This window comes from Cervus elaphus, chromosome 29 (genome assembly GCF_910594005.1).
Source record: "Cervus elaphus chromosome 29, mCerEla1.1, whole genome shotgun sequence".
NCBI lineage: Eukaryota > Metazoa > Chordata > Mammalia > Artiodactyla > Cervidae > Cervus > Cervus elaphus.
The window spans coordinates 29033949-29106037 of NC_057843.1; the positions used below are offsets into that span (position 1 = coordinate 29033949).

The 72089-nt window shown below is 40.7% G+C and overlaps 1 protein-coding gene across 1 annotated transcript; it reads right to left on the reverse strand.

Moving 5' to 3' along the window:
* Positions 1 to 1798: 1798 nt before the first annotated feature.
* On the reverse strand, positions 1799 to 28359 carry LOC122685896 (probable E3 SUMO-protein ligase RNF212). The gene is made up of 4 exons (XM_043890946.1): positions 27525 to 28359; positions 23977 to 24103; positions 8266 to 8548; positions 1799 to 1966 (listed from the first exon to the last, which is right to left on the reverse strand). The coding sequence occupies exons 1-4, from the start codon at positions 28324 to 28326 to the stop codon at positions 1799 to 1801; spliced, it is 1380 nt and encodes a 459-aa protein (XP_043746881.1). The 5' UTR covers positions 28327 to 28359.
* Between the last annotated feature and the right edge of the window lie 43730 nt (positions 28360 to 72089).

Consider the following 72089-nt stretch of genomic DNA (forward strand, 5'->3'; position numbering starts at 1 on the left):
CGTATACACCGTTGGTCCCACCACCAAGCCACATGCCACAGATCCGCTGCAGGACAAGGATTTCATTATCGTGAAACTTCACAGACATAGATCAGGTAACACAGGACAAGGGTCTAAGCTCAGATGGCTGCTGTTTTCTGCAAATTTCTGGTCTACCCAGCCTGTGAGACTGTGGCCAGATGTACTGTGTTACCTACAGAATCCTTATCAGCTGCATTCCATCTGTGTCACCCAAGTAGCAGGAATTAGGCAGGCACCCTTTTGGAAAGTGGCCCACAGGGTACAGAAAGCAGGTACGCCTCGGAGGCGTGTAACCCATGTCCCTCCAGAGCCAGGAGAGAAGAAAAACACATTGAGTTTCTGCCCCGATACTCACTTGAATTGCTCCTGCATTCCAGAGAGAAGTGGGGCGGGGGGTGGGGTGGGGGGATTTGGAGGTTAGCTGTGGGCCTCGGAGTGATGATTACTTGGTAATGGAACAAATTAAATTATGTGAAATTTTAGATGCTTTCCCCCCTGCCCTAGTGGCTCCCAATCTATTTAGGGGTAGTCAGGAAAAGGGGACCTTCACAACAGCTGCTTAGCTGCTTGAGCTCAGAGAGGAAAACCATAATTTGTCTGTAATCCCTAATGCCAACAGTTGTTCATTAAGAAACAAAACTAATGTAATCTTGATTATTTGCTCAGATTTCTACTCTATCATGTTTTGTACATCTGGCAGGCTAATGTAATTTTCCTCAGAAACCCAAAGCAATCTGGTGCTCAGACAACACCATGCAGATTTAGGTAAATTCCAGGCTCAGATTAGCATAATACTAACTAATCACGAATATCATTTGCATTCATTAGCGTGTTGGGGGGGGGGGAAATTGTTTCTAAATGGCAGAAAATTGAAAGAAAGATTAAGGGCAAGGGCTTGAAAATCCTGTTTGGCTTGATGCGACTATATTACAGCTGATTTTTCTCTTACAAGGCCTAATATTTAATGTGGAAGTATTAATTAGAGTATTGGAAAAAAGATTGCATCTAATTGGAAGAAAACTAAGAGAGATTAAGGACAAGCGTATGGAGTTGCTTTTGCTTGATTCAAGTGCGGAACAGATAATTTCTCATGCAATGCCAAGGAGCTTAAATGTGTAAAAGATAGGGTGATTAATTTTTCAGAAAGAGCCAAGCCTTTTGGGGGAGATAGCAGAGAAATAGGATTTCTTTCCCTCATGAAGTAACAAGTTCTTGGTCAGTGCCTTTGTTTTTTATGATCAAGCAAAAAAAGATAACAGAATTAAACTCCTAAGTCTGAAATACTCCCCAATGAAGGTGAAATCCCATAAAGCCCACACACTGGGAAAAACTAAAAGTCATGGCGTAATAGATCCCAAATGTACTGATTAAGAAAAAATAACACTAAAAAGATCCCAAACCCTGGCTTCCTGGGGTTAAGCTCTTTTCCTTGCAATTTCCCAGGTCCAGCTATTTGGCAGAAACAGAATTGGTTACAGGCGGTGTGCTGGGGCCGGTGCAGACTGTGGTTGCAGGCAATTGCCTGTAAATCCTGTCTCTCCGCAGCTCGGCTGCTGCGGGGCTAAATTCAGCGCTGGCTTCCTGAGGGCTGGGAGCAGGTGCTTGCCAGTGGCTTTGGCTGCTCCCTCTGACAGATGAGCGGGGTGAGCCCTCTCCCCTGGTGAGAAGCCAGCTGAGCAGCCATCCACAGACACGCCTGTGAACATCCCAGCCGGCCTGGCTGCTTGCAGAAGCCTGACTGTGGGGACGAGGTGCTGAGCAGGGGGGAGAGCTCTCCTTACTCCAGGTGTGGTCGCACACCAGTAGCTTTAGCACTGCCCCAGTGCTTGCTGGAGATGCAGAACCTCAGGCCTCCCCCGAGCCCCTGAGTCACAATCTGCCTTTTCACATGATCCCTGAGAGAGTCACTGACATCTCTAAAGAGCTGGAGTGTGACACCAGGCCTCTAACAATTAGGGGCATAATGATCACACCTGAGAACTTGTTACAATTCCCATTCCCAGGCTCAAGATTCAGTTTCAGGAGGTCTGGGGAAGGTAGGAGCCCTGTCACCACATTAGAGAAACTTGAGTAGAGGAAAGCATGGATTCAAAGCCACCTTGCCCACTGCATTAGTGGAAAGTTGTCTCTGCTTCCTCATTTTTAACTTGGGGAAATAGCTTATGTTTTAGAGAGTGGTTTTGAGAAGTGAGCGAGCTCAGGAGGCAGACTGTTTCAGTGCAGTGTCCCGTGCACTCCGGGTCCTTCAGAGATACTGACTGCCTTTCCTCTCTTCTCTGCTTTGCAATTCCCTCCCTTCATCTGTGCCCATGTGCTAAGTCACTTGAGTCATGTCCAACTCTTCGCGATCCCGACTGTAGCCTGACAGGCTCCTCTGTCCAAGGAATTTTCCAGGCAAAATACTGGAGTGGATTGCCATTTCCTACTCCAGGGGATCTTCCCCACCTAGGAATTGAATCCATGTCTCTTACGTCTCCTGTATTAGCAGGCATGTGCTTCCCTTATAGCTCAGTTGGTAAAGAATCTGCCTGCAATGCAGGAGACCCTGGGTTGGGAAGATCCCCTGGAGAAGGGATAGGCTACCCATCCCAGCATACTTGGGTTTCCCTCGTGGTTCAGCTGGTAAAGAATCTCCCTGCAAAGCGGGAGACCTGGGTTCGATCCCTGGGTTGGGAAGATTCCCTGGAGAAGAGAAAGGCTACCCACTCCAGTATTCTGGCCTGGAGAATTCCACAGATCCTATAGTCTGTGGGGTTGCAGAGTGGACCCAACTAAGCGACTTTCACTTTCTTTACCACTAGCACCACCTGGGAAGCCCCCTTCCTCTGTCTGACCTTTTATATTTTCCCATCCCCGTGTCCTTCCCCATGTTCCACAAGTTCCCACTTTAGGGGTCACTGCCCAATGTCTCCTACACCTTCAGTGGTCTAGTTTTTTCTTTCTGGCTGAGTCTCCTAACTCCAAGCTTTCTTTAAGTCCTTTGGAAGTGTAGTTGGCCCAGAGCCTCTTCTGTTCTCTGCCATCCTGGAAGATGGCTCAGGGTGTCATCTTCCACTTTCGTTTTGGACACCTGGGAGAATGTCTGTACCTGGTGGTTCTCAACCAAGGCTGCACACTAGAATCCTCTGAAGATTATTTTACAAGTGCCCAAGGCCACTGCTCCACTGAGATTCTGATTCACCTGCCTGAGACCCAGCCTCCATGTATATTTTTAAAAATTCCCCAAGTGGTGAAATATAATAAACATAGTATGTTTGGTGGTTCAGATGGCAAGGAACCTGCCTGCAATGCAGGAGACCTGGGTTCCATCCCTGGGTCGGGAAGATCCCCTGGAGAAGGGAATGGCTACTCACTCCAGTATTCTTGCCTGGAGAATTCCATGGACTGAGCAGCCTGGAGGGCTACATCCTTGGGTTCGCAAAGAGTCAGACATGACTGAGTGACTAACACACACACGCACAAGTGGTTAAAAATGAGCAGCCAAGACTGAGAACTAACACCTTCAGGAAAGGAATCGAAGAGGCCAATAAAAAGGATATTTTGGCTCAGAAAGACCTTTCAGCACACATCAGATCTGACCACTTTGGCCAGCTTTTCAGTGAAATGAGTGCTAAGTGTTTACCACATCTCATTCAGTTGTTCTTCATCCCATTTTTTTTTTTAGTTTTTTCACGAGAAATGTATCCTAGAGTCAGCTTTAGAGGCAAGGTCCTCTTCTTTGTTAAGCAGTTTAAAAGCCCTATGAGAAAGCCATTTCCTCCTTCATAAATGAATCTGGGAATATTAGGAATATCTGTTCAGTACCTAAATAATTCCACAATGTCTTTCTCCTGTTTTCAGTAAACTAGTTTTTGGAATAGAGCCAAGCAGGTGTGCAAACCCAGGATGATGGTGTGCATTTTTGCTCCAGAGAAACACATAATATGCAACTTAAGTATAGTATCATAGTGCAGGAATTGCAGGATTAGAGAATAGACCAACATGAATCAGATTCCTGCATTCCCAGTTAGAGCTCTGAAAGCAACCACTCACATCAACACATTGTCTAACAATGTTCAAAACACGTAATTCCCCTCCTCCTTCATCCATCTACCTCAAAAGCTACACTGCCATAAATTTTATAGGTCAAATTCTCTAGCTGTAGGATAATAAAACTAGCAATTAATAGAAATCATTAGAGACCTAGTAACTGAGATAAATGAAATTCAGAGTAAAAGTACAAGTGTCATAGAAAATAAAAAGATAATATAACACATATTTACTCAACATTTACCATGTGTCAGTCACTAATACAATTATTTTGCATATATTATCTCATAATTCTTTCAAAAATTCTGAAGTGAATATTATTATTTTCCTTTTACATGTAGATAAACTGAGGCACAAAGAGGTCAAGTAACTTTCTAAAGGGTACACAGAGAATAAATGACGAAGATGGATTTGAGATAAAACAATCTGCATAATTTGCATTTGCTACCAGTATCCTGATTTAGTATCAAAACTTACAGGGCAAATCATAATCAAATAAAAACTGTAGCTTTTCATTCTTTTTCATTTCTATTTTTATTTAAAATTAAAATAAATAGATTAAGGCTTGACATAAGGAGATGGGGTAAAACAACAAAATAAATTCAAAGAGTGGGAAAAAAGTTTTTGTTAAAGAATAAAATAATTATTTTAAAAGGAGAAAAATGATAGAATGAAAAATAAAGAATTGGTCCTTTGGGGAGACAAGAACAATCATAAATGTGTAAAGATAAGATTTAGAGGTATTTTTAATAAGAAAAAGAGTATTCTATACATTTCTGTGTGGGCATATTTGAAGGAAGAGATCTTTTGTAAGGAATATATCAACTACAACACTTTGGTCAGGAAGTATAAACCCCAAGTCATCATATCATCAGGAAACCCCCTTTGAAAATTAATGTAGATTTTTTTATTTAAAAAAACACTTTGCACTTGAATTTATAGGAAAATTCTTTTACAGTTTCTAAGAATTTCCATATTGGGAGCTAAAAAATATGAAAGGTTATTCATTTTATAAAGCTAGCTTAACCCTCTAAAACATGACAGAGAAAGAAAAGAAGGAAAAAAAGGAGGAAGGGATGGAGAAAGAGGGGAGGAAGATAGAAGGAAAGGAAAACAGAACAGAAGATAGAAGACAATTTATCCAATTTATAAATAGGGATGCAAGAAGCTATGTAAATATTAGTATGTTGAATTCAGCACTATATTAAAAGCATGGTAAATTGGTGAATCAGAAAATAAAAAAAGGTTTTTTTCCCTACAGGGATTTTGATTTAGTTTAATGTTAAGACTTCTATTGTTTAATCTATAAAATCAGTAGTTCGAAAGAGGGGGAAAAAACATATGGTCATCTAGGTATATGCCAACCAAGGTCTACCTAAAAATATGAAGATACTTTATTAATGTTATCAATATCTGGCTCAAAATATTAATAATCTGCAAAAATAATACATAATGACACTGTTGAGCAAAATTTCCTAGAGTGTGTTATTACAATTGCTATCCCTCTGTAATTAAAAAATGCTCCTCCAAATTAAGTTTCTATACCAAACACATTTAGGAAACGTTTCATACTCTAGGCTCCTCTCAAAGTTTCACCAGCCATATATACATAGGGTTTGAGAAGTGTTTCCTCAACCATTCAGATCATGAAAACTCTTCAAGATCATTTCTTAGGACTATTGCTCCCCTGGGGACATCTGGAGAAATATTGAATTAGAAAACATGACGGGGAGAAATTTCACTCACAATAGTAACAAACATGTGATATAATTAGGAGTAAACTTCACAAGTAATGTATAAGGTGTAGATGAAGAAAGTGCAGATTTTACTGAGAAACTCCTTAAGAACTTGATCTTGAAGAATCTCATTCTTTATTCTTAGAAAAAACAATTTAATTTTGTAAAAACTATCAGTGCTCCAAATAAATTTATAAATTATATATATTTAATCAAAGAGGGTGTTTTTCCTAACTTGAAAAAATAATTAGAAATTTTGTATGGTAAGATTAATTGTCAAGAAGTTGCAAAGAAAAAATAGGAAAATCTTATCAAAATAGATTATAAATTTATAGTAATTGAAACCATTCTTATTCTGGGGTAAGAAATCATACAGATCAAATAATAGAGCTAAAAAACCCTCAGAATGAAAACCAAAGTACATAAAATGTTCACAGTGTGACTGAGCCTACGCAGTCTTTAGCAGGTGTACTTAGTGAATTCTAGCTTCAGCTCTGCCTCTTATTGGCTGTGTGATCTTGGATAAGTCATTTAACCTTTCTGAGCATCTGTTTCCTTATGTATAAAAGTAGGAATAATCTACTTCTAAAGTATTCAAAGCACTTATTTCATAGATTTAACATGAAGTGATGAAATAACGATTATAAAATACCCTGAAATAGGTGCATAATAATCACTCAATAAGTATTTGCTGTTAGTATTATACAATAATTATTATATAACTGTTATTATTATGTGACAAGAGGGCCTTTTAGATCAGTGGGGAAAGGTAAACTATATTATAGTTGGGCAACTATTTAGAAAAAAGATCATTAGTTGCATCCAAAGAGTTATGCCATACACTAAAATAAAACATCAATGTTTCAAGAGTAAAATGCAAATATTAAAGAAAAAGAAACAAATGTAAAGGAAACTACAGAACAATTAGGGAAACAATAAATATTTGTGTCATAAAAGCAAATTCATAATGGAAAAAGTCAAAGTTTATCATATTAAATATTGTGTATGTAATTATATATAAATAAACTGTACAAATACCTTAACATATAATAAATATATATTTATAATTTATATATAAATTAAGTGAATGGACAATTTATGTGATGAAAAGGAGTGTAAGATTACTATACAAGATAATTTGAGAATATTATGAAAAAAAGTTAAGTGGTAATACATAAAAAAGAAATACCAAAGGACTATGAATACATATGCAAATCTTTACTAGTATTCAAAGAAATTCCTTTCTTAAATTGAGGTGTGGTTGATTTATTGGGCTAAGTTGGGCATATGGAAAAACCTGAGTAAACTTTTTAGCCAACCCAATACAATGTTGGGTTAGTTTCAGGTGTATGGTAAAGTGAATCTGTTGTACATATATCCACTCTTTTTTTTGGATTCTTTTCCCATATAGGACTTTACAGCATATTGAGTAGAGTTCCCTGTGCTATACCTTAGGTCCTTATCAGTTATCTATTTTATGTATAGTAGTGTGTATATGTCAATCCCAATCTTCTAATTTATTCCTCCCCTCAATTCCCTCCATAACCATTCATTTTCTACATCTCTAACACTATTCTGTTTTGTAGATAAGTTCATTTGCAGTTTTTTTTTAGATTCCACATATAAGCAATATCATATGATATTTGTGTTTGTCTGATGTACTTCATTCAATATGACAATTTCTAGGTTAAAGTTAACTAGTGAACAACATTTTCCTCCAAAGTAACTGGTTAAAAAAAAAAAAGGGATTATTCCTAGTATTGGAAGGACAAAGATTCATTTTCGAACACTGCTGCTCAGGTTGCAAATTGGTAGGCATGACACAAAGTCTTTGGAGGACAGATAAGCAATATTTATTAAAAAAAAAATCTTTAAAACTGGCACATCTTTTGACTGAGCAATTCATTGAGGAAATTAGCCCAGATATGGGACACAAATTTAGTTACAGGGAACTGAAGCGGCTTTCTTAAAGCTGGAATCATCTGAAATATTAATGCTGTGGGGGAAATCTTCATTACACAGTACCAAGGAGGGAAAACAAAAGGTTACAATTCAATATTGCAATATGATCCCTAAGAAGAAACAAACACATGTAGAAACAAAAGCTGAAAGGATGCACACCAACTATTTAATAGGGGTTATTCCTCCACAATGGGATAAGTCTCCTTGCTTTCTTAAAATGTGATTTTTCTTGTGTTGTGCTTTCATGAATCCTGCAATTTTATTCAGTGAGAAAACAATAGAATGTATTTGTCTTTCCACTGGTAAAAAGACATTCAAACTGATATGAAGAGACAAAGGAGAGATTAGTTGAATGTCCTCTGTGGAATGAATCCATAGTTTCCCCTGCGATTAGGATACATTTTATATGCACAAAAGCGACAGATACTACATATGTGGTTCTGATATTAATATCCAATTTCTTTTCCAACACACTGGTTTGAAATAAATGAAACTTCTGCTTCAAACGTAAGCATACTCTTGAGTCAACAGTGTCAAAGAAAATGATGTCTGTCCTAGCACTGGCTGGGTTTCTGGTCTCCTTGGACCAGAAGGTCTCCATCAGACACCTTCTTCCTACTCCTTTCTGTTTCCCCTGTGGACTTTGGTCCCAGTGCAAGTCTGTCTTCACAAAGATGCTGCTTTCTTCTCTCAGGGCTTTCATGGCTGATTGCAGATAATTCAAAGGCTTAAACTCTAACCAATCACATCTCAGATTTAAAATGAGTCCTTCTAACTCCACGGTGAAGAAAAGCTGCTTCCTCCAAAACAAAAAAAAAAAAGCTCAGAAAACTGCCTGCACCTGCTAGTTTTTAACCAGGAAGGGCGGTTTTTGACCTGGGCTGGGTCCTGCGGCTCTCTGTCTCCCCCTCTATGTGTTTTTCTGGTGCTACAGTGATGGGGGGGTGGTGTTTAATCACCCCCTGGCCTTCTGACAAACAGAATGACTTCCAGATTGAAACCAAGAAAAGGAATTGCACAAAGGGGAGCCGGGAGTCCTGTTGATGCACTTACTCCCTACCTGGTGCAGGTCATACCTGCCACTTGCCAGGTAGACCTTCACTGGCCTGTGACAGCGGTGTTTGTGACACAGATAAAAATATGCTTCAGAAAGTGCCAGAGATAAAAGGAGGTGGGAGATAATAGGTTGTTATCATTCAATTATTTGATGAAATGGAACCTGATTTAGAGAAGCAAGAAATGGTGCAATAGTATGTTCCTCCTTGATGGAAGGTAAGGAACTAATTTTTGCCATATTATCTTGGGTGGAGCAGGCTCTTGATCATCCACTTTCTGCAAAACATGTGTGGTTGGCCACTGGCAAAGGTACCTAGGCTTCCAAATTAATTAGCGCACAACTAACTGGCATTCTAAATTATCCAGAAGGTTTCTGATTTACTCCTGTGGGTGAAAGAGGCTAGGATAGAAAGTTTGCCAGTGTATGGGTTTTGGTCCACTTTGGTGATTGATAACATCCTTAGTGGGCGTCCCTGGTGGCTCAGATGGTAGAGAATCTGCCTGCAATGCGGGAGACCTGGGTTCAATCCTTGGGTCAGGAAGATCCCCTGGAGAAGGGAATGGCTACAGCCCACTCCACTATTCTTGCCTAGAGAATTTCATGGACAGAAGAGCCTGGGGGGCTACAGTCCATGGAGTCGCAAAGAGTCGGACACGTCTGAATGACTAATGCTAACTAACAAACTTCCCTAGCGCTAAGAACAATGCCCAGCAAAGATGAAGCCCTTGAAAACTGCCTACTGAATGAAACAACTCATTTCAAGAAAACAACTCCCTTCAAACATTTAAGTAATCTCTCTTCTATTTCCCGAGGTCAGTGTGTCTATGTTTCTTAGACCTTCATCCTCATTGCTCTAAATAAATGATAACCCCAGGGAGATACTAAATCATTAAAGAGCCATTACATTCCATATCTTTCATTTTTTTAAACAAAAGATGGTGGGAGACCAAACTAATAAGTTTTAATTTGTGAACAGGATTGAAGTAAAGAGTTTCCAATGCCCAGTTAATCAAATGTTTTAATTAAGCTGCATGTTAGGATTCCTTTGGTACTAAGTAACCCAACCCAGCTTGAATTAGTCTAGGTAAAAGGAGGAACTTTCTGACTCATGGAGTCCCAGGAAATGAGGATGAACCAAAGTGTAGGAAGCAGAGGCATAGAGCTGGTCCACACTGGAACCAGAGGCCAGATACCACCTGCTTCTCATTCAGGCTCACATCCCAGTTACAGTGTTTCCTTCACTCCCACTGGCTACAGGGAGACTTACTCCATGAGATGAGACCCAGAGCCTGGCACTTCCTGGATTTTGTGTCATGCAGCTCTCATCATCTGAGAGAGAATGTCAGTGTCAGTTATAGATTTTATTGAAGCTGCTAGGAAGACTTCGAATAGATTGGCTCCACATAGATCCTCGCTCCTAGACTAATCAACAATTTCCAGAAGGATGAAGTGTTTTGAGACAATGACATTTTCCAAAGGAGATTTATAGACGAGGCATGGGGAGTTTCCAGGGGAAATGAGACAGGGGTTCTGGGATGAAAATCGCATCCATGCCCACTCTGCCCATCTGCTGCCCCCTCCATGGGATTGATCACTGCCTCACTCTGTGAGCGTTATATATCAAACTGTTTGGATTCCTGTGCCTAACTTGTGTCACAAAGAAAGAGTTTTGTCACCTGTCCATTTCCTCTGCAAGCGGCCTGTGTGATGGAGGCCAACCCTCAGGAGCCACACGGTGCTGGCAATTCCTCTCCATGGGGTGCTTGTCTGTCGAGACCAAGGCCCTCGCCCATTCCCAAGGCCCGCTTTCCTCTCTTTCTATCATCCAATCAAAAAGTAACTTTTAGATGTGTCTCTCTCTCTCTCTCTCCTCAAAGACCTAACAAACCCGTGTACGCTTTCTCCTGTCAACAACTACCCTCCCAACACCCACCTTTCCAGAAAACACTTCTCTTTCAGTCCAGCACCCCCACCCAAATTCTCACTAAGTTACAGCAGAGTTTGATGAAAAATCTCCGCTTTGGGGGAAACCTTTATCATTGTAGAAGAGAAGTGAGGAAGGGACATGAGGAAAAAGTAGAGGATGAGACTATTTAGAATAAACCTAATCTACATATTTAACTCAAAAAATAGCAATAAACACATATTTATTACCTTTACAGTTTCTCCAAAAATAGTTCCCACTAGTTATTTGCTTCATATTCTGAGACAAGGGTGGTGCTCCAGTTACGGCCTCCTCCCTACATCCTCAGAAAAGGTCCCTGCAGAGTGGGATGCTAAAGCTTAAGCTTCATTAAGCTTCCCATCTGGGGAAGGATCTGGACAATCTGACAGTATTTATGAAGAAGTGAAGGAAAAAGGAGGAGAGTCAAATTTATTAATCACCTGTGGTGTGAAAAAAGCACAAAAAAAACAGACACTTATTTACAGAAGGAACTGATTACCCGAATGAGTGGAATCTGATGGTTCAAGCAGAAAAGTTGCCACACCACTCTTTCCCCAACCCCCACTGTTAGGTTTCCTGCCCCTGGAGGATATTTTGGCTAGGCACTTTGGCTTCTCAGGTCACTTTCAAGCATCCATAAAAATTTTCATTTTGGTGAAATTTTCTTCTTTATCAACAGTTTTAAAATCTCCAAGTCTCTAAAAACCAGAACTTTTTGGAAGTTTGTTACAAAGCCATTTGGTGAAAAAATGTGACATGCACTGATGGGAGGGTAACATGTACTGCCGCCTCTTGCGGATAGCAGTATATTTTGCAGCAGAAATATTGATGTGTTTGATTATGCAGCAGCCCTACACATACTGATGACAGGATAAATAATATATATCCTTTCTAAAAAATAGATTCTTGACTTCCCTGGTGGTCCAGAGGTTAAGACTCTGCACTTCAAATGCAGGGGGTGTAAGTTTGATTGCTGATTGAAGAACTAAGCTCTCACATGCCACACAGTGGGCCAAAAAATAAATTGTGGCTTCCCTGGTAGCTCAGTTGGTAAAGGGTCTGCCTGAAATGTGGGAGACCTGGGTTCCATCCCTGGGTTGGGAAGATCCCCTGGAGAAGGAAATGGCAACCCACTCCAGTATTCTTGCCTGGAGAATCCCCTGGACAGAGGAGCCTGGTGGGCTACAGTTCATGGGGTCGAAAAGAGTCAGACAGGACGGATTGACTTTCACTTTCTTTCATCCTTTCTAAAAATCAAGAAGAGTTCTGAATTCTGAAATCTATCTGGCCCCAAAGCTTTTGGATAAGAGAGTAGTGCAAAAACCTATCCCTGAATTGTCAGACTGTTCCAATACCAAAAGGTCAATGTCTCGTCCCATTCAAAGCTGCTTTCCCTGGGCAGCATGGGCCTGACATGTGAATTCTGTAGTGCAGCATTGAGTGAGTAGAAATGATGCTGCCTGAGTCATGGTTATTCTTCCATCTTATTTGTCTTTGCATGCCTCCCTACTCACCCCACAGCCTCTGTCCCCTCCAAGGTAGAGAGAGAGGAGGAAGGACCTTAGCTTCCCTGCTGCTACTCTTATCCAGGTTTGGTGCCCATTGTGGCTCTTTCCTCTGTGGTTCTTCTGAGACAATCCTCCCCTTGGATGCTTCGCGAGGCATCCCTCCAGGAGGAAGTAGGCTCAGGGCACAGAAAAGTTGGGGGAAAATCCTGCTTAGATGGTCCAATATCTCTTTTTAGAAAGAGCGGGTCCTTGCCACATATCATTCTTGGCTTTGGAGCTTCAACAGAAGCAAGGAAATGCCCTGTTTATAACTCTGCTACACATTCACACACACTCTCTCTCTCTTTTTTTTGGTACTTTTTGATCCCCTTCACTCATTTCTCTTACCCCCACCCTCACTTCTGGCAATCTATTCTCTGTATCTGTGAGCTTGTTTTATTGTTTTTGTTTTTTCAGAGTCCACATATAACTGTAAGACCATACAGTATTTGTCTTTCTCTCTATGATGTATTTTCCTTAGCATAATGCACTCAAGGTCCATCTGTCCTCTCCCAAATGGCAAGATTTCAATCTTTTTTATGACTGAATAATATTTCATTTTGTATATATACATACACACACACATACCTTGGAGGAGGAAATGGCAACCCACTCTGGCATTCTTGCTAGGATAATCCCAAGGACAGAGGAGACTTGCAGACTTTGCAAAGAGTAAGACATGACTTAGTGACTGAGAACACACACACTCACACACACCCCACATATTCTTTTTCCACTTGTCTATCAGTGGATGCTTAGGTTGTTTTGATATCTTGGCTTTTGTAAATAATGCTGCAATGACCATGGGGACGCTTAACTGTTTGAGTTATATGTTTTCATGTTCTTCAAATACACATCCAAAAGTGGAATTGTTGGATCATATGGTAGTTCTCCAGGTAGTTTTACTCTTATTAATTTTTTAAAGAATCTTCATATTGTTTTCTATCCTGGCTATATCAATTTACATTCCCACCAACTGTGCTCAAGTGTTCCTTTTTCTCCAAATCCTCTCCAACACTTGTTATCTAGTGTATTTTTGATGATGGCCATTCTACATTATCTCATTTTCAAGGATCACAATTAACCTGTAGTGTAGGTATAGTCAGTTTTACAAATGAAAAAGTTAAGGTAACACAGCAAAGTGGGGTTTAAAACTCATATATTCATGCTGGTGAGTAGGGTGATTTCAGAAGAAAGAAAGTTTAAAAACTAAGATTAAGGGAGCAAAGAACAGATATTAAGAAAATCTCTGTAATATGGAAGCCAAAAACGTGTGTTTGAAGAAATCTGCCTTTTCATTTTATGTGCAACCAGAAACAAAACAGCTTCTTTGAAAGGAAAGGCAGGTATTTGTAAAGAGTACAATCATGGGGCAGAAAGAGAATACAGTTTCTAAAGAAAAGACCACACCACAATGAGAAAAGAAAAGGACATGATGAACAGAAAAAACACCATGATGTTTTCTTGAACTTTCTGTCCCCTCTCAGCACTCATCAAAACCAGAAAAATCTGTAATCTTTAAAAGTCAGAAGTGGGTTTGAGATCCACTGGGATGAGTTTAGAAGCCTCCATTTTGTTCAGAGTGGGTCTAGATTTGGAAATAAACTGAATCCCACAGAGTCATTATACAATTGGCACAATGTGGAGAGGCACTGAAAACTTTCCTTGTCTGAATTTCTTGCTGCTTTTGAGAAGGAGATTTCACAGGAGAGGCTGACATTTCAGAGACATAGCTTAGCTGAGTTTAGAAACCAGGGAGTAGGCGGTTTTCAGAAGGCACCTGTAAACACCATGTAGATGAGCTATGGGAAATGCGTGAGAGTCTGAGATGGCATGAAGGGAAACAAAGAAGAATATTCTCCTCCCACCCAGAGGAGAAAAATGTAGGACTCTAGGGCGGCAAGGAATGTTTCATTCACTCATCCATTCATTCAAGAAATACTTATTATGTTGGGATTTGTTGGGGGTTTTTTGTTTGTTTTTGTAAAGGTTGGGCATTGGGTTACAGAAGAAAATGAAAGAAACAAATAAAAAATATATGTATAATTACAGACAGAGAGAAGTGCTCCATAGGATACTCTGACTTTTTATAGGCGGGTGTAATAAGGGGAACTGATCAGATAGCAGGCACTGAGGAGTTTCCCTGAGAAACTGGTTCTTGATGTGAACTCTATGTGATGAGTGAAACAATGGCTAACATTAATTGAGCCAGCCATGCTTTAATTGCTTTTTTAAGATTTTTTTTAATGTGAATCATTTTAAAAAGTCTTTATTGAATTTGTTACAATGTTGCTTATGTTTTATGTTTTGGTTTTTTGGCCCTGAGGCATGTGGGATCTAGTTCCCCAAGTAGGGATCAAACCTGCAACCCTTTCATTGGAAGGTGAGGTCTTAACCACTGGACTGCCAGGGAAGTCCCCTCTAGTTGGTTTTTGTGAATAAATTCATGAATGTCTTATGACAACATTGTGAGGTTAACATGTTCTTGCCTCTTGATGAATATTCTTTTTTTGTATCCATCTACTCAGTGCCTTGGAAAAGGCATGGGAGTGAAGTGTAGGCTATGAAGCCAGATTTCCTAAGTTTGAATCTTCACCACCTTGCTGACTTTCTGTGTGATCTTAGGCAAGTTACTTAACCTCTCTGTGTCTCTGCTGACTCAACTCTCATACTGAGATCACTGTAATAACTACATGTGCTGGAGGAATTTAAAGTAGATCAGCGTGACTGCTGGAAAAATGGTGTGGAACATGGCTGGAGAGACAGGGTATAGATCTTGAGTGTAGCAATAATTGGGTGCCTACTATGTGACTGGCTCTGTGCTGGGAACTTTCCACATTATCTCACTTGAGTCCCTTCTCTTCAAGGAACTGCTTGTTAACCAAATTCTTAAGTAAGGAGCGATCTTGCTTTTAAAAGGCTGATGGGATATACTACCCTCAGGATAGGATTCTTCCTCCAAAAGGAACTGTACTGCCTTGAATAGCTCTCTGATTGTTAATTAGTCTCTTTTGTCAGTCAGTTCTGATGTCCAGAGGCTCCTGGGATGAAGCAGAAGTAAGGTGTCCAGTTAATTGGAAGTCATGAAATTTGTACCCGAATGATTGGAACTCGGGTCCCAGCCGGCCACGTTTCCTGCTGCATGAGCTTAGGTAAATCAGTTCCTTTCTATGATCCTCGTTTTCCACATCTGAAAAGTGCATTAGTCAAATCTGCCCTGACCCCAAGTTGCTATAAAGATCAGGTGAGATGATGTATTGATACATGAAAACCATCTTTACAGTCTATGAAGCTCCATACAGTGTTACAATCAGTTACCCATTGAGAGCTGACTTCTGTCTGGTATAGTATTGTTCCAGTAATTGTCCTGGGTCCAAGCTGAATGCCTCGTTCAAGTGAGGACTCAGGAGAGGAGCAGGCATGGCTGTCTTTGGCAACCTTCACAGGTCCCATTTCAGAAGTTCTTTTTCTCCTTAGGCTGGGTCTTCCTCCTTCCACCCCTACTATTCTTGTCCTCATCCCCAAGGCATTCTGCCAGCCATCAGAATTTCTACTCACAAAGATGGGCTAAATAAGGCTTTCCTCCACCTAGAGGTATCATCATGAAAATGACAGTTTAGAAGGAAATATCTCTACCGGCATGAATTGTTTTTCTGAAATTGTCAGTATCAACAGTCCAAATCTCTCTCCATCTCTGTCTCTCTCTACCTCTTTCTGCCTTCTCACACACACACACACACACACACACACACACACACACACACACACACACACACACACACCACACTCATGCATACACATTCATGAATGACTGGCATACATGGCTTCCAAATGTAAAACCCTGAAGCAGGAACCCCATCTTAATCATTGAATTCCCAGCTCTTAGTGTAAAGCCTGATACACAGTAGATGCTTAATAAGTGTTTGCTGGAAAAGTGAATGAATGAATGAACGACTGAGCAAGTGACCGAAATGACCAGTATGGTCTTGAGTGTTTCTGTTGTAGTCATGCGTTCCGGGAAACAAACTCACTCAGAAGGACAGTGCAGATAGTGGAGTACAGTTTAGTACACCGGCGGGCCCAAGGCAGAGTCTCCTCTTAGCCAACGACCCCGACCAGTTTTTTTGAAAACTTTATATACCCTAAGTGTACTTGCTCAAACCCACCTCCCCAAATTCCTTGAAACTAGTCTGGACAAGGTAAAAGAGAGATCCGATCAAAATTAACCCATGATTCATGTGTCACAAGACTAGGCAAACAGTAGACATTTATCAATAGGACTGTGGTCATATTCAGATAAACATAATGGAATTTACAACTTTGTTCTCTTACAGAGATAATTAGTATATTCTTTTAGGCAATGGAGAGTCCAAGTACAAGTCTTGAGGCTCTTTTATCTGGCGGGTCTGGTTTCCCATTGGTATGCCACTTCTACAGACACCGGGCACAAAGTTCAGAGTCCATTGGGAGGGTGACCATGCGTGCAGCCTAATGTTTGCAGCCTGGCCTACGATGGAGTCCAGCTCTGTCTGTTTCCTCCTTCATTTCATCACTGTGCATGTTTGCAGACAATTCTTAGACCAGCTCCTATAGCCAATACTTCCCAGGACAAAGACCCCCATCATACTTCCTCTGATTTCAAACTCTTAGACACCCTGATTTCCCCTGAAGTCCATGCCCCACTCCTGTCCATCCCTGTTCTGCATCGGGGATGGTCTAAGTTATTTCTCATCATGTGAAGTTGTCCTTGGGAATGTATCTGCTTGTCTTTCAGCTGGGATTTAGTGTTCTGCTAGTCTGTGGCCTCCCTGCTCAACCACGCTGCCCAATAGGAAGTTGGAGTCACGCAGAGCAAGCAGGTTGGTTCCATTCCAGAGTCTTCTGTTAGTGAGCTTTTCTGATTGGGCTCACATCAAATGTGAAAATCACTGAATAAACCTTGGTCTATTTTGCAGACATAATTCAACTCTTGGGGAATTCAGACATCTGGAAGAGTTCTACAACTCCTCTTGACCTTCCAGGGAGGCACCAGGATAGAAAGAACACAAACTTTGGAGATAAGATATCTGGATTCAATCTCAGCCCTGCCACTTTGGGGACAAGAAAACTTTATTCTCTCTCTGAGTCTTGGTTTGCTCACTCATAAAATGAATATAATAGCTCTTTTGTTTGTCTAGGACCCTTTAAGTTACCAGTGACATAAGCAAACTGGATTCAGGGGAGAAAAGTGGGAATCCACAGCAGTCTGTTCAGTTTCAGGCAAAGTAGGAACCAGGAGCTCAAAAAATATGAATGATATATTAAGGTTATGGTACTTTCCCAATTGCTCAGTTTTACTTCTCTCTTTTTGTTATTTCATCCTGAGAATGCCTGTCAACAGTATCAGGGGAAATGTCCATTATTCAATCAATCAAAAGAAAGAGATCTTTGCTCTTCTAGCAGGTGTAACTCACAGAGGATATCTGCTCTGTCTAGCCTGTCCCAAATAACCACCTCAATGTCTGAGGACTTAAAGGCTTGGTAATTGACAACTCATCAGGGTCGAAGGCATAAGTGTATATATGAGGGATGGGTGACTCCACGGAATGGATGCTGGAAGATGAATACAAATGTGTTACAGGATTCTCTCAAAGGAGTTCTTGTGAGGCATATAAAGTGCCTCATGTGTTACCAGATAGCATCTGAAAAGTCTCTAAAACAGTGTCTGACACACAGTGGAATTCAATAGGCTTTAGTTCATTTCCTCCCTTTCCCTGCCTCCTTTTGAGGATAAAAGAATCTCAGAGATCCCAAACTCTATACTGAGACCGGGTGATTCTCTAGGACACAACCTCCCAGACACTGATGAACGCTCTTAGGAGGAATCAGCAGGACCGCCTTGGCCAAAATGACTTGAACTAATGTTCAAGACACTGCTTGAAAGCATCTTTACATATACGTGCGTGTCACTTAGCACCTGCTCCATGTTCAGGTCATAGGGGATTCCCCCCAGATCAGTGGCGTGACTCTGACAGACTATAGTATGAAATAATCCCAAATTAACATTTGGCAGGGCTCCTTCCTAGTAACAAGGTACAAACTAGAAACCTAGCGAGCGCTTGGTGGTCCAGTGGTTAGGACTCAGCGCTTTCACTGCCATGGGCCCGGGTTCAATCCCTGGTAGGAGATCTAAGATCTCCACAAGTCCTGCAATGCAGCAAAAAAGCATCCAGAGACTTGGATAACTGGCATATTACTTAAGGCTCCATTTCTCAAAGTATTTTTCTGTGAAATTCGACATTCCATTCAAGTCATGCATGTTGGGCAAGGTCAACCCTTGTGCAGATTCTCATGACTTTGTGGGCATCTCGTGACTTGTAGAATGATTATATAGTACCTCTGAGTGTGTGGAATATTGTGTAGCTTGGTCTTGAAAGACAACAACGACCTAAGTTTTGTAGACCTTTGTGAATACTTCAATTTGTGGAAAAGAACATACAAAGTGCCCACTATAAGTGTCACAAACCAAGCAGTAAGTGTGGATCATTTTGTGTTCATAGAAGACAAAGTAAAATGTAATGGTGGATGCTTTATTTCCCAAGATGTCTAAAAACTCCCTGAATCCATTATTGGCTGAGAAGATCACTAGGGAGAAATCTGGCTCTGGGAAGGAGAGTCTTCAATACTTCTCCCATTCAAGTACTAATCAGGCCCAACCCTGCTTAGCTTCCAAGTTCAGATGAGATCAGGTGCATTCAGGGTGCTATGGACATAGACTCTTCAATATTTCTAATTGGACATTTTCTTTGCTGGGAAATAGTAAATGCCATTGGGATTGTGTTGGCACCTCGTTTATTAAGAAATATGGAAATGACTTGGATGAGCTATGAAACACATGCAATGTGCCAAGGTTTCTCTATGTCATGACAAGAGGAAACTGAGGTGGTGGAAAGAAAAAATGGAAGCTAACAGATTCTGAAGGTGAAGCCATTCTTGTGGGTTCACTTCTGCTGAAATCAGCAAAGTCAAATCATCCAAATTAAATGATAGCAACAATGGAGAGTGTTTGCTGCCTGTCTGAGCTCAGTACTTCAGTTGCTTTGTCTTTTTGAATTCTCACAACAGCCCTCTCTCACCAGGCAGCTTTTTATTGTTCCCATTACACAAGTGAAGAGATTGAGGCTTGGAAAATTTCAATAACTTGCCCAATATTCCACAATTAGTAAGTGGAGAACATGGAATGCAAACTATATTTGGTAGTAGAGCCTTAATCACTACACTGTAATAATTTCTGAATTAGAGCAGGAGAAATTTAAGATAATCTGTAAAAAAATTAAATATAGGACAGTATACCAAACCTGGAATTTTCTAAGCCCTTAGTTTATCTTTAAACATAGTTCTGGTCTAAGAATTGGTTCTTATACACTAGCTTCTATCGCCTCTCCATCTGTGTTTTTAATAAAGATAATTAGGGTCATCTTGGTTCAGCCAGTCCTTATTTGTAATTATACTGCACCTGGAAACCTAAAAAAATGAAAAAATGTACAGATTCATGTTAGCTCCCAGTCAGTGCTTGGAATAGCTTACTTTGCTCTTAAAATACAAGCAGTCTTTAGTGAAGAATTCAGGAAATTAGGCATTAGACCCATTCAAAGGGTCCAGAGTTCTCTGGTTCTCTGTCTCTAAGTTCCCTCCTTAGACACAAAGTTCACTTCTCTTCAATCTGTTGCTGCTGTGATGTTGGTGAAAAAACATTGAGGAACTCTGCTGATCCTGGAATCCTTGTATGCATGTTTGGGATGTATGAGATGAACCTGACTTCCTTCCCCTTGACCTCAGCTTGCCTCCATGCAATCTCTCAGAACCATGAAAATGGCATCATTTGCTTTGTTTCCCATTTTTAAAGTTGTGGATACAGTCTACTTGCAACAGTAACCTTCCTTGGACCGAGCTTTCTCCCTGGTGTTTGATTTCACTGGAAAGTGGAAGATGGATGTTAATAGAACTGCCGTACAGAGAGGAGACCAGGGAACAGATCATATTGTCTGTATCAGAAGCACACTTAAAAGATTGCATCAATGTGATTTGAAGATTTTAAACATTTTGCCTCCTTGAAGATTTAAGGAGAACGTATTTGGAATCAGTAAGTGGCTTTTCAAAAATTTAAGAGCCACAGGCATAGTTTGAAAGGAGAAAATAAAGCAACACACTGCTGTTGGAGGGCTTTGAGTATCGTGGTGGGAAAGACCTCCAGGGGATCTTTCCTTAGGCAGAGCAGAGAATGGGCAACTGGGAATGGCCCTTAGGTCTGAAGGGCCTCAAAAGACTGAGCACTCAGAGGAAGCAAGGGGATAACCAGTCTTCCTATAATATGGTTCATGCCTAGAGGAAAGGACCCAAGTAGTATTCAGGTCCATAAACTTTTGCTAAAAGGCTTCCCAGGTGGTTCCGCGTGCCAATTCAGGAGACATGGGAGACACAGGTTCAATCCCTGGATTCGGAAGATCCTCTGAAGTAGGACATAGCAACCCACTCCAGTATTCTTGCCTGGGAAATCCCATAGACAGATGAACCTAGCGGGCCGCAGTCCATGGGGTCACAAAGAGTCAGACATGACTGAGTATGCACACACAAGGTGAGATCATTGAATAGCAAAGAGTGGGTATGCTGAGTGTCTCTCTCAGAAATAAAAGCAGATATCTTCTTAGCCACAAAAGAAGGAGTCAAAACCATGCAACTATACTCTAACAACCACTACTTCATCTGTTGTAGCACTGTATCTTAGCAACTTTCTTTTTTTTTTTTTTTAATTTTTTATTAGTTGGAGGCTAATTACTTCACAACATTTCAGTGGGTTTTGTCATACATTGATATGAGTCAGCCATAGATTTACACGTATTCCCCATCCCGATTCCCCCTCCCACCTCCCTCTCCACCCGATTCCTCTGGGTCTTCCCAGTGCACCAGGCCCGAGCACTTGTCTCATGCATCCCACCTGGGCTGGGGATCTGTTTCACCATAGATAGTATACATGCTGTTCTTTTGAAACATCCCACCCTCACATTCTCCCACAGAGTTCAATAGTCTGTTCTGTATTTCTGTGTCTCTTTTTCTGTTTTGCATATAGGGTTATCGTTACCATCTTTCTAAATTCCATATATATGCGTTAGTATGCTGTAATGTTCTTTACCTTTCTGGCTTACTTCACTCTGTATAAGGGGCTCCAGTTTCATCCATCTCATTAGGACTGGTTCAAATGAATTCTTTTTGACGGCTGAGTAATATTCCATGGTGTATATGTACCACAGCTTCCTTATCCATTCATCTGCTGATGGGCATCTAGGTTGCTTCCATGTCCTGGCTATTATAAACAGTGCTGCAATGAACATTGGGGTGCACGTGTCTCTTTCAGATCTGGTTTCCTCAGTGTGTATGCCCAGAAGTGGGATTGCTGGGTCATATGGCAGTTCTATTTCCAGTTTTTTAAGAAATCTCCACACTGTTTTCCATAGCGGCTGTACTAGCTTGCATTCCCACCAACAGTGTAAGAGGGTTCCCTTTTCTCCACACCCTCTCCAGCATTTATTGCTTGTAGACTTTTGGATAGCAGCCATCCTGACTGGCGTGTAATGGTACCTCATTGTGGTTTTGATTTGCATTTCTCTAATAATGAGTGATGTTGAGCATCTTTTCATGTGTTTGTTAGCCATCTGTATGTCTTCTTTGGAGAAATGTCTGTTTAGTTCTTTGGCCCATTTTTTGATTGGGTCATTTATTTTTCTGGAATTGAGCTTCAGGAGTTGCTTGTATATTTTTGAGATTAATCCTTTGTCTGTTTCTTCATTTGCTATTATTTTCTCCCAATCTGAGGGCTGTCTTTTCACCTTACTTATAGTTTCCTTTGTAGTGCAAAAGCTTTTAAGTTTCATTAGGTCCCATTTGTTTAGTTTTGCTTTTATTTCCAATATTCTGGGAGGTGGGTCATAGAGGATCTTGCTGTAATTTATCTTAGCAACTTTCTTAACATGGAAAGAGCCTCCTCGGATGGAGGAAGCCAGTCCAGGTTCAGAAGGACCTCTGCCCACAGCAGCAAATGAAAGACCCCTTCATAATTCCATGATGCTGGTGGGAATTAGAATGTGATGTTTATGCTTGGGCATGTAATATGATAAAAGAGCCAAAAATGAAAATAAGAAACCTGACAACTAACCCAAGAGTGTTCAGTGTTTCCTAATGAGAACTTTGAAAGTGTTGAATCAAACATAACAGTGGTCGTTATTATCCTGAATATAGCATCCTTACATGAGGAAAGGGGTTGCTGTTGTTTTTTTTTTTTTTATCATTTTTGGCTTTTGCTGAATTTAAATGTGGAGAAATAGTATTTATCTGATGAGTGGAGGACTGAAAATGTGAATTCCAATGCAACATCCCACCAGGAATTCTTAAGATAAAGGACAAACCAGGAAACCCCTCCCCTAAGAAAATAATTCATGTACCAGCCAAACCCTCAAATGTTTTTAAAGAAGAGGTGAACTTCCATGGGTCTGCTCAGTGATGGTGGCTTTAATTGATGTGAAATCTGATCTAACTTAAAAGGACTGATTGATTTACTTCAAAGGATTTCTGCCACTTTAATTAATGAGAAATAAATAATAATCCTTTAGCCTCAAAAGATCTTCCCCATGTTACGAAACAAGCTTTACCTGCAAAAGAAGAGTACAGAGGGAAGAAGAAAAAGAGCCTCACCTGGAGATGAAAGAAAGTCTTTCATATTTTTCACTTTGTGCCAGACACACTCATCCTTGTTCTGCAAAAGGTCCATTCAGCCATCTTTTTTTCGAGATTCAATATTCATCCAAGAAAAACGAACGGACATCTACTTTGAGTTGCGTAGGAGCCCAAAGTGTTCTGTTCCTAGTAATGAACGGATAAGGGAGTTACAACATCCTTGCCCCCACAATGTTCATTTCATAATCAACACATTCTTGCTTTCAGCATTAAGGTTATGCTCTTGTGGGAGAATTTAACAATGAAGTACATTCAGAGACTTTCCTCTTTTGAAAGACCTAGTGATTGACTTACATGGAAACATGTTTCTCCCTTTCTAAAAACCTGTGAAATCACATTTAGCAAGTCCCAAATACTTCTGCCTCAATTATCAATGCTTATTCCTGGTAATCCAAAATCTACAACAAAATCTATGACCCTATCCCTTCATATAATGTGATGAGACACTTTCTATCAGAATAATGACTATATCTCCTGAAACACGGTAGAGCAACATAAGTCTGAAGAATAAGAGTCAGGCCAAATCTCTTAGAGACTTGACAAATGAGGTCCTGCCTGCCCTCCATCCCATCCTTGTGGACATGTCTGCGTTGTAACAAAGGAGAGAGAGAAAGCCCTGCCTTAGTTTAATTAAGTGCGTTCAAACCCGAGCTCTGCCCCTTGAGCAGTAAGAACAATCACTGCCGCCATAACCCTGCTATCATGGGCTGAAACCTCACTGAAATGTTTATAAAACCCTGTGAGGCGTATTTATCATCCCTTGTCAAACATTAAGAATATGAGGTTCAAAGAGATTAAGTAGTCTACTCAGTTGATAAGTAGCAGACTCTCAATGTAAAGTCAGAATTGACCAGATTCAAAGCATTTCCCGGGAGGACACATCATTTTCATGTTACAACTCAGTCCATTTACCTGTGAAATGGACCCAGCAAGCCCTCTCTCACAACACTGTTCAGAAGAGTAATCTTAATGTGGTCATAAACTTGCAGAAACCTTGTAAGCTGTGAAGTTCCATCAGAAGGCATGAGATTCTGAGACACTATCAAATGGGATGAACATTTATGAATTCATAAAACATGGACTCAGGAACAAAATCATCACTAACTTCACTCTTCATCATCATGATTTTGATATTTTGAGTCTCCTTTATGAAAGAAATGGATGCAGATTTTGTAGGGCAAATAGAAGTCACATCTCATTGTTATCTTGGGATTTAAAAAAAATCTTGGGCCTTTGATTTAATAATTAATCTGACAGTGTCAGGGAAACAGAAAAATACTTAAAGAGCAATTTTCCTAGGATAGGAGAAACTTCTAGATCATCCCACCAGGATTTTGTTCTTTGTGGGTATTTTTTAACTTTTCTTATTGAAGTGTAGTTGATTTACAGTGTTGGGTTAGTTTTGGGTGTTAGTCAGTTCAGTTGCTCAAGTTGTGTTCGACTCTTTGTGACCTCATGGACTGCAGCACACCAGGCTTCCCTGTCCATCACCAACTCCCAGAGCTTGTTCAAACTCATGTCCATCGCGTCAGTGATGCCATCCGACCAGCTCCCCTTTCTCCTCCTGCCTTCAGTCTTTCCCAGGATCAGGCTCTTTTCCAATAAGTCAGCTCTTCGCATCAGGTGGCCAAACTACTGGTTCTTCAGCTTCAGCATCAGTCCTTCCAATGAATATTCAGGACTGATTTCCTTTAGGATTGACGGGTTTGATCTCCCTTCTGTCCAAGGGACTTTCAAGAGTCTTCTCCAACACCACAGTTCAAAAGCATCAATTCTTTGGTGCTCAGCTTTCTTTAGGGTCCAACTCTCACATCCAGTTCCAGGTATATAGCAAAGTGATTCAGATATTAAGTGATTCAGTGATTCAGATATATATATATATATATATATATATATATATATATATATATATATATATAGATAGATAGATAGATAGATATAGATATATAGATATATGTATGTATCTTTTCAGATTCTTTCCCTTATAGGTTGTTAGAAAATATTGAGCATACTTCCCTATGCTGTATAATAAGTCCTTGTTGGCTATCTATTTTATATTTAGTAGTGTGTATATGTTAATCCTGGTCTCCTAATTTATGCCTTCCCATCCCAATTCCCCTTTGGTGACCATAAGCATATTTTCTGTGTCTGTGGATCTACTTCTGTGTAATAAATAAGTTGGTTTTTTTTTTTTTAAGTTTCTACAAAAAAGTGATAACATGTGATACTTGTCTTTTCCTACCTGGCTTACTTCACCTAATATGATATTTTCTAGGTCCATCTGTGTTGCTGCAAATGACATTATTTCATTCTTTTTTATGGCTGAGTAATATTCCTGTGTGTGTGTGTGTGTGTGTGTGTGGACCACATCTTTATCTATTCCTCTGTCGATGGATATTTATGTTGGTTCCATTTCTTGGCTATTGTAAATAGTGCTGCAGTGAACATTGGAGTGCATGTATCTTTTCAAATTATATTTTCCTCTGGATATATGCCTAGGAGTAGGATTGCAGGATCATAGGGTAGCTCTATTTTTAGTTTTTTAAGGAAATTCCATACTGCTTTACACAGTGGCTGTAGCAATTAATACAGCAAGTTGTGAGTGTCTTGAGAATGCCACCGTGCAATTGACAGACAGTAGATAGTGAGGGGCTTCCCCTTATCACCTTGACTCCTTCACACCAGGCCCCTGACTTTGTCTTGGCCTTTTCTTCCATCATTCTTCCCTTTGCTCCTATCCTGTGCCCCAGCAAGGTGATTGCTGTCCTGGCAGACTGTGTTCTTCCACACTGCCTGATGCTTGTATGCCTTTGTCCCTCTTCCTGGTTTTGACACATGCTTTTATTCCTGGATTGAGAATACCTCCCTCCAGCCCCATTCTCCATCACCTGAGCTTGCCTCCAGACACCCATCAGGTAACATGGGCATGTGGATTGAGACAGTAGCAGTTGCCTGATCACGGATATTTGTTCTTTTAGAAACTATTTGGTTTCTTTTAGCCACAGAAAACTGTGTTCATTAGAAATACCTTTGATGCGTCTTGAAGAAGGATAGGGAGTTCTGTAGCTCTAAACAGAGAGAAAAATATGTGTAAAATAGAGGTTATCCCAAGCCCATCATTGCTTTGGTCATAAGAACAGTCCAGATACACTATGGCTTGGGGACCAAGATGCCATAGGACAGAAAAGGCAAATCTAAAGAGTACTTTTGATATGATGGGATAAAAGTCTGAGTTTTAATCTGTAGGTCATTAGAAGTCATGAAAGTTATATAAATAAATTATATTTGTGATTTTGAAAAAGAAAGTTAAAAAAATAAATGCCTTTGCAATCACAGAGAACTAAATAGAAGAAAACTTCCCATAATATCTCCACTCAAATACTGCTAACCTTTGGGTCTTGGTCATCCTGTCATATTTCTTAGCGTAGTGTTCCCCCATCCTCATATTAATGAACAAGGATAAGCGCAAAGATGATAAATTTCCATTCCTTTCTTCCTTCTACCACAATCTGCTAAGGAAACTCTCTCTCTTAGTGTGAGGCCTCTCTCTTTTCTTGGTCCTCTGCTTCCCTCATCCTCCATAACATTCAAGGAGACTCAGAGGTTTCTTACTCATTTTTTGACCTTGTTTTGCTCAGGAAGAGGATCAAGAGAGACGAAGTTACATTTTGGTAGGCAGTTGATATTAAGCTGCAGAAAAAGATGTTCCTAGGATTCGTGGGTCAGGAACATCTGCTGGAGAAGGGATAGGCTACCCACTCCAGTATTCCTGGGCATCCCTGGTCTCAGTTGGTAAAGAATTCTTCTGCAATGCAGGAGACCTGGGTTCAATCCCTGGGTTGGGAAGATCCCCTGGAGAAGGGAATGGCTACCCGCTCCAGTATTCTTGCCTGGAGAATTCTATGGACTGTATAGTCCATGGGGTCACTAAGAGTCGGACACGACTGAGCTACTTTCACTTTTCACTTTCAAGGACAAGTCTAAATGTTAGAGATATTGAGAATTAAAAGAATGGGAAAGGGGTACTTTTATTTTTATTTTTTAATTTATTTATTTTAATTGGAAACTAATTTCTTTACAACATTGTAGTGGTTTTTGCCATACACTGACGTGAATCAGCCATGGGTGTGTACATGTGTTCCCCATCCTGAAGCCCTCTCCCACTTCCCTCCCCATCCCACCCCTCAGGGTCATCCCAGTGCACTAGCCCTGAGCACCATCTCATGCATTGAACCTGGACTGGTGATCTATTTCACATATGATAATATACATGTTTCAATAAGGAGTACTTTTATTTATTTTTTTTTTTTTGAGAGCCCAAAAACCATTTATTCACTCATGTGGCTGAGTCGCTCTGTCAGGAAGAGGCAGGCCGGCGCCACGGACACCCAGACGGGGGTGAGCCTGCTGTCATGCATGAGCCCCCCGCGGACACCCAGATGGGAGGAGCCTGCTCTCACTTGTGCACAAGTCCCCCAAGGCTGGCAGGCCCTGATGCCTCTGCATCAGCCCCGAGATGCTGATGGGCTGCCTGGGCGCTGCTCCTCTGCCCGCCGCGGGTGCCGGGCTCTGCCTTGGCCACTCACAGGGCATCTGCAGGGCCGGGATCCTGAGCGCCTGGGGCTCGCTGGCGCATCGGGGCATCAGGCCAAGGTGCTGAGGGCGATGGGCGATGCTGCCCATGCGTCCATCCCGAGGTGGGCTGAGCAGGGAGATCCTCAGTGGGCCAGCGGTGACCTCAGGCTTTCTCCTTGGAGAGGGTGTGAGGTCAACTTCCATGGACTCGACCCTTTCAGAGGCTGATGAGTCACGGGACTGGAACAGAGGTCCGTTTGGCCTTGCTGAAGGCGTTGAAGCTGGAGTTTTTACTGTGCTGAAAACTGCTTGTGACGACCTCACCCTCTGCAGCTGTTCCACCCGCAGCGTCGACTTCCTGAGGGACTCCTCCAACTGAGAAATCTTTTCTCCATAGAAGGCTAACAGTCTCCTCCTGTGCTTTTCTTGAAATTCTGAGATCTGGGAGGTCTCCTTTGCATACTTCCTGCACAGACTGTCTATGCCCATGAAGAGCGCCTGGATGTCGGAGTCCGTATGTTTTGAAAGTAGAATTGTATGACATGCAACTTTACAAATCAAGCATTCATCCCTTTTACCTTTGCGCAGGCAGACGTCACAGTACACGTGGCCACAGTTGGTCAGGCTGAAGCACGACGTCGCCTGGGGCGGCTGGAAGCAGCGGTTACAGAACACCCAGCTGGCCATGTCTGACCCAGGGTCGTGCCGCCGCCGCGCGAGAGCCGCGCGAGAGCAACGCGAGACCTGGGCGCGGGATCTGCGCCTGGCCCAAAGAGGAGTACTTTTAAAAGTATCATTTTAGGTTATAATTTGGTGAGGTTATTATCTCACCTTGCTTAGTCAGCTATGTGGCAGTGTTAAATAACCCCCAAATCTCAGTGGCTTATAGTAACCTTATTTTTCATTTACATTACATGTCAGTGGTGGGCCACTTCTGATCAGCTGTATATACCTTTTATTGCTGGACTCATGCTAAAGTTCCAGTTCTATATGCTCCTATCATGACACACAGTAGGAAAATAAAAATGATAGAATCACCTAATGACTCTTAAGCTTCTGCTCACAAGTGGCATTTCTCACTTATGTGAGAACGTAATATGACAAGGCTCAGCCTGACATCAACAGGTATGGAGTTGTAAGATTCCCACAGAGAGGGAAAGCCATATGTTTGCAAATAATAGTCTGCCATGCTATAAGTTGAATCTTTTAGGAAACAGTCTTCAATGGATATTGGCTTTCAGGACTTTTACTGGGGATGCCCTTGGGAGAGCACCTATGGGGGAGTAAGGGAAACAAGATTGGGTAGAGGGAAAAGATGAACTATGATGTCCATCAAAGTTTCAACAAAGACCCCAGCCAATCCTGAACTGGAATGGCTCTTCTGAATTGTCCCAATTCGAGGCAAGGAGTTTGAATGTCCAGGTAGCAGCACAGGCCAGCCATTGGAAATAAGCTGTCTCTGGGAGTGGGGGCATCACCTTGGGTGGGTGGAGCAGCTCCCTCTCACCAAGGACGACATTCCTGGAAGCTGGAGAAATGAGTGTCTCCTGCCAGGATGTGGCACACACAGCATTTTTGCACAAACTCTTTATCACTCTTTCTGAAACACCTGTAAGCTCTTCACTTGTTAATTATTTGGGGCTTCTGAATAGTGTTTCACTGATGTAACACCACTCATAGTTTACCATGGGGCAGTGATCATCTTATATAAATGTTGTGAGCCTCAGGGCATATGAAATAGATAGCCTGCTTTTCTTTGTGTCCTTTAAAATACTCATAAACTTTGTTTACACTGTGATTGAAGGAGACAAAAAATAATCAAATTGGAAAGCTGAACAAATTTGTTAATCCAGTCTAAAGGTACTTGCTTGGTGGAGGGTTTAATGATGAGCTCAGGAAACCATGGTACTGCTGCTGAGTTAGCCGTGGGAGGTGTGTGGGGTGCAGAAGGAAGGAAGGAAGCATTCTGGTTTCCTTTTTAATCACGCATCTGATGGGTTCCAGCAAGGGTTTTTAGTTCCTTGATTTTCTGTTTTCCAGTTAGACACCTAGTTGTCATCCTTCTGAGAGTTTGCTAAGGAGCTGGGGGAGGGCGACTGCCAGGCATCAGATACTGAGACTACTTAAGTCAGCAGGGTCCTGTCTTCTGTGATCTGAGAGTTACCAGTTTATTTCCCAAAAGATCTTAAGTTTAAACAGACTATTTCTTTCTATTAGATCTGAAAAATGCTTTTTTCTGCCAGAAATTTACTTTCTTTAAATATTCTAATTGCAAAAAAGGTAACTATAATGCAAACAGATCATTTTAAGTTTTATACTCTTTTACCAATTTTGGCTGAAGCTTAGCAAGACAAATGTTACCTTAACAATTTCAGTTTTAAAATTTCTGCCCTGCATAAGGGAAAGAAAGGTGATGAAAAGGGAGTTTTTTATATGTGCTCAAAGCTTGTCTGAATCCAGGGCACATTTTCAATCTAATGGAATACATCTTTCAGCCTCCTAAAGCCAGTTTGTCTAATTCAGACAAAACTTTCCCTGGTATCTAAGCATATGAAACCTTGCTTCTTAGGAGTAAAAAGAAAGCCAGAAAAAAAATACATTTGGAAAAACTAACACAAATAGAGCTGGATTTAAGTGCTGGATCAGAGATAAAGCATCATGAATCCCCTGTGTAAATCAGTTTTGAAAATTAACTTCATGGTTTTAATGATAGAAGAATGATAGGAGTTCAACATCTAGAAGACATGTAAACTATTTTAAAAAGGATAAGTAAACAAAAGTTGCATATTATTTCATGACCCAGACATGCCCCATGGCTTACAGAGAAAGTCTTTATTAATGTGTTGGTCTGCTCTGCCCATGCCTCTGTGTGTGTGTATGTGTGTGTGTGTATACCTATATGCATACATATTCCATACCTGCTGCTGCTGCTGCTAAGTTGCTTCAGTCGTGTCCGACTCTGCGACCTCATGGACGGCAGCCCACCAGGCTCCCCCGTCCCCGGGATTCTCCAGGCAAGAACACTGGAGTGGGTTGCCATTTCCTTCTCCAATGCATGAAACTGAAAAGTGAAAGTAAAGTTGCTCAGTCATGTCCAACTCTTAGCAACCCCATGGCCTTCAGCCTACCAGGCTCCTCTGTCCATGGGATTTTCCAGGCAAGGGTACTGGAGTGGGGTGCCATTGCTTTCTCCATACCTGCTAGAGTTGTGCAAAGAAAGACTCACCTGGGCGAGCCTGATGTCTAAACAAATATCCTTTCATTAGGGTCAATAAGGTAGATGGAAGCAGGAGAAATGATGCCTCTTCCCTCCACTTCATTGAAACTGCCCTCCTCACATTTTTCACCACTTCCTTTACCTTTGTGCTTCATCTCTGAGCACTTTTTCCTCCTTACTCTCAGCTTTTGAGCCAGGCCACCACTCTCTCCTTTTGGAACGGTCTCTAGACTTGACTTTCTTGGCAACGAACCCTCCTGGGCGTCCTCCTCCCTCTGGGCCCCTCAGTGCTGATGGCATTGACTGTTCTCCCCTATTTGTGAAAGTTGCTGCTCTTGAAAGTCTGTCCTAGGATCTCCTGCCTGCTCGCTGTTCATACATATTGGACATTTGCTTTTCCTACGGAGCGGTGTGGGCTTCCCAGGTGGCACTAGGGGTAAAGAATCTGCCTGCTGGTGCAGGAGATGCAGAAGAAACTGGTTCTATCCCTGGGTCAGGAAGATTCCCTGGAATAGGAAATGGCAACTCGCTCCAGTATTGTTGCCTGGAAAATTCCATGGACAGAGGACTTTGGTGGGCAGCCATCCATGGGGTCACAAAGAGTCAGACAAGACTGAATGACTGAGCATACACACATGTACTCAGCTCTGGAACACATTCCCTCCATATACATGCTTCACCTGGGTTACTGTGATTTATCTTGACAATTTCAGTTGAGACATTACCCTGTTTGGAAAGTCTTCACTGACTCCTCAAGTCAGGGTGTTTCTTCTATGCCCCCAACTCTGTATCCTTCCCCTTGCTCCAGGACTTACCACTCTATTTTGTAATTACATATTTATTTGTCAGTGAATGCATGTGTGCATGCTAAGTCACTTCAGTCCTATCCCAGTCTTTGCGACCCCATGGACTGTAGCTTGCCAGGCTCCTCTGTCCACGGGATTTCCCAGGCGAGAATACTGGAGTGGGTTGCCATTCCCTTCTCCAGGGAATCTTCCCAACCCAGGGATCAAACCTGGGTCTCTTTGTGTATCCTGCATTGGCAGGCGAAGCCCCTTATTTGTCACTATGTCTTACTAAATTGTAAGGCCAGAGATCACATTTATTAGTCACTGCTGCATCCCTAGCTCCTGGCAGTGTCTGAAACTTAGAAGTCTCACAATATTATTGAAAAAAAGGATGCTAACACAACTATTAGCATTCACCCCATCCTTTGTGATGTACTGTGCAGTTTAGTCAGTGAAGTCGGGTACAAGATACTCTGTCAGTTGAATTCTTCCATCATACATGTCTCAGTTCATTTGGGCTGCTGCAATAAAATATCACAGACTAGATGGTTTAAATGACAGAAATGAAATTACTCACAGTTCTAGAGGCTGGAAGTCTGAGATCAGGGTTTCCGCATGGTTGGTTATTGGTAAGGCCTTCCTCCTGGTTATGTCCTCGAGTAGCCTAACTTGGTGCATACAGACAGAGTGACAGAGAGACTCACAGAGAAATAGAAACAAAGAGAGAGAGAGTGATCATCCATGTTGGGTCTCTTCTTCTCTGCTTAAGGGCATTGGTCCATCAAGAAGACCTCACCCTCATCATCTTATCTAACCTTAATTACCTCCCAAAGGCACCACCTCCAAACTCAATCACATTGGGGATAAGTGTTTCAACATGGAAATTTGAAGGGAACACCAACATTCAATCTATAGCAATATAGTAGACATGACTAAAAATTTGAATCTCCTCCAAGGACAGAATAAGGTAAATTTGCCTTAACTGCAACTTGAGGACTTAGATCAAATAAATGTACTAAATAGAGAGGGCCTTTCAATGCATGAAGCAATCACCAAATGAACTTGTAGTATCCCCTCCTTAGAGGTCTTCAAATGTTGGGCAAGTCTTTCTGAGACCTCCATACAGATACAGGCTCAGAGAGCATCCCTCCACTTTGAATAGAGTTCAGCATATTGCAGGTGGTCAATGGTTATCTGTTAATGAATGAAGTTTAATACATTATTGCTCTGAGGCTGAAGATGGGAGGTAAAGGAAAGTAAAACTAGATGGTCACTCAGGATGTAGGTAAAGTTGATTTACAGTTATTTGAATCCATACAGAACTATGTTTGCATGCTTGTACTTGTTTATTCATTTCTTTGATGAATTAGTAAATTCTTAGCTTTGTTTCTCTCAGAAGACCTTGAGGTTGCTTGTGGAACCTACACAATTTTGTAGCTGAATAATAAAGAAATAGATGAAAAAAGTGGAGTAAAAAGTTTGCACACAAGGTTGCATGGTCCAAGGATCTGCATCATTTTGCTATGAACTTTCTAAAAGACAAAACAAGTAGCTTAGTCAAGTCAGTTGTAAGCTTTGTAGCATCTGTAAGATAAACATAAACCAATTGCTAAGGAGTTAGAATGTAAATTCCATTTTGCTGGGCAGTGCATTTTGTCTCTTTTGTTCACTTATTGTAGTTTTTGTACCCAGAACAGTGCCCAATAAAAACTAGTACACAAGATACAGTTCTTGAATGAATTAATCAGAAACGTATTTTCCTAGTCCTAGACACTGAAGAATCTCAAAAAAAAGGGGAAATCATGTAATAAGGTAGGCATCCCCCTGATAAATAAATATTTAATTCCCTAGAGCTGTTTTCTTTTCACACTTCAGTGTGATCTAAGGAATGAAATGTAATGCAACAACGTAAATTTGATACTATCAGTTCTATAAATTCCGTCTTGAAGCTTTTAGATCTGTCTTGAGCTAAGGGTAAAATGTAGGCTATTTTCAGGTAACGTCCCATGAAAGTTATGGGACATTCTCTCATAATGTTTGATAAGAAAGAGGGCAGCAGAGAGTCTAAAATAATGTTCTTCAGCAAGAAACTGAAGTGCACATGCTCATTGTTGCTGATAAAGGAGAGTCGTGTGCTTGGCCGGTCACAGGGGGTATCACTCTTAGATATTCTTCTTGCTATCATTGTTCAGGTAACTTCCCTGTACCAGGTACTAGGCTAAGAGTGTCCCTGAATCCACCCGACAACCTTATGAGATAGGTCCTGTCACTAAACCCCCATTTTTCAGGGGACAAACCAAGGCTTGGAGGAGTTGAGAAAAATGACGGAATGAGTAGTGGTAGTATCAGAGGCAAGATTTGACCAAGAGATAATCTGACCTCTTGACCACTACTGATGCCTATGTGAAAATTAAGGAAGCTTCTGGGATGTGCCAGGTTGGATACCCTTCCTTTTATTCCCAACTATCTAAACACACTTGGCCAGTACTTTCTATGAGCAGAGATTTGATTTTCCTTAGAACCCTATTCAGAACATTAGTGTATTCTATATACCCTGTAGCAAGGAAATAAGTCATGTGACAGCAATAGGAACAATAACAAAAATAATACCATCTTAAAACTCTCCCAAATGTATTTTGTTGTTGAATTTTTAAATCAGTTTATAGTCACAAACAAAAAGCAACTGAAGAGCATTTTAGAAACATACAATTTTGTTTCTTTTCAAACAGCCTCAGCAGAAGTTAAATATGATTCAGTCCATAGCTGAGTTCCAAAAGGGCCATTTCCTGTGCCATTTTCCTTGAGTAAATAATGCCCAAGATGGTCACTGCCTGATTGCAGTATCACAATGTGTTTTATTTTTATTTGAATTTTCATTTATTGATTTTGTTTCCCTTGCACATGAATAATGCATCCTTTTTCAGAAAGCACCCAAATTCACATTATTTGGCACACTACGTAAAAAATCCTTTCTTTTTGAGCAGCAACAAATACAAATTATGTAGTCAATGTGTTTTTAAATTGGTTAAATATGTATTTACATGCTAAACTGAGGCATTATTGGAGCCGTTTATATAGCAAGTGGAGTTTAAATTGTCCAAATATCTGTTCATCAAAATAAAATAACTTTAAAAGAGGCTGTTGTGGTTCATTTGGGGGAAATAGCATATTTAAATATGGATATAAACAGCATTCCCTGTAATAACTAGGAGGTGGCCATAACAGTTGAGGTAAACAATACAGGCCCTTAAAGGCTTTGCACAGATTGACAGGCTTGAACAATGCATTGTAGCACTCTTCCCAAGCGTTCCTTGTTTTGTGTTAGTCCATACAATCAAAAAACAACTCAAATAATGTCCAAACTGTCCACTCCCAATTCACCTTCCCAAGAACAGTGAATCGCCTGTGGGTGGGCTCCTGCATATGTGAATTAGTGAAGGAAACTGACACTACCCCAGAGGCAGGGCACGGGGCTGAGGGGCAGAGGGGTGAGCATCAACCCCCCTGCCCCACTGCCTTCAGAATGGGGCAAAGGAATGGTGACTTCCTGCTTACTATGCCCTTGGACATGGCACTGTATCTGGCAGGGATTTGTTTGAAATGAAGAAACAGGCGCTGTTTCTAATACAGGTAAAGAAATTCAGCAAAAATGAGATATATGAACTAAGAAGAATTTATTCAGTTCAGTTACCAAAAAAAATCTTATTTGTGGGAGAAATGAGTCATCTCCTAAAGCATGGTGTTTCAGGAAATCTGGTGGTCACTACTTTTAGGGTTGTCCCAGTATTCTAACTCTTAGTTAAAAGACAGAGGTTAGCAGATGGAGGTAGGCTCACTGGGGATGGAGAACTGTGAAAGGGTTCGGGAGTAATTAACCAGACTGTTACCTGGATAAAAACGACAGGTACAATGGCACCCAGGCAGGGAAATGGGGTGAAGAGGAAGAACCAGTGAGGCAGGGGAAGGAACCCCGCCCAGCTGTATTGGTGAGTCTCCTTGGAGACATCACGGCCTTATAGGTCTCAGCTTCTTGGCTGCCCAAGCCTAACATTCTATGTGTTGCCATGTTTAACTTTTCAAGTAAAGAGAGACCTCCTGACTACTGCCATCTATCTGAAGAAATGGCTGTGAGCGGAAGCGGGGAGACCACTCAATTTACAGATAGTGAACTAAACTTTAGGATCTTAAGGAGATAAAGCAATGGAGGAAAAGTAATGAATGGATGAAAGAAATCCGAAACCAACAGGAGGAATAAAGAGAAAGGTCAAAAGCTTCTTTTCTTTTCTTTTTTATTGATACATAAGTATATTTACAGTGTTATGTTAGTTTCAAGTATACAGCAAAATGATTCAGTTATAAATGTGTATCCGTACTTATATTCTTTTTCAGATTCTTTTCCACTATAGGTTATTCTAAAATACTGAATATAGTTCCCTGTGAAAGCTTGTTTTCTTAATGACTATGTGTATATGAGTCACTCTTGTCTAGTGTAGGCTTTTTCCTAAAGGAGACTCTGAGACAAAGATTCTAATGCAAGTAGACTTTTTGTGAGATAATCCCAGGAAACAGCAGGAGAGGAATGGGGAAGTGAGAGTGGAAAGAGAAGGATGCCAATAGAGGTGCTGTATCACAACAGTTACCCAGAGCTTGAGAACCCTGGATGACAGTGGAGAACATGCCTGAGTTATCCCAACCATGGGGTTAGATGCTGAGATGATTATTGGTATATATCAACCTAGTCTTTGGCTATTTGTCCATCAAACTAGTTGCCCATCAGCTCAGCCACTGGATGAGGGCAGTCATTGTATTAGCTCTCTAATATTCCCTACTTGCCTTGAACTCGGGTCTATCACACTCTACACTCAGACAAAATCCTCAGGGATGTTACCACTTTACAGCATTCACAGTGAGCATCCACGGAGACATAGGTAAAGCACTGACAGTGTCTGCTACCAACTTTTCTTTTCTTTTTTTAAAAATTTATTTATTTTTACTTGAAGAGGAAGTGCTTTATAGTTGTGTGTTGCTTTCTACCAAACATCGACAAGAAGCAGCCATAGGTTTCCGCATGTCCCCTCCCACGTGGCCATCCATCCCTCCCGCCTCCCTCCCCATCCCACCCCTCTAGTTTACTATCAAGCCCTGGTTTGTGTTCCCTGAGCCACGCAGCAAGTTCCCATTGGCAATCTACTTTACATATGATAGTGTATGTTTCCTGGAGAAGGAAATGGTGACCCACTCCAGTATTCTTGCCTGGAGAATCCCAGGGAGAGAGGAGCCTGGTGGGCTGCCGTCTGCGGGGTCGCACAGAGTCGGACACGACTGAAGCGACTTAGCAGCAGCAGCAGTGTATGTTTCCATGTTACTCTCTCCATATCTCCCACCCTCTCCTTCTCCCCTCACAGCCCTGTCCATAAGTCTGTTCTCAATGTCTGTGTCTCCTTTGCTGCTCTGCAAATAGCTTCATCAAAAACCTGGATCTGAGCTCTCTCAACTTCTCTTGCTATAAAACAATCTCCAGTAGGAATGGTGGGAAAGGCAGAAAGACTTTGTACTCGGGGAAGAGGGTGTGGTTAAGGGCACCAAGACATCTACAAAACAGATGTATTTCCATCTCAGCAGGAGGCAGCCATGTTTCTCTAAGTGTTGATTAAACTCTTCCCCCATGGTGGTTCCCTTGTTTGACTCATTCATGTTGTTCTCATTTACCTCCTTTCGCTTTTGGGAATTTGCCAGCATGGGACTTGTTTCAACGTCTACATTGATTAGATACAAGCTTATGCTAAGCTGGAAGCCAGTAAGTTTGGCTGGGGAACTTGTGGGGCTCATTAACCCAAAACAGGGTTTGGGATTGAAAACGCAAATAGACCCAGAATGGTTACAATGCGTGTATAAACACCAGACACAGAATAGACTATCCTTCCCAGGCAGGGATACTTCACTTAACTTTTGAGGGCTGACATCAAAGAGAGCCCTCAGATTCCTCCAGGTAGAGTCTCTTGAAAGGAGACTGAAAAATTGGATCTGATGTCATTGGTGATTCTTTCTATGAGCTTCTGACGAGGTCTAGAAATAACATGGTGCAATTGAGAGGGCTCAGGTTTAGGAGTTGAGAAGAATTAGATTCAAATCCTGGGCAAGGTAATGAATTACCTTGTGATGCTGGGCAATGTATTGAAAATCTCTCTCATTTTTCTAACAAAATATGGATAATAATTTTTATACCTCAGGCTACTGGGAAGATGAAATTAAGACACCATATCTAAAGAACCAAAGAGGGTTTGACATATAAAATACACACCAAAGAAATGATTTTCCTTCACCTTTTGTTGTCTTTCCATTTTAGAAAGTGTCTTTTTTCCTTCTTTTCCATTCTTCTTTCCTTCCTTCATTCCCTCCCTCCCACTCTTTCTTTCTTTCTCTTTTTCCCACAATCAGTGGTTTCTATATTCTCAGGATTGTGAAACTACCATGAGCACTACGTAAGTCCAGAATCTTTTCCTTTGACTTACTGACCATGACTTTTCTTTGTTTGTTTTGCCATAGTGTTTATAAAGAGTGAGAGGAGAACCTCATTTACTAACAAAACTTCACATTTGAAATCCAATTTATGCTAAAAACTGTATTCATATCTATGATTTCATGTGGTCTTTAGCAGGAAGGTACATGAAGCATCACAGAGCCCATTTTACAGATGAAGAAACTGACACTTAGAGGTAACCTAAGGACAAGGCATTGCTGAGGGACAACATCTGAGGCAGATATCGGAGCTCCTGTTTCTATTCCAAAAGAGTGCTCAGTGGTAATGCTTTACCCAAGAAACTTCACCATGAGTAAACTTGTCCCATGAGTGAACTGTCCTGTAAGTGAAGCAGCTTACAGCTCCCAGGGCCAAGTCTCAGCAGGATGTGTAGCCTGTCAGAAGGAATGTGGCCAAAGGCTCAGCACACTGAAGCCTATAGGTTGACTGTCACTTCCACAACTCTTTCTCATTGTGGCTTCATTTCTGAAATCTGCTAGAATGGGTTTCATTACCATGAGGGCATTTTCCGTAAAAAGGAGGGGAAAACGACAGTTTCCCACTACTTGCTGAAGTACTGGCCCACAAGCCTTGAGCTTCTTATAATCATGCTGTGGGGTGCTTGTTTGCACCTTTCTTCCAAAATTTAGCGTCGGTGTCTCCAAGATTAGCAACCTACTCAAACTAAACCACACCTAGGTTTTCTTTTCATTCATTAGACAAGGAATTTTTGGATCCCTATTCAGTTTTATTTTCTGTAATTTTTTTCACCTATTATGTAGATTGACAGTGGTTCCAAGGTGGCAGTATTCAGGAGTCACTTCCTGGTCTAAAAACTAACCACTTAGCATCTTCAAGGATGATGAAATATGCCAGCAACTGTTTCAAATTATTATAAGAGACTTTTAAAACACCCCTTATCTACATGCACCCTGTTGGTAGGAATAAATACACATGCTACTTTCTGAACAGTTTGAGAGAGTCTATCAAAATTTTAAACATGCTCATCTCTAATTCCATTTCTAGGGCTTTTCTAGGACTCTTCTACAGCAATCCACTCACACAATTGTGAAAGTCTCACATGCAAGAATGTTCGTTGCCTCATTAAAAGAGTAAAAAGTTGAAGGGAAACCTAAATATGTACTAATAGAGTTCAGTCACTCAGTTGTGTCCAACTCCTTGCGACCCCATGGACTGTAGCATGCCAGGCTTCTCTGTCCATCACCAACTCCTGGAGCCTACTCAAACTCATGTCCATTGAGTCGGTGATGCCATCCAACTATTTCATCCTCTGTGTCCCCTTCTCCTCCTGCCTTCAATCTTTCCCAGCATCAGGGTCTTTTCCAATGAGTCAGTTCTTCTCATCAAGCGGCCAGAGTACTGGAGCTTCAGCTTCAACATCAGTCCTTCCAATGAATATTCAGGACTAATTTCCTTTAGGATTGATGGGTTTGAGCTCTTTGCAGTCCAAGGGACTCTCAAGAGTCTTCTCTAACACCACAGTTCAAAAGCATCAATTCTTTGGAGCTCAGCTTTCTTCATAGTCCAACTCTCACATCCATACATGACCACTGGAAAAACCATAGCCTTGACTAGACGGACCTTTGTTGGCAAAGTGATGTCTCTGCTTTTTAATATGCTGTCTGGGTTGTTCACAGCTTTTCTTCCAAGGAGCAAGTGGCTTTTAATTTCATGGCTGCAGTCACCATCTGCAGTGATTTTGGAGCCCCCCAAAATAAAGTTTCTCACTGTTTCCATTGTTTCCCCATCTATTTGCCATGAAGTGATGGGACCAGATGCCATAATCTGTTTTATGAATGTATTGATAGAGGGGATTCCTAAATATAATATACTATGAAATACTACTCATGTTGTTCTTGTTCAGTTGCTAAGTCGTGCCTGACTCTTTGCAACCCCGTGGACTGCAGTACACTAGGTTTCCCTGTTCTTCACTATCTCCCAGAGTTTGCTCAGACTCAAGTCCATTGAGTTGGTAATGCCATCCAGCATCTCATCCTCTGCTGACTCCTCCTCCTGTTGCCTTCAGTCATTCCCAGCATCAGGGTCTTTTCCAATGAGTTGATTCTTCACATCAGGTGGTCAAAGTATTGAAGCTTCGGCTTCAGCATCAGTCCTTCCGATGAATATTTAGGGTTGATTTTTTAGGATTGACTGATTTGATCTCCTTGCTGTCCAGGGGACTCTAAAGAGTCTTCTCCAGCATCACAGTTCAAAAGCATCAATTCCTCAGTGTTCAACCTTCTTTATGGTCCAATTCTTACATCAGTACATGACTACTGGAAAGAACATAGCTTTAACTGGACGGATCTTTCTTGTGTACTACACATAAATTGACTTAAATGACATGCTGTGCGACTTTTTTTCTCTCTCATGCTGATGAAACAACAATTTATGTCACATAATTCAACCTTGTAAAACATAACAATGCCAAAATGCTATCAAGTTATATGAGTTATTTATATATTTTGGATATTGATCCCTTATCAGATATATGACTTGCAAATATTTTCTCCCATTCAGTAGGTTACCTTTTCATTCTCTTTCCTTTGCTGTGCAGTAGCTTTTTAGTTTGAAGCAGTCACAATTGTTTGTTTTTGCTTTTGTTGCTTCTGCTTTTGGTGTCAAATTTAAAAAATTATCAGCAAGACCTATGTCAAGGAGCTTATTGTCTATATATTCTTCTAAGAGTTTTATGGTTTCAGATCTTATGTTCAACTCTTTAATCTATTTTGAGTTGGTGTGTGGTATAAGACAGTGGTCCAGTTTCATTCTTTTGCATAAATTAATTGAGTATATATATGTATGGATTTACTTGTGGTCTCTCTATTCTGTTACATTGATCTGTCTGTTTTTATGACAATACCATAGTATTTTAATTACTATAGCTTTGTAATGTAGTTTGAAATCAATGACCAATGCCTTTAGCTTTGTACTTCTTTCTCAGGACAACTTTGACTATTCATGGTCTTTTGTGATTCCATATAAACTTTTGTTTATATGGATTGTTTGCTCTATTTCTGTGAAAAATACCATTAGAATTTTGATAGAATTGCATTGAATCTGTATATTGCTTTGGGTAGAATTAAACATTTTAGCAAAATTAATTTTTCCAATCCATGAATGTGGAATGTCTTCCCAGTTGTTAGTGTCTTTGTTAATTTCTTTCATTAATGTCTTATAGTTTGCAGTATTTAAGTCTTTCACTTCCTTGGTTAAATGTATTTATTGTTACTCTTTACCAACTAAATTTGGGGGTGTTTTCCCAATAGATTTTCCTGGGTGAAAACCACTTATAAAAATTCTAGAAAATTATTTTATCCTTGTCATTTATTAATCAATCAGAAAATATACAATCTTTTTCCTTTCACACTCTTAATATTTGGTTTAAAAGGAGGGTCAGTAGTCTCATATTAGGCATAGAATTGATTTTATTTTGTTTGAAATTTGCATTTAGCTTCCTATTGACTCATGTCTCTGACTCCTAATTGTACTGAAAAGTCAAGAAATGTGTTTTCTGAGTTTGGATTTATAATGCCAATTTTCACTGCTGATGGTCCTTATGGTTGAAGAAAAGGGGAGTGCTACTTCTGTTACCTACGCATGGAGATGGAAGAGCTGAGAAATTTGACCCTTTTGCTGAAGTAGAATGGGAGGAGGTCTTTGAAAGTCTCAGATTTACACTCCTTTGAGGCAACTTGGTAGTTCGGTTGGTAGATGTTTGAAACATACACTCTTGTGAGGGGCTTGGAGGAGATAAGAAGATGAGACATGTCATTTGGGTGGAATGGTGAAGAAAAGGGAGAGCTTACGTGGGTGGGGAACCGGGGCTTCCAGTGTGCAGTCTCAGATCTCTGGGCAGAGAGCAATGGCGGAAAGGAAGCAGTGGGCAGCCAATGCGCATCGGCCTTTCCTCTGTTTCCTCACGCAGTCTCTCACCCTTGACTGCCATGGGTTTTCAGTTCCTGGACTGAACCATTACGATGGAAGGTTTTCTCCTCCCTTCTTGAAGCTGAGAATAGAGATTCTACAGCTTCTTCGGTTTGTTACTTTAAGAGTCAAAAGCTGTGATCTATGTTTTGAATGTGTGTCTTCTGAGGAATCTGAGAAGCAAGGCTTGGGAGCCCTACTGCCTGGGTTCAATTCCCAGCTCTAATACTTCCTGCTGTGTGACCTTGGGCAATTCGCTTCACGACTCTGTTAATAATGGTACTTCCCTCTTGAAATTTTATGAACAGTGAATTAGTTATTGGGCATATATTAAATGTCCAGTAAATGTTAGAAGAGAAAAATCCTCCTTGCAAGCAGAGCATGGTTACTTAATGTGGACCTTATAATCCTGTGGTGGGAAGTTGATGTCAGGATGCATAGTCTCACTCCCTCTTTATACCATCTCAAGTCCTAAAGACTCAGCTTAGTGACCCTCATATGGAGTGCTGGTACCAGGCTTATAAGTTATAAGGCGACAGTGAAAAACAAAAACAGCTACTGAAGAAAATTTATTCATTGCACATTGGAACTCTTTCCTTTACACACATGAAAAACAAATCTATGAATTTTTTAAATATTTTTATTTTATATTGGAATATAGCTGATTAACAATCCTGTGATAGTTTCAGGTGGACAATAGAAGGACTCAGCCATACACATACATGTATCCATTCTCTCCCAAACTCCCCTCCCATCCAGGCTGCCACATAGCATTGAGCAATGTTCCCTCTGCTATACAGTAAGACCTTACTGGTCACCCATTTAAAATATAGCCATGTGTACATGTTGATCCCAAACTCTCTATCTCTTCCCCTTCATTCTTATGCTTTGGCAACTAGAAGTTCATTCTCTGAGAGTCTGTTTCTGTTTTGTAAATAAATTCATCTGTATCATTTCTTCTTAGATTCCGCATAAAAGTTATATGATATTTCTCCTTCTCTGACTTACTTCACTCAGCATGACAATCTGTAGGTCCAACTGAAAATCTATGAATTTTTCACCGAGAGTAGTGACATAAGAAAAATCATTATGGGCTTAGATAAAGTGAAAAAGCATGTGAAGTATTTTTTGTGGAATACTATTCAAGATCAGGTGTGGCAAATGCCATGTGGTACAAACGTGGAACTCAATGACTGCTGCAGAGACTGGAGGATGGGCAACATGTCCTGGGCAAAATGGGAACCAGGTATGGGGGCAGTATTGCAGAACTATGATGCTGAGAAAGGAAGCCGTGAAAACCCAACACAGAAATGACTGCCAAAAACCCCACAAGTAAAAATGTGACTCTTTTTGGCCTGGTGTGTTTGCTAATGAACAGTACCAAAATCTGCAAACAGCCATTTAAAATTTTTATTTGAAGTATAACTGCTTTACAATGTTGTGTTGGTTCCCGCTATACAACAATGTGAATCAACTGTAAGTATACACATATTCCCTCCCTCTTGAGACTCTCTCCCCCTCTCCCCCACCCTACCCCTCTTGGATTGACTAATCCACTAAACTGGAACACATCAAGGTTTTTCCTCTACAACTTACTAAATGACAGAATCCAAAAGAATGCCTTTAATTCTAGTCTTAAAATCTTGGCCATGTGTCAGATGGGCATTGATTTTCTACTACCATTAGGTCAGAAATTATATCCCTTAATGACAGTTGATGTGTGTAATATTTATTACAAAACTGGATTTTCCCAGATATCCCAACTGAGACAGAGCCTTATCGTTCAGTATTTCCCCAGTAGTGTGGAGCGGGGATTCTTTAACACCTGAGGCCTCTGAGAGCTGAGAAATGTTTATTTCACCACTTCCAGACTATGAAAATCCCTTGCTCTCGAGTGGTGTGTAGGGTAGGGGAAAGACCATGAGGTGCTGAATATTGGGTTCTCTTTTTAAAGCCTTAATGTTAAGAATCTTATGGTTCCTGAAAGCTAGAAAGAAAACCTGAAATCATTTGAGAAGCATTGCTCTAGAATTATCTGGAGGGAACTCAGTGTTGGTTTAGTTGGTTGTTTTAAATTAAATCTGTTGTTGTCATCGTTCAGTCCCTAAATTGTGTCTGACTCTTTGCAATGCCATGGAGTGCACCACACCAGGCTGCCCTGTCCGTCACCATCTCCTGGAGCTTGCTCAAACTCATGTCTACTGAATCAGTGATGCCATCCAAGCATCTCATCCTCTGCCACCCCTCAATCTTTCCTCCTGCCCTCAATCTTTCCTAGCATTAGGGTCTTTTCCAGAGTCGGCTGATCGCATCAGGTAGCCAAGGTATTGGAGCTTCTGTTTCAGCACCAATCCTTCCAATGAATATTCAGGGTTGATATCCTTTAGTATTAAATCTATTAGAGACCATAAATTGTAATGAAAATGAACTCTTAGACAATGGAATTTTAAGTCATACAAGTATGAGTTCCAAATTTTAATTATTGAGTTCAGCATACATAAAAGTCACTTTGTAAAATGGTCATGACATTTCTAAACCCTTTCTACTCTCAATTTCTGTACTTACCCCCAGTGAGCCTGGGATAGAAAGCTTGCAGATGAACATTAGTCTATGGACTGCCACTTGGAGTAGCACCAGACTAGAGAGTACTGAGAATAAAAAATTTCATCCATGCTTTGGACCCAGTTTGAGACCGTTTCAGAACACACAACAACATGTGCATACTTAGTGCTCACTTACATGAACATATCGTCAAAAAGACACCTTGTTGGAAAGTAGTCTATCATGAAGGGCACAAAAACTACTTCAAGATTTCAGTCAATTCAATGATCCATAGGTAATCCATTGATCAAGGCAAATTGTTGATGATCCATTATCACTTTTTCAGTGTGAAAATTCCTGTTTCAGGAGCTGTGAGGACAGTCTGTAGGGCAGGGGAACTTACTGAGGGGGAAAAAAAATGTAACTTTTGGGTCTGGGATGAAGGCACAGAATAGGTTTGCAAATAACAAGGGGCAGGAGGTGGTGCTAGTGGTAAAGAATCTGGTCGCCAATGCAGGAGATATAAGAGACACAGGTTTGATCCCTGGGTTGGGAAGATCCCCTGGAGAAGGATATATGGTAACCCACTTTAGTATTCTGGCCTGAAGAATACCCATGGGCAGAGGAGCCTGATAGGCCACAGTTCATGGGGTCATAAAGAGTCAGACATGACTGAAGTGACTTAGCACACAGTGGCAAGAAGACCTTGATGACTCTGTCTGACAAACATGGTGGACCAGTCACTTCAGGAACCTCATGTAACAAAGCCTATTTTCCTAGAGGAGAGGCAGCTCAGACTGGACAGAACTATGGTGTGTATCAGGTCAGTTTGAGGCAGAAAATCATTAGTTGGTTTGGTCAAGTGGCAGACCAAATGTAAACCACATGTGGAAGTGGTTCAAAGGCCCTCTGACAGGCAAAAGAGGGCATAGAATAGGTGTTCTTTACTTTTTAAGAACAAAAGGTGGAACCAGAAAAGCATTAAATTTTACTTTCAAGCAGGTGGCACAGTGGTAAAGAACCTGCCCTGACATTGCAGGAGACACAGGAGATATGGGTTCAGTCCCTGGGTCGGGAAGATTCCCTGGAGGCGGAAATGTCAACCCACTCCAGCATTCTTGGCTGGAAAATTCCATGGACAGAGGAAAGTTGTGGGCAGCCTATTGTCCATGGGGTCAAAAAGAATCTGACAAGACTATGCACTCTCCAGAGAGTTCAACCATAGAAAAGAACTACATGGATAAATACTGTCTGAGGCATGCAATGTCCAAAGATGAGCAGATTTAGTGTTCTTCCTAAATAGTGGCTATCATTTTAGTAGCTTTACAGTCTTCTGCTAACTTGGTGACTGAAAAGAATTTCATCTTCATTTTCCTGGTGTCATTGACCACACAGTTCTCTTCCTATGCTTGTCCCAAACCTTGGCAACACTTCTGGGGGACATTCCACATGTGGTTTACATTTTACTATCTGACTTGTTTATAAATAAACTCAACTACAGGACAACAGTGATTAAAGACCAACAGACACCTGACCTCAGGGAGGAGGCGAGTCTACTTAGAGGCAGTTGCACTTTCGTGCAGACTTCTCATCCAAATTCTGCCATGTCAGTGCTGTGAGGAAGGAAGTTGGAGCTTTAGTCATCAAACTTGTTTAAGTGAAAGTGATTTTGAGTTTGTTGCTTCCTATGATTAGAGAAGTTTATATTTCATTTCCACAGTATTTTTTAATAGCAACCTTATGCTAATTCAACATATGCTTACCGGATAGATAATTGTCTCCAAGAATATCAATGCATATGGAATTTTTCATATAATTAATGCTTTAAACTAGGCATCAGCCTCAATTATCTAACCATTTCTGGTCCAAGATCAGATTTTAGGCATCATGCCTCTTTTCATTTCCACTTCTTTGTCATCTTGAAGGTGGAAAGACACTTAGACTTCATCTATCCCATCCCATTCTCTTCACAGATGAGAAAACTGAGGCCCATGGGGGATCAAGTGAGTTACTAAAGGTCTTACAACAGCTTATGGAGAGAGTCTGGGTTCTATTCCCCCAGTTTGTTGTCCCATGCTCTTTTGGACATTACCTCCTGGTTTTTACAGAAATCAGAGTTTGTAAAAGAAACTCTGAATATAATTGCTGTGGACATATGGTCTTGAATTTATGTTACAAGATGCTAATCGTTGCCTGCCTGCCTGCTCATAGCCTTGCTAAAGGAAATCACCCGCCCCAAACCCTGCTGTCTTAGCAGCCAGATTTTGTACCCGTGACGCCTCTAACCCTGTTAATGCTCATCAGTCTGGGGACAACCATCCTGCCCCACAGAGTTCATCCATCGCAGGGACTAGAGGTGAGGCAGGATGATCAGAGGGACATTCTCTCTTTCAGGGCAATGAACCAGGGGAAGAGAGAAAGATTACCTTTTGGAAATGGGATCATGAATTTGACATCAGAATAAGTTGACAGAGCACAACTGCGGCAAACAAAAACCATATGCAATTCAGAGTCAAGAGAGAGCAGGAACCCAAAGCAAGCAGAGAAGCCAGCAATTAAAGAAAGGAGAAAATGGAGCCAGCAGGCAGAGCCGCACACAGATTCTGCAACGTGGGCTGGTGTAACGACAGTAACAGCTACCACCAGCACTGTTCTGGGCACTGCACTTAACGTCTTACCTCCGTGACCTCATGTTAACCATCACAGCAACTCAGGGGGTGCATATTAGTGCTATCTTCTATTTGCAGATATATACACTGGGGCACAGAGAGGTTAATGAACTTGCTGAGGGTCATGCCGTTCACTTCTCTGCTGTAGTGCCTGCCCGTCTGTTGTATTCCATGTGGTAAGCCCTGATAGAGTCCTTTCCAAAAAAAGCAATTGAAAGCATACTTATTTAACCATGACAAAAATTAGAATGTTTGGGAAATATTTGACTTGAAATACTCAACCTATGATGAAGAGTCACCTCCAAAAAGCATAATTCATTATGTATTTCCAGTCCTAATAGTCTTCATCTGTCAGTCCTTTACTCGAGTTAGGGTTGGAAACCTCACCAGGCAGAACCAAGGTGGGCAACCAGTAACAAAGATGGGGGAGGCCTTCCTGAGGAATGTGGGCTGTAACTTGGGTTCTTGTACTCTCATATCTGAAGGAGAATAAAAAACAGGGGTAAAAAGAAAGGGGGAAGTAGAAACAGAGTTAAAGAGCCCACATACGCAGTTTCTAACAAATTAGCCTTAGGTACCTACTAAGTGATTTAGGAGCATAAGTGTTAAACAAAGAAACCAGTGAAATGCACAAGAATAAGTCAGATTAAACTTGGAATTGAGGAGTCATTGTAGAGTGTGACCTTGGGCAAAGGTAACCTCACCGACTCAGTTCCTAAAACCTATCAGTGAGAAGCTGGGAACCTTAAGAGGCCCCCAACTGAAGTGGTGGTCCTAAGGAAACAGCCCTCTCAAGAGATTTGAAATACAGCGAACTGGGAGGGCTACAGAATTTAAACACCTGGGATTTGGGCAGTTGGTCAAGGTCAGAAGCAAAGAGAATAACATTAATAAATGAATATCTATCACTAATCATGTTCCCTAAACTTTTCTCATTCTGAGTATTAGAATATAATTTGAAGCTTTTTATCAATCAATCTATTGATCAATAAACAGGTAAAAGCATAAATCCCAGCCTGATCCCACCAAATCCACACTTCTAGGAGAGAGCCGTGGAAATCTTTCCACTCACAAGCGTCTGGAGGATTCTGGTCATCAGAGAAGTCTGTGGAGCGCCACACCGATGATGACTGTCCCATGTCATCTTCATGCTGATGCTTGCAGGCTGACAGTGTGCTGCTCTATCTCTTTGCCAGATGAGGAGACTGAGCCCCAGAAATCCGCCAAAGGCTATGCAGTTGGAAGGCAACAGAGTCCAGATGACTTGAGAGGCCCTCGTTTTAACTGAAACCTTATACCCTTTGGCTGAGAAGTGTGACTGGTCAAAACCGTGTGTTGCCCACTGGGTTGGAAGGGTCAAGGTGGACCCTCTAATAGGAGGGCTAAGAGTCAACCCAGTGCTAAAGGAGCTGAATTCAATGAATTCAGCTGAAAAAGGAGCTTCCAGATTTGATTTGCCCCTCTATTTCCCAGTGTTTGCATACCTGCCAACTCAGGAAAAAAACTGGACTCACAAAACAGCCTGGAAGGGAAAAGAGAGTGCCAAGGAAAGTAGACACAGGCCAGCGGGGATTCAGCCTAGAATGAGCAGAACACAAGTAGTGGAGATTGTTGTGTCTGTTTTCCTGTGTGAGACTAAGATCAGACAACTTAGTGCTTCATGGTGCATGTCCATCCTTCTGCGTTCAGGTGGGGTGTGATTGGAGTTATGGCGAGAGAGGAGGGAGGGCTTGGGGCAGAGATTGAGAGGAGAGAAGCTGCCAGTATCACTGGAGTTATTTTTGTTCCATTGGTAGCTCCTCCTTCACTTCTACCTTCAGAAAGAGAGTTTATGAGGCTAGAGTTGGTAACTCCTCACACTTGTTATAGGAGCTCCTCCCTGTCTATTTCATCATGGTGATTAGCAATAACATTCTTAAAATGAAAAAGGACCTGTGATTTCTTTGGGAAGACAATAAAGGAGGAGGATTTGGTCCTGTATCTTTCCAGCTGTGAGATTTGGGGCAATTGACATGTTAGAGTCCTCATTCTCTGGTCTGTGAGTGAGACCATATCTACCTCTTGAAGTTGTCTCGAAATTTAATGAAATATATATGTAAAAACCTAACATGTAAAATTTTCTCATGAATGTCAACTCCTTTCTCATTTATACCCTATCTTTACTCCGACTTCTGTCCAGTCCCTGCCAGCATATTACTCAACTGGATTATGTCTCAAGTTCCAAATCCTTCCTGAGAGAAGCACAGGTAAAGGAGCAACATGAGAAGCCCTATGGCAGTGGCTTTCACACACTCAGAAACATACAACAAATTTAAGGTTCTCCGAACCAAATGAGGAACCCATTCCCACCCCTCGACTTCACCGGGGTCCCAGTCAGTGAACCTCCGTTCACAGACCAGTATGTACTTCTTGTGTCTTTTTATGCTAGATGTTGGAAACGTTCACTGCCCCTGAATGCCTTAGATCATATCTTCTCATTTTCTTACTGGCAAAGATGTTTATTTTAATTAGCTTTTTCCTCTCTCCCATAAGGAGGTATAAGTATAAGAATTTTATCTGCATTGGTTTTTTTTTTTTGGCTCAGATGCTCAGTCGTGTTCAACTCTGCAACCCCATGGATTGTAGCCCACCAGGCTCCTCTGTCCATGGGATTCTCTTGGCCAGAATACTGGAGTGGGTTGCCATTTCCCCCTCAAAGGGGTCTTCCTGTCTCAGGGATTGAACCCTCATCTCTTATGTCTCCTGCATTGGAAGGTGGATTCTCAACCACTAGTGCCACCTGGGAAGCCCTGCATTGGTTACCTTCGCTGTAAGTTTATCAAGTCCTTCTTGAAAGCTCCTTATTCATTCACTTAAAGTCTTGCTAAATACTTGTTCTGGAACTAAGATCTGGTAACTTAGTGCTTCATAGCACACATCCATCCTCTCTTGGTCAGTATGAGTGGGTTGGCTAAGTTGGTTGGTTTTCTGCATTTGGCAGTTGGTGTGTAAGCTGGTTTGTCCCTCTCTGAGATTAATTTCCAAACATAAGATCTAGAGAAACTATTGAATTCCTATTGCAAAGTTAACTAATTTTCCTTGGGTAGAGTGACATTTCCAGAGGATGACCATCAGACTTGGGAATCCCGCAGACCTGACTTGATTATCATTTCTACCATTTAATACCGACATTGTTATTTGATCTCACTAAGCTTCAGTTTCTTCATCTGTAAAATGAGAACAAGAATGCCTCTCATAAACATTTACTGTGAGGATTAAATCAAAGAGAAGTTACTTGGTATCCTGCAAGGGTTCCACAAACACATATCTTTGTTTTTTTGTTTTTTTTTAATTGGTGTATCCCAAGAGACAAAAACAGTACTTGACCCATAGGAGGTGCCCAGTAGGTGTTTATTGAATGAATATTGAATCAATAATACTCAGTGAATGAGTAAATATTATTGAATGAATAAGTAAGTATGAATGAATGAATATATGTTATACAAATGAATGACTATTGGATAAATAAATAGTAAATACTGCATGAATAAATAGTTTAGAAAATTCTGTAGCACCAGAAGGCAGACAGGCACCTCCAGACACTCAGAAAGAGTTGTTAATGGAACCAGTGGCCACAGTCTCATTTGGCAGCCTTAAGACCAGTTCCGTCCTCTCCCATTGTTTCTCAGGCTGCTCTGTGCAGTGGTTTTCCCACTGAGTCATCCGCAAATATTAAAGGCCTCTTCATGCCGTGATGATGTGCTTGGATCCAAGTGTGAGACGGTCACCTACTGTGCACGGGCTGTGTTGGAATGAAGACAACATGTCACCTTTTCCTCCAGTCGGGACAGCCTGTGGTGTCCTTGCTGACCTAGGGCTGGGGTGACCTTGCCAAGTAATGCACTCTACTGAAATTCTCAAGAAAACAGCCACTACTTCCCCCAACCTCTTGAACCATTAGTGAGGACAGGCTTTTGCTGTTTGCCTGCCTCTTCTGCCTGACACCCCAGGGTCCTGCAGCCCCTTCCTGCACATCAGAACATCAAAGCCTTGGTTCCAGCTCCTGGGGTGGGGAGTCTATAACTCTGGAATTTTGCTTTCTAAGTTCACTAAAATTCACTGAATTCCAGAGCCCTGGCTCCTTGAAAGGCAAGGTAGGGTTCAGCTTCTCAGTTTTCTTTTACTAGGGCTGAAAGAAAGCAAGGGCATCCTTCCTTAGGTGTTTTCAAGATCTGGGGCAAATTATACTGTGTCTCCTGTTACCTCGGCCCCAGTGACCCTGCCATAAAGCACATATTTTTATGTGATTAAAATGAACATCAAATGCAGCCATGAAGGAGAATAAAGACAGAGGGGACATCTCAGAAGGGGGCCATGGGTGCAAGCAGCGGAGGATGGGGGAGAAGAGAAAGGAAAGAAAGGAACCTCGCTGGTGGACTGTGTCCATTCCTGGGGGGAAGAGGAGGGAAAGTTCTGAAATGGAGGGTCTCAGTGTCTCAGATTTTGTGTTTGTGCGGGAAGCCCCTGTGTCCATCACTTTTCCCCCCGGCCTTATGATCTCCACTGCAAATGGAGCAGGGAGTGTGAGGGGGCCCAGAGGATGGTGCCGTGTAGAGCGTGGGCCAGCCCCCCATGTGCATGCTCCAGGGCAAGCGCCCACGATTCCTCTGTGTATTTTCCAGGCGGCCCAGCCCCTCCACATCCAACAGTCACTGGAAAATAAGAAAAGACATGTCCCCTGCCTTCTCCTTGCCCACACGCTACCACTTGGCAGTCCTTCAGGATTTTATGACAAATAGTAATGAATAATTAACAAATCATTTGAGCTGCTACCAAAAGCCTGAAGAGAACAGCAGCGCCTCAGCTCCCAGCACCCCAGACAGGCCTTGACAGTGTTTCCTCTTCTAATAAAACTTGCCTGAAATACCGGGGCTCTGATAACAGCTCAAGGCCGCCAAGGGACCACTCGTCCCCTGCCGGGCTCTGCTTCTCCCCAGGCTGCTGGCAGGAGAGCGAGACAAATAGAGCTGGTGTCTCGACTTTCTCTCGGTTCTGCAACACTTTTCCATCAGAGACCGAAGTCTGGAGGAGACCCACGAGCACCATCAGAGAAGTGGTTAAACCGGGGGGCAGTGGGACAGCTTCATATACCCCCACGCTAGGAGACATTTGGCGCTGTCAGGAGATGCTCGGGTGGCATGCCTGGGAGAGCGTTGCTGATGATGCTGGCCTTTTTGGGTAGAGGCCAGGGATGCTGCTGCTAAACATCCACCACAAAGCATCATCTCACCCAGAATGTACACCTGCAGTCGAGAAACAGAATTGCGTGCCCTCCTCCCCCCATAGCGGTTCAGTGCGCCTGGTGCTTGGAGCGAGCCCAGGACGGGAGAAACTTGGGCTCCCTCGAGTGGTGACTTACACTATGACAGGCAGAGAGAAAGGCACAAAAGCGGCAGGGGGTTTGGGTAGCAAGAGAGAGAGACAGAGACAGAGAGCGAGCGAGCCTGTGTGTGCATTTTAAACAAGTCATTTTATCCATTGCAAAATATGCTTTGCTTGATGGTGACAGCAATTTTCATGAATCATTAATGAGCCATTTTCTTCTCTCCATGTTGTTAATATCTACGCCGAGGCCTTTGAGTTGACAGCAGATTTCCTTGTGATTAGTCAGTGTTTATTTTTTGAAATATGTTCTTCACATTTAGAGGAGCACTTGAGTGTAAATTCATGGGCTTTCTTTTTGTTTGTTTTCTTCCTTAAATGAAATCCTCAAGACCTTCCCTCATGTTTCCTAGTCCGTCCTTCTTTTGGAAAAAATACATTAGAAGCAGCCAGAATGGGCAGTTTGTGGATAATAATTCCACTTATATTTTTGAAGGGGTGAGGGTAGACGGTGGAAGGCAATGGTAAGATCCCAGCTCTGACCATATGAACTCTAAGTAGTACAAATCTTGCACAGTCCTCTCCAGTGTAGCTGCGGTGCAGAGTTTGTAAAACATGTCTTGTCTGTGATGGACTGGTTCCCCAGCCAAGTGATATTGTTTTTTTTGTTTGTTTTTGCCTTTAGCTACTCTTATTTTTTTGTATTTAATATAATTTTCTATTGGACAGGGGGTGGAGAAAAGGGAGCAAGCAATATTTTTGATGGATTATTGAACATCTCACTGACCTTTCTCGTTCGTTTATCTAGTAACCTGTCCTCATGTCACGCTCATGTTCATAGTCACAATAATCGTATTGGTTTGGCCAAAAGGTTCATTCAGGTTTATCATCTGTGAGATGATACAGAAAAACCCAAATGAACTTTTTGGCCAACCCAATATTTATTGAGTAAATCCCACACGGCGGGTACTGTGTAACATTCATTAACTCATCCAATCCTCATAAGAGTCATATGAGCTAATATTACTGCCTCTTACAGATGAGGAACTGGGAACATAAGAAGATTCGTAAATTCACAAGAACACTGAGCCAGATAGTAAGAAATCAGGACACGAATCAAGGTGTGGCAGAGCCCAAAGCAAGTTAACTCTCCTATTGAAATTTTCAGGGCTCTGGTTAATCAGAACAGCTCTCAGAGCTGGCCCACAGGGTCTCCGCCAATCTCTCAACCCCTTCCATCCAGCCTCCCTGCGTGTGATCCTGTCTTCATAAGCCCTCTGCTTCTGAGATCATTTCCTGGCCAGGCCTTGGTTCTTTCTTAACTTCTGGTTGGCATGCTCCTTTTCCTCACCAGAAACGCCTGCCTTCTTCCTTCTAACATTTCAAATTTTGTTTTTGCTTCAAAGCCCAGTTCCCACTACCACCACCACCACGAAGACTTCCCTTATCTTTTCCATTTTGAGAAAACACACTCTCTAGGTTTGGATGCAAGCCTGCCTGAATCTGAAATTCTGGCTCTGTCCACAGACTGCCTTGCCTTAGAGAGAAAAAATAACCCATCTCTGCCATTCACTAGTTGTGCAATGCAAGTTCTTCTGTGCCTTCTTCCTTATCTGCAAAATAAACTGGGCAGACTAAGTTAAAATACCCAATCCACTTCACAGGATTGTTGCAATACATAAATGAGATCATGCAAATGAAAACTCTTTGTAAGACTTTGTTAACTTATCACCTATATGGTGTTGTTAGACTATCACCCTGATCTTTCTTTTCCCATTTTTATTACTTATATTTTATTTTCTCTACCTAATCCCACCAATTTTGTTTGATAGTGTATGAAGCAGGTCACTAGTGATGAGTTGGAGAGAAAGTGTGCTGTTTTTTTCTTTCCTGTTTTCCAGGACTTTTAGTTGCAGAAATGCAATATGTGATCGGCAGCATCAGATGCTACCACGGTTTGTATTTTTAGAAAAGAAGGGAATAAAACCAAATGACTTCAGTGGTATAAACTATCAGAATGGCCCTGTAATCCCCCAAAATACACATTTTAGTAAAATGTGAGGAAAATCCGCTTAATTATGCCACTTACCATGGGAAACGGGTTTACATATCTCTTTTTAACAGCATCACCATCCTGACTAGCTGAAGAGAGTGACTGTTTTTCTAGGGTATTTACTAAATGCAAAGGGGAATTATTCCCATTGGGATTTTCCCTCGAATTGCATTGACCAATTCAGAAAGAGATAGTATCTTTACATATTGAATCTCTCTAAGAACATGGTTTAGCTCTCTATTCAAATCTTATTTTATATCCTTTGATGCTTATGCCCATAAAGACTTCTATATATTCTGTTAGATTCATTCCTGGGTAGTTGCAATTTTTTGTGCCACGGCCACAAGTTGTATTTTATATAAGTTATGATCACAGATTTCGCATCCTTCTGTTTTGTAAAAACTGCTCCATTGTCTGAATGTTAACTTTCTAATATTTGTTGGGCACATGCTCTCCACACTGGAACCACTGTGGTCAGCCTTGGCAACAAATGAATGCAGCGTGCTCTCTTGCCTTTGGGCAGCGCTGCGTGATTTTTAATGACTATAGCTCAATGAAAAATTAATACAGCAAATGGATGGGCTCTGAGTCTGTGCTTAAAGCCCCAGAACTTTCTATCAGGACGGTGGCCCCACAGACCTGGTGGACAAGAATGTCTCACTTTCGGGGAGAGAGAATTCTCCCAGATGAAAGTCCTTTTGAAAAATCTAAAAGTCAAGGATAAGGATCCAATAGGCCTACACCTTTCTTACTGATTCTGCACATTTTGATAGAATCCAGTCGTGTGCCACAGAGTATACTGGACTGGGATGTAGAAATTAGCGATGTGTTTTGTATATCAACCTATAAGATTGATTGCGCATCAATATTTTTGAATAATGTAGTTTGCAAATAATTTAAAACCTATTTCTATTAAGATAATCAGGTATCTTATGAACTAGAATGCAAAATTGCAGGTAGGTATTTTTTGAAGTACCAGGGCACTTCATGTGGCTCAGTGGTTAAAGAACCCACCTGCCACACATGTACACCTGTGGCTGATTCATATTGATCTATGGCAAAAACCACCACAATATTGTAAAGTAATTAGCCTCCAATTAAGGTAAATTGATTAATTTGTTTTAAAAAAGAATCCACCTGCCAATGCAGGAGACACAGGTTCGATCCCTGGGTCAAGAAGATCCCCTGAGGAAGGAAATGGCAACCCAATCCAGTATTCCTGCCTGGGAAATCCCATGAACAGAGGATCCTGAGGGGCTACAGTCCATGGTGTTGCAAAAGAGTCAGACATGACTTCTGACTAAACAATAACAAATGTTTCCAAGTACCTGGGCACACTGCCCAGGTTTCTCAGAAGCCCTCAGCCAGTCCCCTCTACTTTTGTTGCTCTGTGGGGCAAATGCCTGGATATCTTGGGAGGAAGTGTCAGCAAGAATGTACATGCATGACATCCCAGCCCAGTACGCCCTCTGCTCTGCCATCCCTTGGTTGCTTATTGGACTCTTCTGAAAGATCCTTTGATGCTTTTTGTACACCTTTGAACCATTTGGTGCCAGTGGCCTTAGAGAACCTGCTTCAAACCTGATAGAATAACTGCCACAGCCAAAGTTTCACAGCTTACTGAGAACAAAGTGCAGAGCTAGATCACAGAGCATGGCCTTCGGCATCTGTGTGTTGTGTCAGTACTTTAGACCAGGGTGAACTGACTGATGGAATGTGGAGGGGAGCACAATTATTGCCTGTTTTTTTCTATGGAGAAAGAAAGACCGTTGAACCAGAAGGACTCCTGCTTGCTATTGATCTGTAAGATTAGGCCTGGTAGAGAATCTCCGGTATGGTGGAATTTGACAAAGTCGATTCATTGGCTATGGCACATCTGTGGCCAAGTCCTATCTACTTGTCTTTGGGTGACTTTTCCCTATCACTTGTGTTACTCCATCCCCAAGGCCACCCCATGGTTGGATTCCTTCAACAGACTGGTTTATCCATAGTCTTACTCAAGAAACATTTAGCGCGAGTAAGCTCTGCTGATTTTTGGACCAAGCATAGGGGTCCCTCAAAGCACTCACAATCTACTGAAGGAGACAAATGTATCAGCTACCAATATTAGTGACCTCCCCCCCACCTGCCAGTCTGCAATTTCAGTTACCCATGGTCAATCTGCAGTTCAAAAATATGAAATGGGAAATTCCGAAAATAAACAATTCATGTTTTAAGTTGCCTACTATCCTGAGTGATGAAATCTTGCATCCTCCTGCACTGTCTGCCCAGGTGGTGAATTATCCTTTTGTCCAGCTTATTCCTGCTGTATATCCCACCCACTCATCAGTATAGGAAAAGACACAATCTGTATGGGTTTTGTACTAGACTCAGTTTCAGGCATCCACTAGGGTCTTGGAATGATACACCATGGATAAAGGGAGACTCCTGTAATGGGGTGAAGACCAACCATAGTGAACCGTGTGGGATGTTAAGAGACTGTTGAGAAGACTGGACTTAGCTAGTTTAGGGGGTCAGGGAGACTTGATATATAATGACTGAAAAACAAGGTGCGGGGGAGAGTGAGAACTTTCTCAGGCATAAAAAAGGGAAAGTGGCAGGTGAGCACGTTAACACGTGAGATACGTGTTATGGTCTAGTGTGGAGTTTGGTTCCTAAAGACAATAGCAGATTCAGAATAGAAGTAGAGAGAAGAGTGAGAAATAAAGCTGGAGTAGTGAGCACGGTCCAGAACAACAGAAAGCCTGATTGTCATACTGAGGAATTCAGATGCTGTTATGCTTAGGTCAGTGAGGAGCCGTGGGAGGATTTTTAAGCAAGGGAATGATATGATCAAATTTATGTTTTAGACAGTTCACTCTAACTACAAGGTGGGAAATGAATTATCTACACACTAATTTACTTAAAATTTAATTATTATAATTACATATTTGATCCACACATAGAATATTATGGTTATTTGTTATGTTGGGTTTGGGTTTTCTGATTTGTTTTGTTTTGCTTTTCACAAGTCAGATATTATTTCATCTACGGTAGAAACAGCTCTTTCATAAGAGGTTGGCATCAGTTTTAACTGATCAATCAATTTTCACTTAATTCTGTGAAAGATAATATGTAAAAATGGTTCAAAATTCAAAAAGCACAGAAGATAGACAAGAAAAGTGTAACTTCCTCCTGTTCCTGGCTATCCGTTTCCCCTTCCCACAGTAATCAATGCTGTTAGTATCCTGTATAGTCTTATCTAGAAGTTTTATATTTATGAAAACTATATGTGTTCAGGTGTTCTTTATAAGCTATATGTGTTTATATATTGTTATATAACCTTTTTAAAATTAATGGTAGCGCACAATGCTACCATTTGTAGCATTTGCTTTCCTTCATCATGTAACAGAATTTGGATTTGATTTTATGTCAGGATTTAGTTTTCTCATGGGTTGTTATGACTGCATAGTGTTGGGTCATGTACAGTGACTTATTTAGCCATCTTCCAGTAATGGACATTCAGGTTGTTTCCAATCCTTTGCTTTTGTAGAGAGTGCTGCAGTTAATGATGTCACCATTGTCATTTCACACACAAAAATGGAATGACTGGGTCAGATACTGAAGTATACAAAGTAATTTTGACTGCTGAGGTCAAATTTCTCTCCATAGAAATTTGTATCAATTTAGAATCCACTAGAAAGGTTTGAGTTTGCCAATATATTGTGTTATAAAACTGCTAGATCTCTGAAATCTGATAAGGTAAAAAAAAAAGAAATGCTATCACTTTGATTTTGATTTGTATTTGCATATAATGAGTAGGCTGAGCCTCTTCTTATATGAATAAGAGCCACCTGATCTTTTTGTCCTTTGAAGTATCTATTCATATTCCATTCTCATTTTACTAGTGGGTTATTGGCCTTTTGCATACTCATAAAAGTTCTTTATCTAAAGACAAATTACTCCCATATTCATGATAAGAATTGAAAATATGGTTCCAAGTTCATCTTTAATGTTTCGATTTTGTTAATGGTGATTTTTGCCATGCAGAAAAAGTTTATTGTTAAGTAGTTGAATTTAACCATCTATTGTTTTATAGGTCTTTGAATTTTGTGTAACAGTTCAAAGAGTCTTTCCCATCTCAAGATTCAAAAAAAAATGTGTTTTTTTTAGTACTGCCACAACTTCAGTTTTTGTGAAGTAAAAAGTAGGAAATCAATGTTTGACTATTTTTACCTACAAGAGATGGTCATATGGTTCAATCTAGTATGTTCAGTTCTTGGAAACCATGTGGAACTTATTCTGGTGCAAGATGTGAGATCAAGTTCAACTTAATTTTTTTTTTTTTTTTGCAGATGCCATGTAACTAGTTAAACCATCTTTTCCCACTGATTTTTCTCAAAAACTTATTTAGTTAAAAAAAAATTATTTATTTTTAATTAGAGGATAGTTGTTTTACAATATTGCGTTGGTTTCTGATATATTCCTATTGATTTTTTAACACCATCTCTTGTATACTAATTCTACAATTGAAGTTATATGTGTTTCTAATACCAAAACTCGCATTGAGCTACCTGCTCAAATTGCTCTTTTAATTATGTAGATTTTATATGTTTTAATATCTCATTTTTCTTTTCCAGAATTTTCCTGTCTTATATATTTCTCCATGTGAATTTAGAATTTTCTACTCTAGTTCCTTAAAAAAAAACTTAATGACAATCTTGTTTGTATTTTTATTAAGATGACTTTGAATTTATAAGTTGAGAGTGAATTGCCACTTTTATGATGTTAATGTTTTCTGAATTAGCTTCTTAAGGGTTTCCAGTCTCTTAGTTCTGTAATCCATGCCATCTGCACTCTGCCACCTGACTAATCTGCCTCAAGCACCATCTTCATTAAATTCCATTCCTGAGTTTCTCTAATCCAGCCCTTTTCTTATTTTCATGCATTTTCCCTTCAGAAATCTGCCATGTCCTCTTCTCACCCCTTCACTAACTAAAACCCCTGATAAATCCACTTGTTCATCCAGTTCACATCTTCAAGTGAAATCTTTCTTGGCTACTGGTGACACTCCACTGTTCCCTCACCAGTTGGCACTCAATTATGCATGACTCTTTTTACACACATATATTTAACCCAAGTGGCTTAGGTTTCAAAGGCAGATAATTAAACACTGAATTACATTTACATTAAAGCTAAACCTCTGTGGTTGAAATAATATGTACGCTCAGATTTTTATTACTTTAGACCTGCATATGCCTGAACTTCTTGTGTGTCTAGATCATATAATCTCTACCAATTCACTCAATCTGTCAACAAATATGTTCTGCATGCCCACCATGTGCCAGACATTCTGATAGTCACTGGATATTTGTATCAAATTAAGCAAGTAAAGCAGCAATAACAGATACCCCCTTGTCATGGTGGTTTATAACCATAAAAGTTTATTTTTTTGCCTTTGTTACAGGTTCTTCCCCACTCAGCTGTGATTCTACTCCAGATTTTTATTTTAGGACTCAGGTTAAAGGAGCTGTCCTATTTGGGCTATGTTGGTCTTGTGGCAGGCTTCCCTGATAGCTCAGTTGGTAAAGAATCCACCTGTAATGCAGGAGACCCCGGTTCCATTCCCAGGTCAGGAAGATCCCCTGGAGAAGGGATAAGCTGCCCACTCCAGTATTCTTGGGCTTCCCTGGTGGCTCAGCTAGTAAAGAATCTGCCAGCAATGCTGGAGACCTGGGTTCAATTCCTGGGATGGGAAGATCCCCTGGAGAAGGGAAGGCTACCCACTCCAGTATTCTGGCTAGAGAAAGAGCAATGGTGAAACTATGTGGAAACTCTTAAAGTCTCTCCTTAGAAGTGGCACATGTCAATTCTACTCATATTTTATTGGCCAAAACATGGCATGTAACTAATATTGAGATCAATAGGACTGGAAACAGACTATTCTGGGAGGAAGGTGCTCTTTAGTGAAAGGCATTTAATATTCTTAACAGGTAGTAAAATGTACTGCACTTCACTAAAAATAGTGAAAGAGATAGGAATAGTACTAATCTCAGAGAGCTTATAAAGTAGCAAGAAATTTGGACTTTAACTAAATAACATCATTGTGACAAATGCTCCAAAACAGAAGGAGAGGATATCAAAATGGCTTAGCCAACATAGTCTGGGTGGTTTAAAAGACCCCCTTCCTACTATCACCAAGGGATATTTCAGAGTTAATAGACGTTAATAGGCAGGAGAAAAGGCAAGACTCTTGAACATACTAATTTGACCAAGATAAGCAAAATTCACATATTAATACTTGTACTTTGGAGATATTTTCCGTATCTAAATTCAATAAGATAATCTTCTCAAAGTCTCAGTATCCTGCAATTCCTTATTAATGTGTTTTCCCCATATGACAAGTCAGATATAACTTCATTATTGCATTATGTTGACATTTTCATTGGTTTTGAGGGACCCTCAGTGACAGCTTGTAATTAGACTGAGATGTTTGGTTCCACATGTGGCTACCTGTATATTTACACAATATGTGCAATATATGTTGTACTTTCTTCGGTCTAAAAATGTAATGCCATTCACAAAAAAACTTAGTGGTAATTATAGAGCAAGGGAATGGTTTAATCATTTTGAATGGGAATGTACCCTATCTCTAACATGTAATTATTCAACCATTTCCACTTTCAGAAGATGATATTACTCTCAATTATTTACTGAGAAATAAATGGGTAAACTAATAAAGACGCTGGAGTCTAAGTCTTGCTTTCCTAATGGATGCCTAAGAAGAAAGCCTTTGTAATTCCGTCTCCATACCATATGTCTCTGTTGACGTTAAAGTGCTTAGTTCCAAATGAGTTGGCTTCATTCAAGCATCTTAATTCAAGAGTGGATGATTAGATCTTAAGCTAAAAACCTATTAGGATGTAAGCACTTGTGTTTTTGAAAGGTATTAAGGGAACATCATAGTATGGTTGGAGATAAATCCTCCCTATCTAGTAGTGGGGTGGGCAGGAATCTCACTTGATCTTGAAACATAACTGACTAGATTCATGTCAAAGTTAAGCACAGAATAAGAAATTTGCCAAGTGTTCGTTATATAATTCACAGCCTGGATGGTGTCTGCTTTTATCCCCTGCTAAGAGTAGCTTCAGAGATGTTGTCTCTGAGCAGAGGTAGTCCGAGAGGACCAAGTAGCTTTTCATGCAAAAAACACCCTGAACGAGATCCAGAGGTCGGAGCAGGAACCCACTTTAATGAGACTTCTAAAGTCATTGCCACACTCTAGTGGGGTTCTGCACCCATGAGGTTTCCTAACAAGCACCATGGTACAGAGCAGTTAGTGTGAGTAGAAAAGGACAAATCAAATGGCAAACACTTTCAATCCCTTTGAGAAAGCACATACAGATCTAAAGAAAACCCAGTGCTCTGATTTTAACCACACGTGTGGTCCAAGTGGGATTCTCCGCCTCTGCCTATTAACTTGTTTTAGTCCTGATGTAATCCTGTCATCAGCAGGGCACAGTGATCTGTGTATTGGGAAAGGCAAAATCATTTGATAACCATCTGCCTCATGTTTTGGCAGAAATTTGTTTAGCTTGTAGAGCTACTACCAAGTTAGGACTCCTCATCGGGAATGGACATTTCCAATAGGGAATAGGGCAGAATAGACTGTAAAGACACAGGACTGAGAGTTCCTAATTTTGTCCTGCCAGGTGACCTGTAGGGCTTCCCTGGCACCTGAGCAGTGAAGAATCTGCCTGCAATGCAAGAGACCCGAGTTCTATCCCTGGGACAGGAAGATACCCCAGGAGAAGGAAATGGCAACCCACTCCAGTATTCTTGCCTGGGAAATCTCATGGACAGAGGATCCTGGCGGGCTACAGTCCACGGGGTCGTAAGAGTTGAACACAACTGAGCAACTAAACTACCACCACCAGGGGACCTGTAAGGCTTTATCACGCCTGGAGAAAGGCGAGATGAATTTATCATCACCTAACATACTTTAGACTTCCCTGGTGGCTCAGATGGTAAAGTGTCTGCCCACAGTGCAGGAAACCCAAGTTCGATCCCTGGGTTGGGATGTTAACTTACTTTAACATCATCTAACTTCCTGCTTCCTTCTTTTCCTTCTTCTCCTCTTCATTTCCTCCTATCCTTCTCTTTTTCTTTCTTTTTGTAATTTTTTAGTGTAAAAACACTATGGAGACAACAAACCAGTAAAGGTGAGCTTTGATTAAAACTGCTTGGGAAACTTTAGGAGCTCATGTCTTTAACCACATAAACCCTCAGTTTTCACCTCTTGGTTCACATCAGCTGCTGACAGACCTTTTATTGCTCCTTAGAAGCACAGATAACCATGAAGGAATAAGAAAGAAATGCTTTCTAAGAACAGTGATGTAAATTGCTACAGAAAAAAATGTCAGATTTATATGTCCAAGTACTTATTGACTTAAACATGAAAAATTGGAGCAGACCTCCCAGATTAATTTGTATTGATAATACCTCTTAACTGCATCCTCTCCCATCCTCAAGGAGCTTTGAGTCCCATAAAGATATTATCTGGCCCAGACATGCAAATTAAAATAGGACCATAAGTTCAGAACTTGAAAGAAATAAGGCCATGCTCGAAAAAACTAGGCTTCCTGAAAATTCAAATTAAAACACTGAGAACTGAAACCATGGTGGGACTGGAGGTGGGCAATAGAAGATGTCTTATAAGAAAAATATCCCCACTAGGATGAGATTTCACGCTCAACTTAAATGGAAGAGGAAAGAAATCTTGAGTCACTAGAAGTTAATTAAATTATACCAACAAATTCTAAAATATTATGAAAGTTATGGGGCAACTGTGTGTTTGGACATTAACAAACTTACTTTAGAACTGACATGGTATTGTGGTTTTTGGGTTTATTTTTTCCTTTTTTTTCTTTTTGATAGAGAGTTAGATAGATAGATGAAAAGAAAGTAAAAGGGTTAGTTGCTCAGTCGTGTCCAACTCTTTGCAATTGCATAGATGGTAGCCCATCAGGCTCCTCTGCCCATGGAATTCTCCAGGCAAGAACACAGGGGTGGGTTGCCATTTCCTTCTCCAGGGTATTGTGGTTTTGTTTTTTTTAAAAATATTTATCTTTCAGAGATACATACTGGAGGAATCCTAATATTTTATAGGTACATAGTAAAATATTCATAAAATATATATATTTCAGCTTTGATTTGCTTCAAAGTCAAATAGAGAGGAGAAGTGTATGGGAATATAAATAAAACAAGATTGGCCAAGAGTTGATCAATACTGAAGCTGGATGATGAACACATTAAATGTTTAGGATACTATTCTGACCATTTTATCTTAAAAATGTTTCATAATAACATTTTAAAAGGAAGAATATTATAAAGTGTGTCAGGTACACAAAGATGTAATAAAGAATAATCTGGTAAACACTGTCCAGCTGAAGAATTAAAACATAGAAATGTAGTTGAAAAAATTATAAATCAACTCTTTTACTTCAATTATCTGGACATATTTGTGGTGTCTCATTGGGAGGGTAGTGGCTAGTGTTGACTCATTAGAAATTGGTAAGACTTCAGATGATTACTCCAGCTAGATAGAGAAGATCTGGTTTCAGGCCTTAAGGCAATGTGGTACCTGCCCTGGAGCTAACTCAGGCCTGAGAATCCAAAACCCTGGATCAAAATCCCTGCTCTAACTATAGCTGTGTGACCTTCCATCAAGTTCCAAACTTTCTGACTCCCATTTCCTCACATATAAAAATTATGTTTAGTAATACTAACCTTGAAGGATTACAGTCAATGTCTATAAGTCACATAGTTGGCACTGGCCAAACAGTAGCTATTTTATTTGATGTTTCGAAAGAAGACATTTGGACATTTCTCAACTGAAATATATGAGCATCCCTGAATAAGCAGTAAATAAATAGTTTACACCTAGTTGATAAAATAAAGTCCAGTTTGCTACTAATCAAAGGAAAAGAGATTATCACTTTGAAAAAGTTTTAATAGCACCCAGGAGCAGGGAGGCCAAAGTTAGGTTATTTATGAGTCTGGGGACTCTTGAGTTAAGGTAGATCTTTCAATGCAATATAAGGGAGTACTTAATATGAATTGGGCAACATTTGTTATGTTATGGTTGAATATTGGTATACACAGATTTGGGAAGATTTCAAAAGGAGTCAAGGAGTAAATCATCTTTTGAAGATATTTATTGCCCTGAGATGGAGAGGAAAATGGCAACCCTCTCCAGTATTCTTGCCTGGGAAATCCCATCCCTGGCAGGCTGCAGACCATGGGGTTGCAAAAGTGTCAGACATGACTGAGTGACTAAATGACAACAAATTGCCCTGAGGAAGGGGTGATGAATGGAGAAAGAATAAATGGATTTGAGGGAAGTTCTTGAAATGAACAACAACATTACCTGCCACTTCAGCTTTCTGAGTCAGAGTTTCCTAAAAAAGTTAAGTTAAATTAAGGCTGTCAAATACTAACTTGTGTTAATGTAAACAGTAGACTGAATAGGTATAGGTGATCTTTGCTCTTGGTTATATAGAGGCTCTAAGAAATATTTTTTGTCATTTGCAGTTTTATTTTTTTGACCCTAACAGACGCAGGGATTATATGATGTAATAATGCATTAAAAAAAATAACTTCCTTTATGCTTATACTTGCAACTCATACATTTTCTATTGTTTTTTGTCCCTCATTTGAATGTTTCTGATTGTCCTTAAAATATTCTTGTAGCTTAATGCCAGTGGTCCTTAACCTTGTCTGCACATTAGGATCACCTGGGGATATTTTGAAAGTCCCAAAGCCCAGGTCCATCTCAGGCCAATTAAATCTGAATATCTGGAGTGCAGTCTGGGTATTAGTAAACCTAAACTCCCCCAGTGATTTCAATGAACATCTAAGGTTGAGAAAGAATGCTTGCCACCTAGCTGGAGAAATAAAACCTTGGCTGGGGAATTATAAGACTCTTACTAGACCCTGACACTGACTACTGACCACTGAAGGTTGGAGCATCACTCTGATGCCCTTGGTTGTGGTGGTGGTTTAGTCACTAAGTCGTGTCTGACTCTTGTGAGGCCCTGGACTGTAGCCTGCCAGGCTCCTCTGTCCATGGGATCCTCCTGACAAGAATACTGTAATGGGTTGCCCCCTCCTTCTCCAGGGGATCTTCCCAACCCAGGAATCAAATCCAGGTCCCTTGCATTACAGGCAGATTCTTTGAACTTTCTTTCATTTTCACTTTCTTTGACTTTCACTTCACTTTCTTTGACTTTGACTTTGACTTTCTGAGTTACAGGGGAATCCCTTTCATGCTCTTTAACTTTAGTATAAATATTAATAATGACAGAGGTGCTATGGACAAACATCTTGCCCTTTAAAATATGACTTCAAATTGCATCAAATTTCTCAGGGACTTAAAGTTCATGGCAGTCTTCCTGTTTGAGGATCCATTCCACCAACTTCCTTTTCTTTACTGTCTTATCATAGTGGTCTTCCTATATTCTACTTCAGTATTAACCCAAACAGGGAATCACTCCATTTCTTTGATTTGCACCTGTACCCCACCATCCTAGCCCCTCCCCACTCCACATACATGCTCATGTCAAACTCCTGCAAGGGTAGCTGACATGGCCGGAGACTGGAAAGACAGAAGAGGTTTTTCTTTGCAGAAACATGAAAAGCTTAATATGGAATATCAGATATGGATGGTCTGAGAAGTCATTTGGCCACTTTGCATCCTGTACAGTTACCACCCCCATCTACCTTTCTTCTCCCACTCTCCTTATTCTTTGCTCTTCTCGCAAGGCAAAATAAAAATTCTTACCATTGTCTTACACAGAACATTCTAGTTATTTCCAGCCTAGTCCCCATTCTCAGCTTTGGAATCCCCTTCGTATATCCAAGGACTCCTTACTGTCTTCTGATAAACAAGGAAATATCTTTTCCAGGCAGTACCTCCTCGTACCTCCATCCAAAATCCTTTAAGGAAAACAAAGTGCTAGGGAAATCTTACTATCACTCTCCGTGGAATTACGATAGTCCCTTCCCAGCTCCTTAAACCACAAGGGCTTCCCTTGTAGCTCAGCTGGTAAAGAATCTGCCTGTAATGTGGGAGACCTGGGTTCGATCCCTGGATTGGGAAGATACCCTGGAGAAGGGTAAAGGCTACCCACTCCAGTATTCTTGCCTGGAGAATCCCCATGGACTGAGGAGCCTGGTGAGAAGTAGTATTCTGGCCTGGAAAATTCCATGGACTGTATATAGTCCATAGTCCATGGGGTCACAGAGTCAGACATAACTGAGTGACTTTCACTTTCACTTTCCTAACTCCTTAGAATACATAAACAGTTAAATTTGTTTAGATTTTAAATAAAAACTTTTTTGCTACAATAATTTAGTTCCTTAATTCAGCCAGTATTTATCCATACCATAGTAGGTAGTAAGAGATATGTAAAGTAAATGGATGACAAATTTTCCTGGAAGAATTAGTTTAGTTGAGGATGTAAGACAGACTTGTAAGACATAGCTAAAGTATATGTACCACAGGAGATTGATTATAAGTCTCATGAACTTAACTTCTAAGAAATTATTTCAGTTCATTGGCCTTTATGTTTTGAGATCCTTATACTCAAATACTATATTGTTTGCAAAGAACCAGGCTTTTTCTCAATCCCATTTACATGGTCAAACCACAAGTTGTGTACTTATTTGAATTTTGGTTAAATTTTCTCTGACTTTACTGGTCAGAAACACAGATCAGTACAGCTCAAAGAATGAATAGAGAGCTTCCATTTCCAAAGTAGGTACCTAAATCAACATTTCTTCTATATACAATCAAAATTCTTGTCTAAAATATATTATCATCTTAAATCTATCAATGAACTTTCAAGAAAGGAAGGAACTCAGCCCAGTAACTGAGAGAGAAAGATTGACATCTGGAATTCTAGGCCTAGTAAAAATATACTTCAGAAATGGAGACTAAATCAAGACATTTTTCAGACACACAAAATAGCAGACTCTCCAATGGCAATACTAAAGGATATTCTTTGAGCATTAAGAAAATGCTCCCAAATAAAACAGAGGATGAGATGATTGGATGGCATCATCGACTCAATGGACATGAGTTTAAGTAAACTCCGCGAGTTGGCAATGGACAGGGAGGCCTGGCGTGCTGCAGTCCATGGGGTCGCAAAGAGTCAGACTGAATGACTGAACTGAACTGAAAACATCTGAGATTTGAGAAGGAAGGAAGAACACAGAAAGTGGTAAATATGTAAGCGAATAGAAATAAGTGTCGGCTGCATAAAACAGTGAATAATGTCAAGCCAGTCTCACTCAAGCTGCTGCTGCTGTGGCTAAGTGGCTTCAGCCGTGTCCGACTCTGTGCAACCCCATGGACTGCAGCCTACCAGACTCCTCCGTCCATGGGATTTTCCAGGCAAGAGTGCTGGAGTGGGTTGCCATTGCCTTCTCCGTTCTCACTCAAGAACATAGCATAAATCCTACAGAAAACCCTGGAAAACCAAACCAGTAGTGCCTTCAAAGTAAAACACATTAGGACCAAGTTGGGTTTATTTCAGGAAAGCAAGTTTGGTTTCACATTTGAAAAATTAGCATACAAACTGACTGACTAAAAGAAAGGGTGCATGACCATCTCAGTAGATACCAAAATGTATTTACTAAAATCCAATATTCATTTCATGATCTAAATTCTACAAAAGAGAAACATTTCTTAGGCAAACTGGCAATAGAAGGTAACTTCTTTAACCTGGTAAAAGATATCTACAAAAACTAATAATAAATACCTTATTTAGTAATAGATGTTAAAGTTTTCTTTAAGATCAGGGAAAAACCAAGAATGTCTGTTATCACCCCTTTTATTCAAACTTGTACTGTATACATGGGCCAACACAATAAGATAAGGAAAAGAAACAGAAATTATCAAAATGATCATAATTTGCAACTGATATATATGATTATGAACATAGAAACTCACCCCTAAATGTACAGGTTAATTAGTAGAATTAATGAGAGGTTTGGCAAGGTTTCTAAGTAAAAATCAATATAGAAAAACTACATTCCTAAATACCAGCCAAAAATTGTGGGTACAAAAGAGCACTATATACATACTGCTGCAAATAAACAGTCTACAGCTACACACAGCCTCGAGGGTGAAGCTCACAAATGTTAACAGTGAGTATAGGAAACAAGCTGCAAAGGAATGCATACTGTACTCCCATTTATATAAAGTTCAAAACCAAGAAGAGTTAAACAATTTATGGCTGAAGAATACACACATAAATGGTAACACAATAAAGAAAAACAAGAAAAAGGTTATCACAAAAATGAGGGTATTGATTATCCCAGTGAGAAGGCAGAGAATGTACAATAAGAACTGAGGTGGTCCCAGCAGTGTTATTTTTTTGACTTGGTTGACCTTATTTCTAGTTTTTCATTATTAAAAATGTACATAGGACATATTTCACTTTTTTTTTTTTTTTAGAATTCAAAGAGGGAATGGGGATAAGGAAGAAATATCAGTCAATGTCAAATGTCTACATAAGGAAATGGTGGCTGTTTCATCTACATTTTGTTTTTATTTTGTTTTTCTGGTTACATTTCTGAGTTTTCCAGCACTTGATCATGAAAACAAATCTTGCTGTCTGGCATGAAGTTGGTAATATCTTCAGAGATAATCTACTCTTATTTGGCCAGAGCTTTAGCAATTACCATTATGATGTTTACATCCAAATCTTTTATTTTCATTGCTTCCTATAACATGTGTGTAGGGCTTCCCTGGTGGCTCAGTGGTTAAGAACCCACCCGCCAATGCAGGAAAGGTGGGTTCAATCCCTGAAACAGGAAGATACCCTGGAGAAGAAAAATGGTGACCCACTCTAGTAGTCTTGCCTTGGAAATTCTATGGACAGAGGAGCCTGGTGGGCTACAGTCCATGGGGTTGCAAAGAGTCAGACATGACTGAGTGACTAAACAACCACCACCCACGTGTCAGTTCCTTTGGGACATTGCCTTCTAGTATTTCTACTTGAATGATCTATAGTCACTTAAAATCACAGGTCTGGTTTGAGAACTTGTGTTGAGTTTGTGAGCATTCTTCCTAGTATACTCTCTAGGTAAATTCATTCATTGTCTTGATTTTTATACCACTTATATACATGCAATGTCTCTTATACATCTTATTTCAACCTGAAGTCTCTTTTCTGAGTTCTAGGTTCATATATTCAGTTGACTACTTGATATCTCAATCTGGCTGTCTCACTGGTATCTCAAGCCAGCATATTGAATATGTGATTTTTCATAACTAGAGGCATGAAAATCATAAGCAATGCTTGGAAAATGGCAAATAGTTTTGTTTTGCTGGTCTTAGTGTGGGGAACTGCACAGGGATGTAGAAAATGTAACTAGTTCAGGAAAGGAATTTGGAAATAGGAGTCCAAAGTAAGAAAATATAAACACATATTCAACACTGGCAAACAACTAATGACTTTCACTTTTTTATCTCACCTGGCTAAGAAAAATTCAAAAAATAATGATGAAAACAATATTCATGGCATTCTATATAAATACAATAAATTTCCTATTTAATAAGTATATTCATATGGGATGGGAGAGGAATGGGGTAGGGGAAGAATGGATTGGGAATTTGGGATTAGAGATGCAAACAATTATATATAGAATGGATAAACAACAAAGTCCTATTGTATAGCACAGGGAATTGTATTCAATATCTTATGATAAATCATAATGGAAAAGAATATGAAAAAGAATGTATGTACATATGTATAACTGAATCACTTTGTTGTACAACAGAAATTGACACATTATAAGTCAACTATACTTCAATAATTTCTTTTAAAGTAAAAAAAATGTAATTAGGATAATAGTTTGGGGACATATAATACTTAAGAGTTTTGCTTAAGAGTTTGGACTTTGTGGATAATGGATGGTCACAGAGGGATTTTTATTTTCTGTTAGTTCATGCAATAAATAGTAATTGATGATCTGGTATGCACTAGACACTGTGTTTGGCACTGGGGGATACATCTGTATATAAGTCAGAGTTATTCAAGATTCTTGAGAGTGTTAGGAGGTAGAATGCATTGGAATTGGTGTCAAGTTAGAACAAATGGGATGAGAAGCATGGCTAGGTAAAGGGACTGAGGATGGCACCAAGTTATCTTCTGGCTTGGGATATTGAGGGAATGGAGTGCCTTTACCTGTGGAAGGTGATATAGAAAAAGAGGAAAGGTGGGTGGCTGGGGATACCTGTCTTATCTTAGACCCTGAACCTGAGATGACTCTGGGACTTCTGGTAAGGAGGTTGAATAGCTAATTAGACATGTGGGTTTGTGTTGTAGGAAAGCAACTGAAGATGGAGGTATTGGTTTGGGATTCCATCTATAGGAAGTTAGCTGAGCATGATGGGTGGAAGTGGGTGGTGGGAGATTGCCAAGGAGCAAGAAAGTGATAACTCACATCACATGCAAGAAAAAATGTGGCACTGGCAAGCCAGCTAGTCCCAGTGTTGCCACAACTAGTTATGTAGACTTGACTTACCTTCCCCAGTTTCTGTGAGTCTGCCTCCTACTGTCTTGTTACCTCTTCAGGGATGGAGAAAGCCAAAACTACACGTAAATAGAAGAGTCACAGGATAGTCAAATTGGTTTAAAGCCTTCTGAAAACTCTGCCTGCCATCTCACCCAGAATTGGTTGAGTCACAAACACTCCCTCCCTGTAAGCATGGGGTGCCACACTCCATGGCAGGTTGCAAACACTGTACTGGATAAAAGTTACATGTTTGTTGTTAGGACCATTATTAATACCATTATTACAAATAAAACTAACAGCTCTTGGTTTTAGGGGGTTGAGTTATATCCTCCTCTAGTAGATATGTTGGAGTCATAATTCCCACAGTACCTCACGATGGGACCTTATTTGAAGATTGGGTCTTTATTGAAAAATCAAGTTAACATGAAGTCGCTAGGATAGATCCTAATTCAATATGACTTGCAGCATTTGAAAAGAAAGAAACTTGGACATAGAGACAGATATGCACTTGTGGAGAATGGAGTTGAAGGGAGCAATTAGGGTGATGTGTCTGCAAGCCAAGGAAAGCCAAGGCTTGCCAGCAAACACCAGCAGCTGCAGGAAAGGCAGGGGACAGGCTCCCCCTCACAGCCTCAGAAGGAACCAGCCCTGCTGACTCCTTCCAGAACTCCACAACTGTAAGACAACGTACTTCTGTTGTTGAAGCCACCCAGCTTGGGCTACTTTGTCGTAGAAGCCTCAGAAAACCAACACATGGTTGCGTACTGCTCAATTTTTTTTATCAAAT

Bases quoted from the DNA above. Each gene is read 5' to 3' on its own strand.
- LOC122685896 (XM_043890946.1), bottom strand. From the start codon at position 28,326: ATGGCCAGCTGGGTGTTCTGTAACCGCTGCTTCCAGCCGCCCCAGGCG. The intron at 24,104-27,524 runs GTGAGAGCAGGC...CCCATTTGATAG, and splicing joins CTTGGGGGACTTGTGCACAA to TGTCTCAGAATCTCATGCCT. The intron at 1,967-8,265 runs GTATGCTTACGT...CCTAATTGTTAG, and splicing joins TTGACACTGTTGACTCAAGA to AGGCCTGGTGTCACACTCCA.